Genomic DNA, 71,849 nt, shown 5'->3' with positions numbered 1-71,849 from the left:
GACCAGTGACCACTTGCAAAAAAGAAGCATGATCAGGGCCAGCCCGTGGCTCACTTGGGAGAGTGTGGTGCTGATAACACCAAGGCCACAGGTTCAGGTCCCTATATAGGGATGGCCGGTTAGCTCACTTGGGAGAGCGTGGTGCTGACAACACCAAGTCAAGGGTTAAGATACCTTTACAGGTCATCTTTAAAAAAAATAAATAAATAAGCATGATCATTGAGAACCAGCCTGCTCAAAAAGATCAAGTCATGCCAGGCAAGCTTCATCCCTTCATCAATAGGGTTATTCTGACAAGAACTGACAACTGTATAGCCCTAACAGTTTACACAGCACTTTCATATATATCATCTAACCAACACAATAACCCTGTGTGAGAGGGTATACCATACTCATTTTATACATAAGAAAACTGAAGCTTAGCAAGATTAAGCAGTTTAGCCCAAGTCCCTGGTTTGTAAATGGTAGGTCTGAAAACTTGAACCCTGGTCTTCTAAGTAGAAATTTGAAGCTATTCTCACTATGCCATTAACCGCCTTCTCTGGCAAAGGGTTATCTGGGCTTTGGCAAGAAACTTGGTCAGATGCAGGATACTCTTGTGGACAAGAGGAGACATATGGTCCAGAGAATGATAGAATGGCTAGATCTATAACTGGTCAGAACACCACATGAGAGAATAACAGTTGATTAATATACCAAGATCATTTTGGAAAAAGGTACCCAGTGGTATGCCAAAGGCCCTGCCAAGATTTTAACTTAGGGGAAAAAAAAAGAAAAACAGAATATATGCTGATCATCTGTACACATTACAAAGCTAAAAAGGACGGCCACCTTCTTGGATAGAAATTCGGGATTCAAAAAGACTTCAGTAGTTTAAAACTAAAGTTGGATCTAACAAGATAAATACATGTACTGAATTTAAGTTCAAAAACAACAAAGGCTGAGGTTAGAAAATATACGGTTTAACAGCAATAAATAGTAAATAAGTCTATAACAGCACAGTGAAGCTGTGACAAATTCAGAGCAGAGGGGTGGTGGGATTCAGCCATGTAAGAGAATGAATTTTAAGAGGTTGTTACAGGTCCCTAATTATCAAATGAAAGACAAAGGAAAAGGTATTTTTGGTAATATCTTCACACAGTAGTTTAACTGTATAATTCAAGAGGACACTGGATTCAAGGACTATTCTATCATATCTTTTGGAGGGAAGGAAAGGAGAATAAAAAAGGCTGCACCAGAGCACCTCTATCTACCCAAATGCAATCTCTTCCCAGAAGAAGGCGGCAAGAGATCAGGATCACACCAAGAGAAGAGCAACAGGGCCCATGCTGGTCCTCAGAAGTAAGTCTGGGATCCTCTGAAGAAAAAAAAATTGCTCCTCAGACTGAGGGACTTCACCCTTCTGCTAGGCCTAGGGAGGATAAACAAACTGCCTCAGCCCCAGCACTCAACCCAAATGAGATCAAAACTGAGAAGTCACACTACACTGGGCAGAAATCCATTAAAAAGTTAACATTAAATACATTCTTCAGGGGCCGGCCCGGTGGCGCACTGCTACAGTGCGCCGCTTGGGAGCGTGGCGGCGCTCCCGCCGAGGGTTCGGATCCCATATACAGACCGGCCGCTCACTGGCTGAGCAAGGTGCGGGCGCAATGCTGAGGGTTGCGATCCCGTTGCCGGTCCCGGTCCGGTACGGGCGCGACACTGAGGGTTGCGATCCGTTGCCGGTCACGAAAAAAGACAAAAAGGAAAAAAAAAAAAAAAAAACATTCTTCAGTAACAAATGTATATTTTCATGTAATAGAATGAAATGAAGAAACACTTACTTCTTTGTCAGTTTTTAACAAACTCTCACCACCAGCCACTGAAGGGGTACCTAACGCCTGCCCAAGAGGACGGACTACTGCATTTGCCACCTCTCGCCCAACACTCTCTGGATAGCTGTGCAGCACACTGGTATGGCCCTGATCATTCTGAATCACCAAATGCAGTGACCTCCACTCAGAGTACATCGTGCCACTAAAGTATTATCCAAATGGCACCTGAAAAGATAAAAAAGAAATGCATGTTAAATTATAATATTGCAAATTAATGTATACAAGTAAAACACAGATTTATTCTACATGTATGAATGCAATGTAAATATGATAAATGCCATATTCATGAAGACAATCAAGGATGGTTAAGTCCTTTCCAATTCATTTCTGTTAACTTCCATTTTCTACTTGTTCTGCAATGTTTGTCCAGCCAGCAGTTTAAGCAAAATGCATGGGAACAATTAATCTTTAAAAAGTTCTATCCCTTGGGCCAGCGGCGGCGCTCCCACCGAGGGTTTGGATCCCATGTGGAGACCGGTTCCCGCTCACTGGCTGAGCGTGGTGCGGGCGTGACACCGAGGGTTGCGATCCCGTTGCCGGTCCCCGGTACAGGCGTGACACCAAGGGTTGCGATCCCGTTACCGGTCAGTAAAAAAGACAAAAAGGAAAAAAAAAAAAAAAAAAGTTCTATCCCTTAAGCTACTTTTTCTTCAAACTGGAAAGAGACTAGTGTTGTTTAATTTTATCCTGGAAAACTTCATTCCAGCTCACCAAACGTGTTTTTCAAGAGCATATGGCATTTGAGAAGCATGAGCCTAAAGAATGAGAATCAAACTCCTTTGCATGAGAGTAAAAGTCATTCACAGTCTGGTCCCAAACTACCTTTCTTTCTCCTTTCCATGCACAGAAATCCACCCCCCCATTTCTCCTCTCCCATCCTATTCAATTTACACAGCTTCCTTTGGAGTCTGAGGGACTCTGGGCCCAGGTTCCTTTCAATGACCCTATAAGGATCTCTGATCTCCTCTTCTACTCTGGATCTTTCCCCGAAAATAGGAAGGCAGGAGGGATGAGCCAGTATCTAACAAGGTACCTACAACTTGAAGGAAAGGTGGATGTGCATAACTACAAAAATTGCTTCAGTTTCCTTATGATTTACAAGGAGATCCCCCCAAGGATATCCTGATGCCTCCTTGAAATATGAACTCTCAAATATGGAAAAGGAAAAAGTGAAAGCTGTGATGGGGAGCCATCACCAACGGAAGACAACTTATTCCTACACCACATATTTTTTCTTGCCTTTCTTTCTTATCATATATATACACACATAAACATGTATGTACGTAATATGAGGGTACTTCTAAAGGTTTGTGGAAAAATATAATTAAAAGATAATACAAACCTTTCCACAAACTTTTTGAAATACGCTGTGTGTACATACATATACATATAGTATACATACAGTAAATATATACACAGTATATAGTCTCTTACATAAATGTACAAGAATATTATACTACAGGGACTTTTGTTTTTGTGTAATTTTCAGCATTTTCATTTTTTGTTTAGCTTCATTCCCTGTCCAAATAATTCACTTCCCTGGACAGATAACCGATGTTAACAACTTAACATTTCCTCCTATACTCCACTCCACTCTAACTCTATCATATTAAAATAATTTGTAAACATGCATAGCTAGCGACTGTATATTTTTCTATATCTTGTTTTTTCCATTCAACAGAACTTCACAAATATCCTTCCAACCAGTAACAGATTCTTTTTAATGGCTGTGAAGAATTCTATAATATGGGTGTGGCATAATTTACTCAACCAGTCTTCTAATTATGTACATCCACTTCATTCCTATCTTTTTTTTTTTTTTTGGTCACCAGGAGATAGTGACACAACAAACATGCTTGTTCATATATCCTTAAGCAGTGGCTATTTTATTTCTGTGGAATAAGTTCCCAAGAGTGAAACTGTTGGATCAAATGGTTTATGTATTTTTAATGTAAATAGGTCTTGCCAGATTGTCTCCCAAAAAAGCTGTAATAACTCCCATCTACATTAGGAATGGATGAGAGCCGTTCCCTCCTCTCTACCCTCCCACCCCCTTCCAGGAATCAGCATTATTTATTTATAAGTATAAAGTAAAGTAAAATTTCATTGTTAAAGCCAAATATTTACTTTTATTTTATAGCTTCTGGTTTTGAGTCTGGCTTAGGTTTCTTCCTCCCACCTCCTCTATCAGTGTTTTTCAAACTGTGGGTCATAAAATAAATGTAATGGGTAATACTTCTGTTTTTAATGATATGGAATAAGATATACAATAAGGGCACCACAAACAGTAAAGGTAAGCATTGTTCTGTGAAACTTGCTTCATTTTTTGAAATATATATATGTTCTGGGTCACAATGAAAATACATTTCTTACTATGGGTCTTGGTCCAAAAGTTTGAAAGTATAACCTTTTTTTTTTTTTTTTTTTTTTTTTAAGATGACGTGTTTTTTAAAAAGATGACAACACCTTTGGCTTGGTGTTGTCAGCACCATGCTCACCCAAGTGAGCCACAGGCCAGCCCGAAAATATAACCTTAAAGTGTATTATGTAGTCTCCTAGATTTTTCTGCAAGATAACTGTTTAATTCCTCACATGTAAATGTTATATTCATCTGGAATTTACTTCTATAAGTGGTGTAAAAAAAATCCAATTTTATTTTCTTCTAGATGTATAGTCAGTTGTGCCAGCATAATTCATCAAAAATACATCCTTTCCCCACTGAACTGAAATACCAATTTTGTCATATATTAAATTCTCATTTGTAAAGGAATTTATTAAGAATCTGTTCTGTTCAACTATTTGTCTATTCCTATGCCAATACCATAATGATTTAACTTTAGTGGCTTTATGGAATGTTTCGATATTAGGAAAAGAAGCCCCCTCCATCCCCACTATTTTTTTTTCAAAACTTTATTGGCTATGCCAGTAATTTATTCGTCTATATAAAATTTATGATTTTATCAAATTCCAAAAAATCAACAACAAAACTGTGCTAATAACTCTAATTAAAATTGCTTCCCCTCCTTCTCAGCCTTATCTTCTACTGCTACTTTTTCAAACACTCCAAGCTATGACCACGAAATACTACTGATGATTCAAATCCAACAAATTCTTTCATACCCTATGTTATTGCTTATCTACTCCCACTGACTGAAATGCCATTCCCACCTGGATCCACTTTATGAGGTACGTACGCATCCTTCAAGGCCCAACTCAAATGTCCTCTCTTTAGTAAAGCTTTTCTCGACTCCTCAAACCAGCTCCTCCCAACTCTGAGAGCCTATTACAGGCTGTTCATATAAAGCTTCACATTAGATTGTTAGCTACGTACAGATATCTGACCACAAGAGTGCCAGCCTTTTTGGAGTGGAAACCTTACCTCGTCAATCTTTTGAGTAGTCCCTGGCATACAGTGGATACTGAATAAACGTTTTAGAATGTCAAGGCTTACCAATGAGAGAAAGGAAGATGTCAGAAGATACACCCTCTATTCTGCTGAAGTATGTTCAAAATTTTGAATATCATAAACAAATAAAAATTTTTTAACAGCTATTTGTTTTAAAGTAATTATTAGTTAAAAAAAGGTTGGATGGTTTCCAAATATTTAAGGAATATTTAAATAATATTTAGTGTACATTCCAGATAACACATTATCAGAGGGAAAAAAATGTGTCTTTTTGTTTTTGCTGCTCAGTACAGGGATTGAACCCCAGACCTTGGTGTTAGTATCACGTTCTTACCAACTGAGCCAACCATCCAGAAAACAAATGTTTTAAGAAGGCAAAAATAGGACAAACTAGGGCCGGCCCGTGGCTCACTTGGGAGAGTGCGGTGCTGATAACACCAAGGCCTCGGGTTCGGATCCCGTATAGGGATGGCCGGTTTGCTCGCTGGCTGAGCGTGGTGCTGACAACACCAAGTCAAGGGTTAAGATCCCCTTACTGGTCATCTTTAAAAAAAAAAAAAAAAAAAAAAATAGGACAAACTAGCTCTTAAACTCTGCTGTACACATAAGAATCATTCAGGGGCTCTGGTTGAAAATGCAGGTTCCCAGGCCCCATCCCTAGAGACCTCAATTCTCTAGATCTGGGCTGAAGCCTGGCAATCTGCATTTTTAAGAAATAACTACCATCCCTCCCAATTCTGAAGTAAAGAGAGGAGTAGCACTCTTTTAAAAACACTATGAAAGACCAATCAAAACACATTTCATAGGTCTTAAATCCTTCTTAAAAACTTTTAAAAGTTTTTAAATGTAAGAAATGCTTATTCGTTAAATGAATTAATGTTTAAATGGTTAAACGTAAGAAAATAAAATAAATGCTTTCAAGAAACATAAGGTAGAAAGGTATAGAACAAACATAATGAAAAAGTTTAAAATATTAAAATATATGTAATGGGAAAAAAGATGTTAAATTTTAACAAAACACAAATAGACAAAAAACATTAAGACAAAGAAGTACATTATAATCACAGGCATATTAAGTATAACAATGAAGAAAAAATAAACATTAGAAACAAACATGAAGAAATCAAAGAAAAGCAACTAAAATATCATTTTGTACCTATTAAAATAGCAAAACAAGTGATAAAACTCAACTCTGATTAGGAGATAAGGGCACACTTCAAAGCTTGGGATAAGGGTTTCCAAAAGAAAAAACTCGTCCCTAGGGGGCCCCGTGGAACTATTAAGTGTGCTTTTGGTTAACACAGACAGGGACAGGCTATTGGTATTTATGGGCAGAGTCAAGAAATCCAGACATCCTGCAATGCATGAGACAGTCCTATACAATGAACAATTATGCTACATCTCACATGACTTTTGAACATCTGCCAGGAAATTATTCTGTTCTTAATTGTCTAAGCCTAAAAATTTAACTCCATTTTACATATAAATACAAAATACGTTATGCTGAATTTTCCAGTAATACAATGAATTGGGTAAATCGAGAAAGACAACTTCATTATGTTTAGACCTTATGACAAGAATTGTTCACCACTTTAGAAAAATCACATCATCAATGGCCATGCCACTTGTGGCATCTGAGTTGCTAATACCACACAATGGAGTCTAGAACACAATCAGAGGGATTACATATATATTTATTTGCCCTTACTTCAAAATGTCAAATATAAAGAAAAAGTGTCATATTATTGTCTTACTCCTCAACTTAGAAATAGACAAAAGCATCTGATTGGTACATTATTCCCTCTAGTATAGTTGTGCCTAAGTATTTTTATTGAAATACTACTTTAATGGAAAGACTATAATTCATATTTTTCACTTGTAATAATTAGAGAGCTTCATCAATTTTTTTAAAACTCTGTGTTTGTAGGTTATATATTATCTATTAATTTCAGGATAAAAAAGCGGTCATTACTGAGTATTAGATCTCAGACTGAAAACCACTGGTATAGGAATCAAACATAATAAGCAGTGAAGTGGGTAGAGTGGGCACTATGGCTCTGTTTAAAGGGCACAGCTACTACTCAGCCCTAGCTATCACCTTGAAGAAATGTAGACCCAGCATTGCCAGAAAATCCAATTTTTCAAGAGATGCAGAAAACTTGAACATTTCTGTGAAGTTTCCTACTCTTTAAATGTTGGCAACTAAATTCAAGTTTTAAAAAACCCACAGTGTGGGCTAAAGAAGAACTCATCTATAGTTCGATTTATGCCTCTGATCAGAGATAAAGGAAATTGCTAGTTTTGGTAACTTAATTAGCACGATCCTTATGAAGGGAGGAGAGTGAGGCATACACAACAGATTAGCTGTTGCTGCCCTAGAAATCACCCCAACCCACCTCTGCTGCAGGAACTGGGCTTATAACCTAATTATGGAGGTCCTATAACTTGATTTTGTTTCATTTTTGTTGCTGTTAGGGGAAAAAAGGATGAGGGCAGAGTGTAGTGACACAGATTTGGTAGGGTAAGTTCTGTTTTGTCAGCGGCCAGCCTACTCTCAAGCACACTAATAAGAACCTCCTTTTGCTGTGGCAGCTCGGGCTGTCCAAAACCAACAGAGACATCATTACTTTCAGGAGCCAGAAATGCCACACAGCCTAGGCCCTCCTGGGCAATAATATCCATATATGCATCAACCTCTCAAGATAGGAGCATGGCAGAACCCTGCTATGCTTTGATTTCCTAGTCTACTTGCCACTGGGCTGTTTGTAGCTCCGCCCTGTCAATAAATTGGCACACTTGTAAGGCACCTCAGGTTGATATGTCATTTTTCTAATCATTCACTCAAGGACAACATGAATGTTTGACCAGTACATAGCAGGAGATATAGTAATATCAGGTGCCTTGACCCAGTAATACCACTTACATTTATCCTTATAAAATAACTTGATAGAAAAAAATGAACAATACGTTCACTGTAGTATTATATATAAGATGGAGAAATGGGCATAATTTAACTGCCCATCAATAATGAGATAACTTCATCATTACATATTAACACTATATATATTATGTAGCCATTAAACATTGAGATTACATAGAAACATGAAAACATACATAAAAGTGGCTCTGGAACTAGACTTCTTAAGATTCAAATCCCAGCTCCACCATTTGCAAGCTGGGTAACCTTGCAAAAGTTACTCTACCTCTGGGTCTGAGCATCCCCCTCTGCAAAAATGGGGATGACAGTAGCCTAATTCCATGTTGTGGTAATTAAGGAATCACTTATGTAAGATTTTTGGAACATACCCTAGTCCATAGTAAGCAATCAATAAATTATAGCCATTTTTTGGAGGGAGAAAAATACATATATCATGATTATAACTAGATAAACTTATATATGTAACTGAAGATTAGAAAGATAACAGAAAAACAAGTAGTTTTGAGTAGTATAACTGTTGTACAATTTGATGTAGTAAGTTTTTATTAATTAAATCTTCATGTCATAGAACTGATAAGTATTTATCAGCATCCTGTCTGTATATGTGAACATTCAGACACTGGCAGGAACCATCAAGTTGACTTATTCAATAAATAGTTATTAACCATCTACTACATACATTGCACAGTGCTAAGACCACGAAGGAGTTGATTAATAGGACTTGGTATCTTGTAAAAGTTAAGAGGAAAAAGATTACTTTTGATTGAAAGATGGGCTGAGATGGAAAGCAATAGAGTAAGATCAGAGAAGACTACAGTTATGGAGCATATGAATTAGACATTGAAAGGAAGCTACAATTTTGACCGAGGTAAGAAAATTGAGTGGATAAGAGTGAGACTAAGAAGGAGCAGGTAGAAAAGAAAATTCATAAAAGGAATGACACTTGTTTCAGGTACAGAAAAAGCACCAGACACTAAACCAAGAGTGACAGGAAAGGCTATATATAGAAGGTGGTAAGGTTTCAAAGACAAACACTGACCAATTTTGAAGTACTGTGAATGCTAGGATTGAAGATTTGTAATTAATTCAGCAAAAACTGGAGCCAGAGAATGAGAGAAAGTTTAACTTTATCATAGGAACGATACATCAGTAACTGAATTTCCATTAAAGGAATTTAATGGAAGTGTCCAAGATAGCCTAAAGAGACACTAAAACAGCAATTTCCAGTGTGGTTAATATATTCGGTAGTGGGGTGGGGAGGAGGGCTGGGCACTGTAGTAAGATATGAAGACATAACTGAAGACAGATGATTAAGGGCTTTGACTGCTATGTTAAGAACCCTGTAAGTCTCCTCCCCAGATAGGCTGTCTGCTATCAACATTAACCGCTAGCAGAGAAGTTGCCGCCTTAAATGGTCCAGAAGTAAATACGACAGGAGGAAGGGAAAGAAGATGACAATGCTCTCCTGCAGATCCCTTAATTTTGTACCTAACTCTACATGTACGCATTTTCTAGGTATTATCATTAGAAGTCACTATTACCAGGTGACTGTGTGCCAGGTAACAGCTTATATCTTGTAAGTACGACCACAGAGTAACACGTAAGTTTGGTCTAAATGACAAATTACCAAAATAATCAATACAGTGGTGGACATACTACAACCGCAGCCTGACATTAATTACATCAATTGATTCAACCAATATTTATCACATTCCTTCTATGCACCAAGCACAGGGAATATAATAGTGAATAAGCACCATTTCTGTTCCCAGTAAGTTTCAAGCCTAACTACAGAGAACAACTTTTAAAACTTTTGTGAAGTAAACCCAGACATCAGTTATTTCATTAAACAAACATTAAACACCTGCTACATTTCAGGTTTGTCCTAGGACTTAGGCATGCAAATATAAACAGAACACAATGGATACCGCCCAAGAGGTTTCACAGTGAGAAAGATAAATCAATGATGACACCATAGTATTCAATACAACTGATATAATAAGTTAGAAAGCTGCATAATACAACAGAAGAACTACTAGAGATCTTGCTTAATAAGAATATACCTTTGTATAACTGATCATTTTCAAAGAGCTTTCACATGTTACTTCATTTTATTCCAACAAGCCCGGAAGGTTAACTAAGACAGATGTCCCTAGTCACTAGGTAAGGAAAAAAAAGTAAGACTATGACTTGCTCAGGGTCATGTCAAGTAACAGAGCTGGGACAAGAAACTCCACCTCTTGCTTCGAAGTCCAGTACTTCTTCCTTTTGTCCTGACTACATACCTCACCATATTGACCTTGGACAAGTCACTCGGCATTTCTTTGTCATAGTTTCCTCATCTGTAAAACAGGGAGAATACCTGCAGTGCCTATCTAAAGTGACTTGGCAGAAAGATCAAATAAAGCAACCTAAGTCAACATACTTTGAGATGTACAAATGCAAGGTACATATTAAAAGGCATGCCTGTTTCTCTTGGGAAATATAGGATAAGGGTGCCAAAACACTGAGCAAATAAACGAACTGTGCCGGATTTTAAGGCACACAGGTGCAGTCAAGTTCACCACATAATTTTATGACTAATAAAGGCAAAAGTACCACAGTTCATATTTCTGTGGTAGTCCCATTGATCACACAAGGCAAACATCAATCAAGTTGGCAAAAAAGGAATGTATTCACCTGTGCACCAGATTCTAACTGTTAGGGATCCTATCAAACACCTGAATTACAGGAAAGAAAAACAGGTTCTGCCTGCATTTCTCCCCAAAGGTAAAAACCAGTAGTTTCTGCTAGTCTACCCAAAGAAACCTCAAAAATGCTGCCTGCCCCTCATCAGTACCACCACAGTTCTCTTGTTTTATGCCTCAGATCTGCTCTGTCCAATACAGTAACTATAGCCACATGTAACTATTTAAATTTTAATTTAATTAAACATTCAGCGGCTGACCAGTTAGCTCAGTTGGTTACAGCACTGTGTTACAACATACTAAGGTCAAGGGTCCCAATCCCCGTACCTGCTAGCCACCAAAACAAAAACAAAAAATATTCAGTTCTTTAGTTATACTAGTCACATTCCAAGTGCTCAAGAATCACATGTGGCTAGTGCTACCATATTGGACAGAGCAAAGATAAATATAGTTCCATCATTACAGAACATTCTCTTTGACAGAGATGTTTTGGATATTACGCTATTATTTTTATTACAACTCTGACAAGATGATAGACTCCTTGAGGACAGGGGCGTGTCTTTTTATCTTCAGAGCCACAGTTCGTACAGCAAAGTGCATGTCACACACCAAGCACTCACTATATGTCTAATTAAATATCTCAAACACAGCAGACCAGTCTGTCCACTTTTGCCATACCCAACACATACACATACACAAACACACATGCACACACAAAACAACAATAAACAAGACATCCTCTCACATGGGGTGGAATAGTGTGAAAGGGGACACTGTGTCCAGAGGAAGGAGGCCCGCTTTCTAGTCCTGAAGGTGTTAGAAACTAACCATGTGGCCCCGGGCAAATTACTTGCTTTCTTCATCTGTAAGAATTTAGAATTAGGGCCGGCCCATGGCTCACTCGGAAGAGTGTGGTGCTGATAACACCAAGGCCATGGGTTCGGATCTCATATAGGGATGGCTGGATAGCTCACTGGCTGAGCATGGTGCTGACAACACGAAGTCAAGGGTTAAGATCCCCTTACTGGTCATCTTTTTTTTTTTTTTTTGTGACCGGCAACGGATCGCAACCCTCAGTGTCGCGCCCGTACCGGACCGGGACCGGCAACGGGATCGCAACCCTCGGTGTTGTGCCCGCACCTCGCTCAGCCAGTGAGCGGCCGGTCTGTATGTGGGATCCGAACCCTCGGCGGGAGCGGCGCACTGTAACAGTGCGCCACCGGGCCGGCCCACCGGTCATCTTTAAAAAAAAAAAAAAAAAAGAAGTTAGAATTAAACTCCACATACCTTAATTCTAAAAATTCAATCATTTTTCACCAAAGGAAATCATGTATTCTGCCCAAAAGGTCTCAGTACATGTCATGGAACACACCGGCTAACACTGATGGGTACTTCAGATTAAACAGAATCCATTTCTAGGTCTCAGGCTATCACAATTAGAGTCACTTTTGGTCTTCGAGCATGTGGAATTTTTCACCTTTACTTTGGGTGTTAACTAGAGACTTAAACCTCCAGCCTAAAGATTGAGTTTCTTCCATGTGCTGAGGCCAGAACTGGATACCACTCTGTCCATATCTGATCAGAGAAACAAGGGAAGGTTTCTTGGGTATCTGAATTTAACATGAATTGTCCCATCGGTTTCTATAGAGTTAGCCTAAAAATTGTGCCAACGGTACAAAACTAAACCAAGAAAAGTTTTCTACAACAATCCCTATACTGTAAAGAATATGGTATATGAAATGTGTATTTTTTCAATCTGCTTAACTTTGCCATATTTAATTGCTATAAAAAAATCTTTATTGTGCAAAAACCTCTTCATAATGATCTTCATGCACATACTCACTCATTCACCTTTCTTTTTTTATATTTTAAAATTTTTTTCTTTTATTTGTTTTTCTCACTCATTCAATTTTATAAACCTTACATGGTTTTAAGACCAGTCAAGAACAAATACAATCTGAATAATTGGTCTGCCTTCCTTTAAAAATTGTAAACATGTGAGGCAATGGCAGTTCAGGCACTCTGCAATAAATATATACTGTTTATCAATTCTTCTGACATCAAGGTTTTACTCTTCATTAAGTACTTCTTATGTCATCTCTCCTGGTGAATAGGCTGAATTAATATCAATAGCAATTCCGTCTACTTGTATTCACCAAGTACCAACAAGGCAATAGCATTAGTGGATGACAACTAAATACTTTTTTGGACAATGAAGTGAGACGCAGATGAAAAGGCCTAAAGATAATAAGGCTTCTGTTACAGAATTGATTGTGTCTGATTATGATAAAATCAGACATTAAAAACTGACCCATGTTGACTGCACATGATTAGTCCTACCTAGTGCCTTGCCACTGGTAAAAAGTCAATGTGTTTGTTAAAATTCTGCATGAATAAATTAAAGGACACTAACTAAAGTATTCCCAAGCAAAAAGAACAAAACACTATAGGCTAAGAACTACCAAACATCTTTTACAAAAATGGAAATAGAGAAGAATCTGTTTGCAGCACGGTTTATGACATAAAAAGGACTCAACCATTCCATTCAGTAAAAGCTCTATGACTCTATATGTCAAAGCACTGGAAGGAATACAGAGATGAAAAAAACATTATCCCTGCCCTCAAGTTGCTCATAATCTAGTAGAAGGGATAGAATTACAACACAGGAAAAAAACTGGTAAACTCCATTATGATAGCGCTAAAGAGTAGACAGGAAGGACCCAAGGTGAGTGTGGGTCAGGGACAGAAGCATCTTGAAGGGAATGTTGGGAGACACGCAGCCAAAGACAAGAAGAAAATGATATGTGTACATGTATGACAGAGAAGTGTATGCATTTGGGTTGAGTGGCAAGAAAGCATGGGGGACAGTCTAAGCAGAGGAACAGAATGTGCACAGAGGACACACGTTCCAGACATTATCCCCATGAGTACTGATATTGCAAACCAACAGTTTTGCATGAGATGTATACATTTTAAAAGGCCAGGTGACTGAGAATTCCTGCAGAGAAAGTTAATTCCCACCTCCAACAGCCTTTCACATGGTGTAGAAGTCAGTGGGCCTAATGAAAAGATCTGAGGGTAGAGCTTTCACTTTTAACAAGCTCCCAGATATATCTCCTGCACACTTAAACTAGAAAAACACTGACATGACTTTTCAGATGCAGAATTGGCAACTGTCGCACTTCTCAAACTCTGCTGCACACTGGAATCACTTGGGGAATCTTTAAAAAATATTAATGTCTGGCTTCCATCCTCCATTCTGATTTAATTGGTCTGGGGTGCCACCTGGATATTGGAAATCTTTAAAAGCTTCCCAGGTGATTCTACCGTGCAGCAAAGTTGGAGAGCCACCGACCTAATTGTTAAGAACTTGGACTCTGGAATCAGACTGCTTGGATTCAAATTACCAGGTATGTGACCTTGGGCAAGTAAGTCACCTAACTACTCAAGGCCTCAGTTGCTTTGTCAGTAAAATGGGGATAATAATCCTACCTCTCAGGGTTGTCGTGAAGCTAGACGTGGTAAACGTAATGGCCTGGCACAATGCCTGACGGATAGTAATCGCTTAATAAGGGTTTGCTGTTTACTCTCATCATTAACTCTTCCTCATCTGTGTATCACAGTGCAATAGGCAGCATCGTTCCCACTGGGCGGCAGCAACTCGACCAACCTTCCTGCTGGACCAAATTCTTCGCCGGAGTTGTCCCCCTCCGCTCCAGACCCGCCCCCTCCCCCAGGTTGCCAGGAGATACCCTCGTCCGGCCGGGGCAGCTCCCAAGAACTACACTGGCTTTGCACAGACCCGACAGAATCGGCCGACTCCAGGGCCAAGCTCTTCCCGCCCCCGCGGCCCACCAAAATCCGGGGATGCACTTCCAAAGGCCGGACCCCTGGAGCCCCAGAGCCGAGAAACAACCCTCAGCCATCCTGGGACCGCCCGGAGGGGAGGAGAGGGGAGGGTCCGGCCGCGGCGGGGCCGGCCGCCCGGTTACCTGAGGCGACGGGCGGGGCCCGCATCGCTGGGGCGGGCGCCGCCGCCGTCGGCCGCACTCGGCCTTCCGTAAGGCCGTCGCTCTCACCGCCCCAGCCGGCCGTCCTCAGGCAGTCGGTCCGTCCAACCGTCACCGAGTCTCCCAGGGCGCCCGGGGACGACGAAAGCCGGTCGGGCCGGCCGGCTGGGCTCTGCTCAAGCAACTTCCGACTGCCAGGGGCGGCAGCGTCAAATAACTCCCCAGCCGTGTGGGCCACTGCGCGTGCGCAATACCCTTCATCAGCGACTTCTGCGAGGCCAAACTGATGGCGTCAAATAATTCCCGAGGCAGAGAGCCGGAAGCTGCGCCTGCGCAGCTATCCCAGATCGCCGCGCGGAGCGGATTCCCTCCTCCCTTTCCGGATCAAGTGAAGAGGGAGGAATTAAGTGACGGATGCACATATCTCATCGCTGTACAGCCGGGTGGCTATCTACCTTCCTCCCTGTAAATCGTACAGTCCACATTCTTCCTGTTTTCGGTGAGGACAGAGTAAGGGTCTTCTCTGCAAGATTCTGGCTCCCACCCAGGTTCTAGGAATTTTTCACATCCCACCATTATAGTACCTTTCCTTTAAAATGATTCCCTTTACTACCGCCCCTTATTACATGGGCACAGCATTAATAATGAGCAATGCTCTATGCCAGGCCTAGTGTGGGTTACAGAGATGAATCAGACATCAGATTCAGAGCCTCTCATTAAAGAGCTGAGTCTGATACAGGAGATAAGACATTAAGAAGAAGAAAAATAGCAAAAAAATACTAGTTTGAGCACCTGCAATGCACCAGATATTTCGTAAACACTACCACGTTCAATAATTTGGTTTCAACTTCACCGAAGAAAATAATACTATTAGAGAAGTACAACTTAAGTGCCTTGGAAATGTAAAGGAGGAAACTTGGACTGAGAGAGAAGAGGAGGGAGGTATAGTGGAATTCACTGAGGACTTGGCCTTGAGACTCACCTTGGATATTCAGAGAGGAAGGAATCAGGGGGCTGAGTAATGCTGAAGGCATGGTTGTCTGAAAAGAGCAGAAGGGAGAAATGAAGACGCTGACTACTCACCCTCTATTAGAAGAGACTGATGGGTTTTGGACGTGACTGGCACCATTGTGCACACAATAAGCACAAAATAGCTGCTGGCCTTGTCTTCCACTCCAGCACCAAACCCCTCCCCCCTTCCCTATATGAGAAGCCTCCTGACTTAAACAGAAACCCCTTTTGCTTCCGCAAGGATGCAGTTCTCCACCCCGATCCACATTAGCATAATACCCCTCCCTGATAGTATCAGCCAGCCCTTGGCACACTATATAAGCTTTACCACCCCCACACCCGGTGCTGTCTTCCATTTTGAAGACAGCCCCAGGCTGTTCCCCACTTTCAGCACAGCCCAGCAGATTCTTTTCCTTTAATAAAGCTTGAACGGTACCGGCATCTTGGCTCACTTTCTTTCAGAGGCGATGGAGGAAGAAGTGACCAGGAAACTGGTATCCTCACAGAAAAGATAAAAGAGAAGAGTGTTTCCTCAGGACCACACCCTATCCCCTAAGAAAGTAGCTACAGGAAGGGAGAGAAAAGGGGGTAAGAATGTACCAAGGCAGCAGCAGGGCTATATCCAGGACATTTTGTGGATAAACGCAATATATTTCAGTTAAACTCAGTGTGACAAATACTGTAGGACGCTCACTCAATATCTATTCCAACCACCTCTCCCTTTCTTTATTACAGAGGCTGGAGAGCAAAGCACACAGTTCCCAGCCTCCCTTGTAGCTAGGAGTGGCAGTCAGACAAAGTTCTAGCCAATAAAATGTAGGCAGAAATCCCAAGGGAGACCTTCCCTTCCAGAATAAAAAGGAAATCCTTGGAGAAGTTTGTGTCCTTCATCTTTCCCCTACTTCATGCTTGGAAATGAGATGCAACACCTGGAGGTGCAGCAGCCCTCTTGAGACCATAAGGAGGACTGTACTAAGGAAGATGAAGCAGAAAGACAAAAGAATCTTGCTTCTTTGGGACATATCAAGCAGTTGCACAAGCCCTGTACTACCTTCTTGTTTTGGAGGGGGTCTTATTTATATCATAGTTTGTTGAGTTTTCTGTTACTTGCAACCAGATGCATTCCTAACACAATAAATATCAAACACCTGTAATATATCAGACAGATAAGGGTGACAAATTAGAAGAGCAACTGGTGATGGAAATAGGAAAAGTGACAGACACAGAGGACTGGGAAGCTGTCTAAAAGCCCTTGGGGAGGACTTCTGGTCAAGATGGCAGAATAGATTGTCCCCAGCATCACTCTGTCCCACAAATTAACCAATTTACAACTATAAAAAAGCAACAACAGCCAAGCCGGGGCTGCCAGAGCTCAGGGGAAGAGGAGGAGAGACCTGTGGAGTGCATGAAGGCAGGAGGAGCTGTGAAGAAAGAAAAAACCACTCCAACTGTTTTGAGCACTGGCCATTTCCAGGCTGGAGCTGCTGAGAGCACAGAGCTGGCAAAAAGCTGCAGCTGTACCTTTTGGATGAAGTTGCTTGGAGGTCACAGAGGAGAAGAGGGCCTTGGTGGCCCCCAGGCCAGCAAGACCACTAATAGGGTTCCCATGAACCCACATAGGACCAAGGAGCCCCAACAACTGAAAAAAAGGAGCCACTCAGAGGCTGGCAAGTCATCACAAGGGACTGGAGCATAGCCCATCTCATGGGAAGTGTTTGCAGCCTGGGTGGTAGGGGAGATGGTCCCACCAGAGGAACACTGGGGCACAGCAAGGACAGTTGATCTGCCCCCCAGTCAGTGTAGAACCACTCAGAGGAGACCAGTTAGGAATATAGAATTGCATGGGGTGCAGTTTGATGAAAAGATTCAGGCCCAGACCAGTGTTTCTACACAACCCAGGTTTACCAGATCTCTTGAGAGCCAGAAGTACATATGAAGTCAACCATTAAAACCTGAGCTGCACAAAAAGACTTCCCTAGGGAACCAGCAGCAAAGCAGCAATCAGCTCAACCACAGAGCTCAAGTACTGGTCCCCACAGGAAGTTCCCCCATTTCAGAAGTAAGCAAAGGACAACAAATTAGTTCCAGCACAGAGTTTAATTGGTGGGAACAGCAAATAATCCAACACAGAACTGAAAGAAAAAACAAAGTACCTACAACCAGAGACAAAATTTGATATTAACTAGTAAAGGTCTCATTTCACTAAAGAACACCTATAACACCCAGATGGACTGGAAGTCCCCTGGGCTACCAAGCCAGAGAGTGGAGAGGGCCAGGGGCCTCAGCCACGCCCCACCGACAACTGCAACCAGTCCCAAGGATGAGGTCCAAGGGTCTCAGCTACACTCCCCCACACCTGCAGCCAGCCCAGTGACGACCACTGAGCTACCGCAGAAAGCACACCAAAGGGCCTTGGCCACACACCCCCGACATGAACAACCAGCCCGGCGATGATCACCAAGCTGCAGCAAGAAAGGCCGTGGGTTCCCAATCTGGGGTGGTGGAGGGTGAGGGCTTTTGCCACACCCCCTTGACATCTGCACCCAGCCGTCAATGACCAAGCCACTGCTGGAAGCCCCCCGGTCTCCCCTTGGGAATTTGGGGGGTGCCACAGGCCCCAATCCCACCCCTCATTCCTCCTTCTTCCATTACATTTTCTTCCCCTTTCCCCTCTCCCTCTTCCTCCCAACTGCTCTGCAACAACATCATAGAGTGTAAAAAAATAATATTAATAAAATAATAATTTTTTTCAATGTTCAAAAATAAATAAATAAAATAAAAGCCCTTGGGGAGATGATAAAAATACATTTATCCACCTCCTGCTGGCTTTAATTCATTCCTGAAATTCTGCCTCTAAGAGAAAAGCTGTTAAATAAAATTGCCTATTTCCATTCTTTTATTTGGAAAAAAAATGTGTTCAATTTCAACCTAAGGTACCTAAATATTTTTAACATAAAAATATATCGATGCAAACAAAAATTATGTAAGCAAAAAATAATCTTGCTTGAAATATGGCTTTTACATAAAATATAAGGTATAAAGACTTATTGGTCTCGGGGCCAGCCCGTGGCTCATTCGGGAGAGTGTGGTGCTGATAACACCAAGGCCATGGGTTCGGATCCCATACAGGGATGGCCGGTTAGCTCATTTACCGGTCAACTTTTAAAAAAAAGACTTATTGATCTAGCCAAGAAGACAAGATTTAATATTAGGAGAGGGTTAATGCAGGAGAGATACAAGTGAGTCATTCTTTAAAAGGTGGTATACTTTTTTCTGCATTCTTTTCTTTGCTAATTTTTCAAAACTTTTGAAGCCTTCACTTAAATCAACATAAAAATAAAATATTCAAACATACACCTTAAGAGAAAATTAAAGACTGAAAATGGAAATACTTTGAAACATATGAGAAAAGCATACTGGTCTGACCAGTGAGCTCATTTGGTTAGAGCACAGGGTTATAATGCCGAGGTCAAGGGTTCAGATCCCTGAACCGGTCACCTGCCCCCTGCCCCACCACCAAAAAAAAGAGAGATAGAGAGAGAGAAAAGTATACACATACAATAAATTGTAGAGACATGTGAGTTGCTGTACAGAGTAAGACATTTTGGATTCTCCAAACAGTGCACAACTCAAATTTATTACTCAGCATGATCTCTGACTAGAAACAGAATAAACTGGGGAGTGACTTAGTATGAAACTGTAATGTCAGAATATCACTTCTATAGTGTGTTTGGAAAGGCATCGCACTGGAAAAAGGAGCCATGATATAAGCTTTTGTGACAGACTTTTTTCCAAAGATGGCCACACCAATCAGTAGGACCTGTCCCATGGTTCTTCTTATAAGGTAACTGATGCTGTTCCCACTGAGAGGTGGAATAATACTCCCTTCTCTTGAGTCTGGTAGAGTCTAAGACCATGCCAACCAGTAAGCAAGAAATGATACTATGTGACTTCTGAGGCCAAGTCATAAAAAGGATCCAGCTTCCACCTGGCTTGCTGCCTATCACCATGCTCACCCTTGGAACCCAGCTACCACGTTGGGAGGAAGCCCAGACCACATAAAGAGACCAGTTGAAGGTGTCTCAGCTGACAGTCAGCATCAATGGCCAGACATATGAGTGAGGAAGCCTTCAGATGATTTCAGCTGCCAGGCTTCAAGCCCCCACTCCTACCTGATACCAAGCAGAGCAGAGACTAAGTTAGCTCTGTCGAGCCCAGCCAATATGGCAGATTCATGAGTAAAACACATATTGTCATTGTTTTAACCACTAAGTTTTAGGGTAAAGTGTACACAGTCATTGTAACTGGAACACTTTTGGAGACCCATAATTAAGAAAAGTTATTAACTGAACAGCTATATATGAAATACATCTGTGGCCAATATTTTTTCTTGTTTTCTTTTTCCTTCTTCTTTAATTGTGCAGAACCAGCCTGGGTTATAAACAGTTGGGCAGACCCACTGCTGTTTCTTCTGAACCTACTCAATATGGGCACAATGCAGCTGCTCAGTGAACACTTGTTAGATGGATGGATGAATGGATGGGGGAGGGGATGGGTAGTAGCTCCATTGGTTCAGCACTGAACCCACCTTTTTACTGCTACTGTTAAGTCTTAGTGAATAATATCCAGTGGCTAGTGTCAGTAACACCATTGGACCCAGGCAATGGGACTCCTTGTCCCAGACCCTGTGCCTCAAAGGGTTCTGCACTTGGGACTGTATTCCTCAAAAATTTTGAGTGCCTTTCTGGAGCTAGCAATGCCACCTAAGAAGGGTGCCCCAAGTCTAGAACAGATTTCATGTGGGTCTCTTTGGCCAGAATTTTCTATCTTGAAATTTCTTAAAACTCACTCCAGTGGTTGGGACTGGCCAGGGCCAGCAGTGCTATCCAGGCAGGGCAACCCAGCCCCAGACCAAGTCCATACCCTGTGGGTCCCATTTGCCCTTTCTCCTCTTCACCCCTTCCCTTCTCTCGCTCACCCCTTCTCATCTCTCACATGTATGTAGGGTTGACCAGATTCCCTGAAGGGCTCCAGGATTCATGCCTATGGAGTCATCATTGCCAGCTCTGGTTCCAAGAGGGTAGCCTGGCAAGCAGCTCACTCCCGCTGGCTGGTTCAGTATTTCTTTCACCAGATAATGTGAGACTAGGCTATCAAAAGTGGTGTTGACATGCTGATTTGGGATAACTCTCACTTACATTGGACACAAGATGAGTTCAAGGCTCTGGACTACCAAATGGTCCATTGAAAATGCTTGGGCTTGGGGGCCGGCCCGTGGCTCACTCGGTAGAGTGCGGTGCTGATAACACCAAGGCCACGGGTTCGGATCCCATATAGGGATGGCCGGTTCGCTCACTGGCTGAGCGTGGTGCTGACAACACCAAGTCAAGGGTTAAGATCCCCTTACCGGTCATCTTTAAAAAAAAAAAAAAAAAAAAAAAGAAAATGCTTGGGCTTGAGCTGCGTGTGTGGGGCCGTGCCTTGGCTTGTACCTCTGTGTTCAGATTGCAGTGCCACCTCTGACCTACTGCAGCCAGGGTGATGTTGGGGAGGAGAGTGTGTGTGGCAGGCATCCGTCACCTGTGCACCCCCTTCCCTAGCTGGCCCCAGAGTGCTTGACTCACCCCTTTGGCAGACGCTACACCACCTGTCAGTCTATCCTCCAGGAGCCTATCTCCTCTGTCTTAGTCAGTTCAGGCTGCTATAGCAAAATACCACAGATCGGGCAGCTTAAACAACAGACATTTATTTCTCACAGTTTTGGAGGCTGAGAAGTCCAAGATCCAAGAGGTTGCAGCTGATTTGGTTTCTGGTGAGGGCCCTCTTCCCAGCTGGCCTTCTCACTGTGTCCTCACATGGTAGAGGGAGGAAGCTTTGCTGTCTCTTCTTATAAGGGCACTAAACCCATCATGGGGAGTACCACCCTCCTGAGCTCATCTAAGCCTAATTACCTCCTAAAGCCCTATCTCCTAATATCATCACACTGGAGGTTAGGGCTTCAACATATGAACTTTGGAGGCATACACATTCAGTCCATAACGTCCTTGGAGGATTTCTGAGACATTGCTCCATGACAGCAATGTGCAGTTCCCATAGATGTACTTTCACGCCTCCCATTAATGAGATGACTTTGTTTTCTCATCAGTCTTAAGCCATGGAGAACAAGAGATGGATGTATCTTGCATGAATGAGACTGTTCTCCTCACTCCACTCACAGGCTCCTTGCTGTGCTCCCTGCTGGTGGTGGCATATGGAAGGGAGGGATGCAGTCAACATTGAAAGCAATCACACCATAGGAATGCAATGATATTGGCCTAAAGAGATCAAGACATGGTTGGAAGATGTGTTGTTCTATGTTTATGAAACAAAATTCCAAATGGTAAATTTAACATGACCAGAAAATAAATTATCATTCACATTTTCCTGCATATTCTGGGTAAGACATATTTATAGTTCTCATCAGCGAAGCATGGTAACAACCTTTGAGAACAAGTTATCCATCCATGGGATACAGCATCATGAGTAATGATATACCCAGCATTAAATAAATGCATTGGGGAAATGCAAAGGCAAGAAGATTTATACTGCTTCAATAACAGGTTCCAAACAATGTACCTTTTTTGTGTATGTGGTGAGAAATAAGACATTAAGCAGGAATGGCACATTTTATGATGAAAAAAAAAAAAAAACATGAAAAGATGGTTACTGGACTTGAACAGGAAGAGACAGGGGCCATGCAAAAAATAGTTGCCTTTGGCCTTGTACTCCCTATGACTGCCTTGATTGATGTCTTCCCCTTATCCCTTTGTCCCCTATAGCTCCCCTGAGTCCACTTCCCCCACTCTTTAGAGCACCATTTTCCAGGTAATCCTAATTGCCAACTGGGCCCTCACTCATGCCCCAGAACACCCTTCATAAAACAGGCCCAATTCACACACACACACACACACACACACACACACACACACACACACACACACTTCTGCTTAAAGGCAGTGTGCCCACTGTTTTGTTTTATTTTATTTTATTTTATTTATTTATTTTTTATTTTTTAAAGATGACCAGTAAGGGGATCTTAACCCTTGGCTTGGTGTTGTCAGCACCACACTCAGCCAGTGAGCAAACCGGCCATCCCTATATAGGATCCAAACCCGTGGCCTTGGTGTTATCAGCACTACACTCTCCCGAGTGAGCCACAGGCCAGCCCTCACTGTTTTATTTTTTAATGCCAAGAGATACATTTAGTGATCAACAAATAAGAGCAAGCCACTAAGCATGTACTGTTGTCTCAATGCTGTGAGTAAAGGCTATCAAAACATGTTTATTTTGAGAGCTCAGCATGCTGCCTCGTTTGCTGGAATCCCTAGTTAGGCAGGCCAGTGTTATAGATGGGAAAGTCAACCTGGATAAGCAAAATGCCCACAGTGCCTCATGCAACAGCCAAACCCTCAGTGGAATTCCTTAATAACCGGCCATTTGGGGCAGGTTAAGGAAAAGACGCACTGGAGACAGAAACCTAACTTGTTTGTTAAAAAACAAACAAACAAACAAAAACCTTTTTATTGGAAGCTATATAATCAAATGAAGAGGAGGGAAGAGATTGAGCTGGACCTGCAAGACAACACCAGGGACTGGGATTCCATCAGGACTTTCTGTCCTGTGTCTCTGCATTTCTCTGTGTGGACTTTTAATTTCACACTCACTCTGGTTTCTTGCATATGTGAAGTTTATGTTCCAGGTTTACACCAGGGCACACATCCATTCATCTTCCACTCAGGGTAGGCAGGACCACTACATATGGTTGTGCAGGTTGTGAATGGCACAACTCATGGGGGTACCATTCACATCGTAGCCTGCAGTTGAGAAGTAGAAATGCTGGGGATACTTGGCTGAGCCAATACCATAGAAAATGCTTGACTTGAAAGAAAAGGATAGGTTTTCCTAGCATGTTCTTCTCTGGGGGACAAGGGTGGCCCTTGGCAAGCCTATTCCAAGAGAGGTCGAGGAATCCCACCTTAACCCTTAATGATTTACTCCCCTAATAAAGCTCTCAGGGAATCACTCAATGGCATTGGCTCTGCAAAGCTTTATGTTCCCAGGCTTGACTCACATCAAGCAGAAGACAGTTAAACCTGTACAAGAACTATTAGAAATGGAGAGAGGCATACAAGGAGTGGGGGCTTCCTGAAAAAGGTAGCACTAATGGAAACACCTATGACATCAGAGCAGACAAACTTCAAAGTTACTTAGATATTTTGGGGGAGGGAAGGGAAGGTCAAAATTATATTCCCATGTGACTTGTTTCACTATAGAAAAGCTGTCTGTTTTGGATTTAGAAAGGACAGCAGTTTTTCTTGTTACAAAACTTTTGCCCCAAACAAAACAGTGTCTCTAGCAGATCTAAATCAAACATAATATAAGGCCTGGTTTCCTTCAGCACCTCCAAAGAAAATGCAACTTATTTCACAAAGCTAGGGTGGAGAAAATATCTCATTCCTTTTCTTTCTAGAATCAAATATCAGCTCACTGTCCCCATTTTACTGAACTGGTGGGCCATTCAATCTCAGTGGTTACTGGGGCTCTGATTCCCTCAAGATGCTGCAAAAGTCCTGGAGAAATGCCAAAGACCAGAACATTGACTGGGGAGAACTCTCTTAACTTCCATCTACACCACGGGATGAGCCACATGCTCCCTTATGGTGGGAAATTCTTTCTGAGTGAAAACATTTGAGGCAATAAATTTCTCCTTATATATTGTTTTAGCTACATCCCACAAGTTTTGATATGTCACTTTTTTTTTTTTTTTCTGTCTTTTTCGTGACCGCTAAGGGGATCGCAACCCTTGGTGTGGGGTCGCCCGCACCGCGCTCAACCAGTGAGCGCACCGGCCATTCCTATATAGGATCCGAACCCGTGGCGAGAGCATCGCTGCGCTCCCAGCGCTGCACTCTCCCGAGTGCGCCACGGGGTCGGCCCGATATGTCACATTTTCATTGTCATTCAGGTATAAGTATTTTCTAAAGTTTGCTTTGTTTTTATTTGGACTTTATATTGTAGTGACATGCTGTAGTCATATGATACTGATGTGTTGGTATCTGAGACTTGCTTTGTAGCATAAAAGTTACTATGTTTTATGCTGCAAATAGTATTTGTAAATATCGTAAATATGCAAACAATATTAGTAAATGCTCCAAATGTGTATGAGAAAAATATATACTTTTTCAATGTTGGGTAAAAATTTCTAATTATGTTAAAAAATCTATTAAAATCAAGCTTATGTTCCACAGATTAGAGTATGGAAAGGGAAAAGTAGTAACTTTACAGTGGAGAGTTCTGGCAGTCACAACCTGCATGGATTGAATTGTGTCCCCCCAAAGTTTCATGTATTAGAAACATAACCCCCACTTAGAAAGTGTTAAGAGACTGGGAAATCCTATTATGGTAATTGAAAGGTGGGGCATTGATGAGGGCGATTAGATTATGAGGACCATGCCCTAGTGAATGAATTAGTCCATTGACAATTTAATGGTGGTCATAGGCATGGCTCTGATATCTTTAAAAGGAAAGGGAGGAGGTTACTCTCTCTACTCAAGCCATCTGCGTTGCTGAATAGTCATCAACAACAAGGTCCTCACCAGATGTGTTCCCCGGACTTTGGACTTCCCAGCCTCTAAAACTGTAAGCAATAAATATTGTTTCTTTACAAATTACCCAGTTTCAGGAATCTCTGTTATAAGCAACAGAAATGAACTACTATACCACCTTAACCAAGTGATCAAGGTTAATATCCGTGGTGATGGGTGATGGTGATACTGTGTACCCTGATATGATGTGATGAGAAGGGCTCACTGTCTCTGGGGTGTTCTTCCCCAGAAACCAGAACCTCTAATCTAATCATGAGAAAACATCAGAAAAAAACAAATTGAGAGACATTCTACAAAATACCTACAAATACTCTAAAACTTTCAAGGTCACAAAAGACAAGGAAAGACTGAGAAACTGTCCCAGATTGGAAGAGATTAAGGAGACATGATGACTAAGGGTAATATAGTATTCTGGATGGGATCCTGGCAAAGAAAATGGGTATCAGTGGGAAAAGTGGTGAAATCCAGATAGAGTTAGTAGTTTAGTTAATGGTAATGTACCAATGTTAATTTTTTAGTTTTGACACATAGTTACATAGGAGAAGCTGGGTGAAGGGCATATGGGAACTCTGTACTAGGTTTTTAACTTTTCTTTAAATCTAAAATTATTGCAAAGTAAAAAGTAAGTCTATTACTTGTACTGTTCATATTTTCTAATAACAATAAGGGAAAAAATAAAGAAAGGGGTCTGTCTCCACTTCTCTAGAAACTTCTACCTTGGGGCCTTCAATCCTGAAGTCCTCAAGACAAAAAGACAAATACAAACCTTCGCCATCTTCTTTGTATGGTGCAGAAGAACCCTCCATAAATAATAACAGAGGTCAATAATTCAACAATGGTTCAGGCCATCTGCTATACTAAGAGCTTTCATACATCAATGTTTAATCTTCACCACATCCCTCTAAAGGAGGTAGCTGAGGCCCAGAGAGGTTGAAACTTGTCACCCAGGGCACCCAGCTGCGTTGGCTCAGATCTGTTAATATAAAACCAGTGCTCTTAACTCCCATTGCAGGCTGCATGCACACTGGCCATCTCTGAGGTCCTCCCTGCATGCTCCACACTGCTTTTACACATGGAATACTCTCCTCCTTTGCTCAGTTAACTCTACTTTCCTGACCCCCAAGTGGTAAGGTGTCCCTGTTTAGTCTTGCAGCACCTTTTTGTCCATGGCATTTCTCAGTTTTTAATGATTTCTTCATTTGCAGGTAATTTGCTTATCTTGATGAGACTATGAGCTAACAACTGTCTACATTCACTGATGTGTGTTCCCAAGGGCTTAGCACACAGGCTGGCACTTAGTAGGTGCTCAATAAACAAGTAGTGACTGGGGCCGGCCCAGTGGCGCACTGCGCTAGTGCGCCGCTTGGGAAGTGCGGAGGCGCTCCTGCTGAGGGTTCGGATCCCACATACAGACCGGTTCCCGCTCACTGGCTGAGCGAGGCGCGGGGGCAACACCGAGGGTTGCGATCCCGTTGCCGGTCCCGGTCCGGTACGGGGGCGACACTGAGGGTTGCGATCCGTTGCCGGACACGGAAAAAGACAAAAAAAAAAAAAAAAAAGTAGTGACTGACTGAATGAACAGCCCTGGGCACACTAAGGTTAACTCCAGTAGTCAGGCTTGTGGTGGAGAAGCACACCCAGAACTTGGCATCTTGCCCCCAGAAGGCTCTGGAACATGATGTGGAATTTCATCAGGCACACCTGATATATGCAGAGAACGGGGAACCCAGTCTGGAGCAGCTTCATTCAGCCCTTATAAGACGCAGCAGGCTTCCTGTAAAGGAAGTGTCATTGAAATACTTCCTTCAATTAGCCTTGAACCTCTTATTGTCTAAATCTATAATGTTCAATAAGGCAGCCACCAGCCACATGTGGCTACTGAGCACTCTAAATGTGGCTAGTCTAAATTGAGGTGTACTATAAGTATAAAATATACACTAGATTTCAAAGATTTAGTTTGGGGAAAAAATTTTGTTAATTTTTAATATTGATTACATGTTGAAATGACAATATTTTTTGTTGTAGAGGGTTAAATAAATTACTAAAATCTATTTCACTTGCTTTTTTTCATTTCTCTAATGTGGCTACTAGGACATTTTAAAATTACATATATGGCTCACATTATGTTCCTATTGGACAGCACTGTTCCGTACTATAAGCTCCATGAGAACCCTCATCTGCTTTGTTCAGAGCTGTATGTCCAGCTTAGAGCAAGGCCCAGCACGCAGTTACTATTCCATAAATACTGGAGCGTGAATTAAGAGAACTTATTATTTACATACTTGCATGCCATCCTCTGGAAGGCAGAAACTTATTCATCATGGTATCTCTATTCCCAGCACAGTGCTTAATAAATATTTTTTGGATGAACAAATGAACTTTCATTCTGTCCAGCTCTCCATTCTCCCAACTTGAATCTGCTGTGAAATTTCCCATCACCTGCTTCACCAGAGCCTCCAGTACCAGGCAATGACTTCCTGGTAGGATCATGGCTCTTCTTGACACTAATCCTGGTTCTTGGGCCACCTGGGTAATACCGTTCTCAGGTTTCCTCAAGCTCTCAGGTTTTCTTCCTCTGGAGACCTGGGATGACTCCTGCTTCAGACACAACGGTAATGGAAGGGACACTTGATATTATGGGTGTTAACTGAAACACAGCTATTGTCCTTATACATGTCAGGTTCACAAGTTCAACTGGCAAGACTGATGGGGAATATTTTAGGAAGACTGAACAATTGGCAATAATTTGAAGCAGATGGAAGGAAGAGTAAGATATCCTAATTTCCAGTTTCCCAGTACAAACAAGCATCTGACAGCCTGATATGCTCATGCTATTTATGAAATCAGCCTGCAACATTTTTTTGCTACTTAATACATCAGGAAATGGAAAACCAGCTGAGCCACTCATTAGGTGTGAGACAGGTCCCTTCATTTCTCTGATCCTTGGTTTCCTTATTTGTAAAATGGAGGATAAAATTAAATCTACCTCATTGGGTTATTGTGAAGATTAAATGAGGTCATTATAATATGGGCTTAATATAGTTCACGGCATTTAATAAAAGTTCAATCAATGGTAGCAATTACTGACATGGGCCCCACTGGGATATTAGCAAATTAGCAAACAAGAAAGTACTGTACTCATGGTGTCGCTTTAACAGATGAATCTGTCATAATGACATTTTATATTTGTTCTTCATTTTAACTATCAACAAGCTGTACATACTCATCAAATAAAAATAGCTGACATTTATTGAACACTCAGCATAAGGCAAGTACTGGTATGCATTTAATACAGGCATCATTTTATTTAATCCTTGCTATTTGGGGTAAGTGCTATTCTGATGGTCGAATTACAGAGCCAGAAACTGAGGTTCGGGGAGGCAAAAGAACATGCTCCAGGCCCCATAGCAATTAAGTGGCCACATTAAAATTTGACAGGTTCTTAATGATTTCATCAGGCCGCCTCCCAATATATGCCAAGTTGAGCATCCTGGTGACATGGCAGTTGTAGCCTCAGAGACATAGGGGTGTGTGTGAGCTATTCCTGGTGCACATTGTCACGGGCCTCATTACTCATCCCAAAATTCTGAGCACCTTCCACATGTCAGGCACTATGCTGGAATGCCTTTTGGCTGTAATAAGCAGAGACTCATTTTGCTCCTTCCAATAATGGCCACAGAGGTGGTGAATGTAAGTTCTCTCATTAAAAAATAAAAGGGAAGACAGGAATCTTGTTCATGTGGACACACCTATAAAAATCCAGGGAAAGTTGAACCCCTGGGCCTAGGGCTGAGTCTCAGTGCTGCTTGCAGCCAGGCCTTGTGGAGCACAAATATGGTTTGGAAATTGGAAAATTCTAGAACCTCACCTATAAGAGTTCTAGAAACAGTTCTCTTGCCTACAACAGGAGCTCAATGCTCTGGACCTCTGGGCACTGCTGTTAAGACTCAATTACTCTGTCTCTTCCTGTTTCTGTTCCTGCAACCAATTATTTAGGCCCCTGACATATGAGGGTACTTCAAAAAGTTTGTTGGGGCACGGTCCGTGGCTCACTCGGGAGAGTGCGGTGCTGATAACACCAAGGCCACGGGTTCGGATCCTACATAGGGATGGCCAGTTGGCTCACTGGCTGAGCATGGTGCTCACAACACCAAGCCAAGGGTTGAGATCCCCTTACTGGTCATCTTTTTTTTTAAAAAAAAAATTTGTTGGAAAAACAGAATTAAAAGAGAATATGAATCTTTCCATGAACTTTTTGAAGACCCCTCATTCGCAGAACTCCCCAAAAAGAAAATCTGCTGGGCTTCCCTAGTCCACTGAGCTGTGGTCGGGTGCCAGAAGGATGCAGAACTTACGGGTATAGAGCATGGCTTCTAGACCTGCACAGCCTACACCCTAGTTAATCCTGGCTTGATTTGGCTGCCACCCTCACCACAGCCTGGCAGATGTTCATAATCAGGAGCGGCACTGCAGTGGCCTGACTCCTGTTACTCCCTGGTTCATGGGGCCTGTATCCAAGCAGAAGCTTCCTATCATCCCTGGTTTATGCTGTGATGGTGGCTGCACAGGCTGCAGTGAACACCCTGAGGCGAGAGCCTCACTTTGCTCAAATCACACCTCCCAGGTGTGGCCTTCCTGTCTATTCAACTTAAAATGCCACTTCCCCAATTGCCCCAGACTTCCTATCTGGTTTCCCTGCTTTATGATTTTTTTTCCTTAACATTTCCCTAGCATTCTACATATTATAGCACTTTCTCTTGCTAATGGTATGTCCCTGTCCTCTAAAATGTAAGTACTATGGAAGCAGGAATTTGATCTTTTGCCTGTTTTGTTTACCAGTTCCTAGAATTGTGTCTGCACATACTTAATACTTGGCATGAAAGAAAGGAGGGGCAGTGAATCCAGTCTGGGTGGAGGCTTAGCCAGCAAAGGCTTCCTGAAGGAACTGACACAAGCTGAGTTGGCTGACTCTGAGGTGGAGGAAGCATTCCAGGCACATAGGCCAGGAAAAGGAACCTTAAATAGCAGTGTGGCTGGGGCCTAGGGTGCTTGTGGGGAGTGCCATGTGAGATAAGGGTGTTCAGGCTGGTCACAGGTAGGGTGAAGAGGGCCTCATAGGTCTCCTCTGGAGAACAGGAAGTCTGTGCTGGAGGCAGAAATTCAGGTGGGGCAAGGGTAGCAGAGGGCAGGGGAAGGAAGACCTAAGAGGCTAGGCCAACAATGATGATCATCCATAATTTGAAAATGAGGTTGGCCGGTTAGCTCAGTTAGAGCACAGCCTTATAACACCAAGGTCATGGGTTCTGTCTTTTACTGAGTGCTTACTGTGTCAAGTGCTATGCTAAGTGCTTCCAATACATTAGTTCATTGACCTTCACAGCAGGATGCAAGGAAACAGGGCAAGAAATGAGGGACCCCTCCACAAATCAACCAGACCAGCTTAATAGGAAGGAAATTTTGGCAACCATGGGCCAAGCCACAGGAAGTAATCAGACCATTGCAATCTTGCCTCTTCCATTCTTTCCCAGTACTCCATCACTGTCCCCTCCCAAAGAACATGGAATAAACAGTGCAGCAGGGACTCCCAGACTGTGGGGCTGAGACAGTAGGTCAAGAAAACTGTAAGAGAGAAAAGAAACTAAAGGGGAGGAGAGTGGGGTATCGTCAGTTCCCAATACCTGATGGGAAGCTGCTGTTAAGGATAGAGGTCTACCAATGTCAAGGCACCAATCAACAGTAAAACTTCACTGAAAATAGTCAGTGGGCTCAGAAAAGGGGGAAATTTTGGCCTAGTTGTGGAAAATGTGTTCATTTCTCAAAAAGGCCAAAGACCACAGTTGGATAAAACTGGCCAGAGAGGGGTTGGGGCAGGATGGGAGGGGAGATGTCAGCTGGTCCTTAGATAGGAATTAAGGAGGCAGGTCATGCAGAAATAAGGATCTCTGCTGGAAATGGCTGGCAGAGTGTGCTCTTCAGCCCCCAAGAACATTTCCTGCTGGCAGAGGCCAACAAGGTTCCTGAGAGCGTTTCCACCTCAGCCTGTAACGGTGATTTCGACTTCAATTGAAGGAATGGACCAATCAACTCTTCCCTTTCTACCACAGCCTTTGGGAGAGATCCTCTGTGTGGACCATACCTGGAAAATGAGGACAGAGTAACATGGACCCACAGGTGGTGATACACGCACACATGAGCACATCATTATGATCGTTGTTACTGAACATAACCCCCAAAGACCATGTCTACTTTGTGGTAATAGAAACCCCACCACCTGGCATTTGCCTGCCACATCCCCAGAGTTCTCCAAGGGCAGCTGCTCCCTATACCCCTCACTCCCACCTTTGCTCAAAACCATCTCGCTAAATTTACTGGGTGTACTCTCACCGCCTGAACTCAGGACACTTCTGCCTTCAAGGACTTCACCTCCTGCCTCCGTCCCCAAGTCCAACCCTATCATCACCCTGTCTTCTAAATGTTCCCCAGACAACTCAATTCCAGCTGTTCCCTTCTCTCCTAAACCTGAGCCCCCAGATGCACTTGGGATCGTTCAACTCTAGTCCAAATCCTACATCCCATCTCACACTCCCTAGGTCAAGCCTTAGGAGTGTGCCAAGTGTAAAGTCTCGATGAATGAGAACCGGAAGATCTACCCTTGTGACCCACTTTCTGGACACCCAGCTTTGCTGGCACACAGATGTATTGATAAAACCAACAAACAAATGCCAAAGAACAAGCAGCAGAGTACATTTCAAGATTCACTTAGGCAGGTGAGAGGACAATGGTGCACAGCATAGAAAACTGCAACAGGAATTCTTGGTTGTAAAAAGTTACACCCAGAGGAGGCAAGAGGACACAGAGGCTGGCCACTGGATGATCTGGCCTGGACAAAAGGAAGCCATCTTCCCAGTCCATGGTGCTCTGTGGCACTGCTGGTGCAGGGCAGAGCCAGCTGAAGTGTCTCCATCTCTAGACCCCAATTCTCCAGAGTCGCAGAGCTTTCTCTCTGTCCTGCTCATGCAAAGTGAAAAGTTGTTCCATGTTGTGCTGAGGCAACAGGGCAAGAAAGTCTGGCAATGTGTCATGTGGCAACATCACTCTTCGCTCTCTGCAAGGCTAGCCTCCAGGGTCAACCCCAAAACAGTCTAAAGGAGAAGGTCAAATGAGGCCAGCAGCTTGGAATATCCACCTGAGAAATGCAGGCCGACTCAGCTTCTTGGCATTAACTCGCCATGAGGAGGGCTGTCCAGGGGCACTGGGTCTCCAGGTCGTTATCTTGAGAGTCAGTGCCTTTGTCCCTTGGGGCTCCCTTCAACAATCTCCAGATGCAAGGCAGCATCCCTAGAGTGATCAGGAGGCCACAGAGCAGGGGTTACTACCAGTACTTGGTCCCCAGTGTTATCGCACCTTTCTTCAGGCTGACATCAAGAACGCCCCCAATTAATCAGGTATGAGCTGCCAGTTTTTTTGACACCAAGTGCATCTCAAAAAGGAATCTCAATGCTTCCAGAGAACAGACAAAATGAAAACTGTCTTAAAAGTCTAAAACCGCCCCTTGCAGGGCAACTGAGCAGATGTGTAATGGGTACAGCTCACTCAGGGTTCCTCCTGCTGAGGTCCCACTGTGCCTTGCCGGGAGTGAAGGATCAACCCAGCAACCATCCCTCTCTGCTGTCATTATCTGCCTGAACATCTGTCTCCCCACTGGGACTGGGAGTTCCAGCTCATCCCAGTGTCAAAGTCTTCCTCATGTTGCCCCCCACTCCCTCCCTAGAATGCCTGCCCACTGCCCATCATGACATCTCACTCTTTCATAGGCCTGCCCAGGCTCATGACCTTCAAAAAGGCAATGACTGTACACCACCCGACATCACACTTATTCCTTATACATAATTCATCCTGGCTCCTTCCACCCCCTTAAGTATGTAAACTTTGACCCAGACATAGCCTGGTCTCTGGCAACAGGAGGCCAAGCTAAAACGTCTCCCATCACTGACTCTCACACAGAAGCCTGCAATGCTTCAGAAGGGAAGGTGTTGGCAGGAGAGAAGAAGGAGTGTGTGAAAGCGCCAGCATTTGAAAGGGACCGGTGTGAACCCTTCAAACACGGGAAACGGCTTTCAGCATTTCCTCTCCCTGCATTATTGATGACCAGAGCACAGGCAGCCCATGATCACTTTTGAATGCAGGTGCATATAAGGGCAGGGAGAGATCCAGTAAGAGAAGCAGATGCCAGCAGCCTGTGGAATATGTTGAGTCCAGGAAAACAACCAAGCCAAGCACAGGACCCCAATAGTGGCCCTTCTGTCCTGCAAAAACCCAATAGAACTTCCCTGCCACAAGGAATTAACGAGAAGTCATTTAAGGCAAAAACAATGAAAAAAGGCTGTCCAGTTAGACCATTTGGTTAGAATGCAGTGTTAATAACACCAAAGTCAAGGGTTCGGATCCCCATACTGGCTAGCCACCAAAACCCCCCCCAAAAAACACTAAAAAAAAAAAAAAAATACTAGGGTTGATAATGATAGGAATCATGGGGTCTTGAGTATAACAGAAGTCACTTCCATCACAACTTTTTTTCTTTTTTCGGTGGCTGGCCAGCACAGTGAAACTTTATTTTTCAAATGAAGAAAATTAAGTTCCCAATTGGTCCTTGACTGAAATAGTGGCAGAAGGGACCACAGTCCTTGATGCCTACATCCACCTATTTTCCATTATAACATGCTGCTGCTAATGCTCAGGAAGGGAGGGAGGGCAGATAGCTTGGAGACTTCTCATTACCCAGTGGGACCCTGCAGTTCTTTCCCCGCAGCAGCCACTGAAGGCATGTGAAGGGTCACATGTGATCTAGGTTGCCTGGGTTGGGCACCAGATCTGGGGACCTATGGTGTCACCTTCATCTCAGCTCCTCTACATCATCACTCAAACCCCCTGTGAACATGCACAGGACTGTATTAGAAGCAAGGAACTAATACTCCAGATAATGGACCAGAGATCTTACCTCAAGGACTCTGAGGTCTAGAATGTTCCTGACAATGCCCATGGTGCCCCAGCACACTGTGGACTCATCTGCAACAGACAAGAAGCCTTGAATAAGTACTGGCTTACCAACACCCAGAGAGGTAGGGCATGGTAGGTACCAAGAAAGGACTCAGCATGGTAGTTACCAGACAGTAAGCACTCCACAAATGTTGATGGTATTATTTCCTGAGCAAACACATCATTTCCTCATGAAAAAGAAAGTAGTTAACCCTAAAGAGGGAGACAAGAGGATCTATGGCAGATGGCCAACGCTGATTAATATGTAGTTAATAAGCAATAGGCTAAAAAGGAAGCCAAGGCCAAGTATGTGGCAGTGTGCCATGGCTGACTGGCAGCGAATCTGGTGCTCAACAAGGGGAACTTAAGCAACACACATACCTTGGTTTCCAACAGCAGGGGGCAGGAAGTGAAAGCCCCAATAATGATAGTCACACACATGTGGCAGCCCCTGATGCCCTGGAGGCCTGAGGTATGTGCAGAGTTGAGAAACATAAGTATGGGAAAAGCTCCTGGAACTGGAAGGCAAGGAGGTGGATCCTCCAAACACAGGGCAACTCTTTCCATATTTCCTCTGACTGCACTACCAATGACCAAGATATGGGGAGCCCGTGATCACTTCTGAATGCAGGGGCAGAGGAGGACAGGCAAAGGGAAGACACCTCTGGAAGAAAACTGATGGAGTTCTTAGGTTGGTGGAAGAAAGGGACTCTGTGATCCTATGAAAAATCACCTCATTGTACTGCTTTCGAAATGAGGAAAGCAAAGATTAGAGAAGGTCCCAAAGCTAGCAGGTGGCAGTGAAGTGACTGAGACCTTGGCAAAAGTAGATTTCATACCAAAATCCTTCCTGCTTTCGATCCTGACATTCTGCTGCTGAGACCAATGCAAAGAAGGGATTCCCAAACTCTCAGAACCCAAACCAGCCCATCAAGGGAAACCAGATGCATTCTCAAATGCCCCAGAAAGGGTAAAAGTGGGGACCAGGAGAAGCCACCCTCGTCTCATCTCTATCTACTTCCCAGACTACATAATGCCTGGGCAACAGGCATGCACCCTTGTAGGACACAAAATCCCAGCTCTCCAGAAGACAGACCTCACCTCAGGAGCACTGTGGTCCAGCTGCTTCCTGGCAGGATGGAGACACCTCTCATGGGTCCCTCTGTACCGAGCTGCCTCCTCTGCAATAAACAAGAAGCCCCGGATGAGCCACCTAGATGTCACCTGGTCAAACTTGACCTGGTAATCACATGGAGATTATCTGGCGCAGTAGCTAGCTGTTTCACACATGTGGGCTGTTATCATTAACCCACATCATTTTCTTGTGAACAAGGAAAGAAGTTGATAATTCCATAGGAGACAAGAGATCATCTGTGGCAGCGAGGGCCTTTCAGATCATCTTTTGTGCAAACTCCGATGAAACTGAGGTTCCAGAAGCTATATCCTGAACAGGATGTGGAATCCAGGACAGGTTTGGGAGTGTGCGGCAATGAACAGGCAGTGCCTGGCATGAACAGGGAAGACAATGGGGCAGGAGTGCCTCCAGTCCGCCTGCGAAGGTAAGATCCAGTTTCATTTACACCAGCTTCATGCTACTTCATCACTGCTCTGGTTCCTGCCACCATAACCACAGGCAATGGGGAAACTCCTCCCCTTGTGGACTGGGATCCATCTCATGCCAACTGACCTCAAATGAATAAATCCTGGCTAAGGAGGAAGAACAATTTCAAGAGGAAGGGTACATAGAAAAAGCACCCTCAACTCCCATCGGCTGGCTTGCTCACAAGCAGTCTTTCCCTGATCCTCTACAATGGGAGGAGCCATGCCCCCTTAGAAAGATGGTTCTTTCCTGTTTTTCATTTGTCATACAGCTAATGAATGCCAGCCAGGCACTAAGATGAAGGAGAGGTGAGACTCAGACACTGACCTCAAGATCAGAAGAGACAGGCAAAAAAAAAACAAGAAAAGCAACAATTTCCACAAAGTATGTTAGTGTCATCATATGTCAATCCACTACCCAGACTACATCACACCCAGGAACTCTGATGGCTGAGGACCTGGAAGGGGAGGGGAAGAGAGCCCATCATGAGAAATAACCCACTTAGTGGCTCCACAACCATCCCCTAGTACCTTGAGACAAAACCCATTCTTCATACTCCTGTGTTAAAGCCTCAGACACCAGCACTGAGCCTCACACAGGGAACACTTAATAAGCCACACACCAGACACTAGAGGCATCTAAAAGGTGGTGAAAAGGAGGTGTGGGAAAGCTCCAGAGTTTGGAAGGGATAGGAGTGGACCCCCAAACACGGGGAAATGCTTTCAGCAATTCCTCTCCCTGCACTATCAATGACCAGGGCACGGTAAGCCCATGATCACTTTCGAATACAGGGGCAAAAACGGGCAAATGAGCCGGGAACAGAGATCCATGTTAGCACGTTAGTTCCCACTAACATGTTAACCCAGGGAGGGGGGAATTGCCCAGCGAAGCCCAGGATCCTGAGTGCTATCATGTAAAGAAGCCATCTGCCCCCATCAAGAGAATCCACAAGAAAAACTGGTAAAAATGACTTAGTTCTCATTAAGTATCCAGGCACCGTGGGTTCAAAAACTAGAAAAACAGTCAAGGTCTCTGTCCTCACAGAGCTTTTGCGGTTTCCCTACTTTACAGAAAGTAAAACTCAGGAGAATGAAGCAACTTAGCCAGGATCTAACCTCGGGTCTCTCCTACCCCAAACCCAGACCCCCCATCTCCTGCATCAGGCTTCCTTCTGCACAAGGGCTTTGCCAGCCAGTTCTCAGGACCCGGCTGAGCCCCATCTCCATCTCCTCTGCTGGTGCCGGCCAGGAAGGCACCCCGACCCAGTGTTCAAGGTGCTCGTGAGCAGCGGCACTTACCCAGGGGACATCCTCACCCCCTGGACAGTGGGAGCCCAGCAGGGAGTGTGGATCAGGGTCCTGCAGGCGTCCCGCAGGCGACAAGGGGGCGCTGGCCGGTGCTGAACCAGCGAAGCCGTCCCAGGGAGAGTTTCCATCTTCTGCAGGAGACCCGCAGAGCCCGCGAGGCCTGTGCGGGGGAAAACCACGGGGAAACGCAGAGCTCGCGAGGCCTGCGCGGGGGAAAACCACGGGGAAGGGCTTTAGTGCGAGCACCGGGACGGGAGCCCAGACTCTGCCCTGTGGGGCCCTGGGAGCGTCCTCCATCTAAACCTCGGCCGTAAAATGGGAGTTTTAACACTCGCTTTAAAGGTTATCGAGGGGAAAACGAGTTAACTGTCCTCAGGACGTGGCACAATGACCGACACCTTGGAGACGACCGACAAGTGGCATCGGGGGGCTTCAAACACCGACGGTCACAGAGATAGGGGACGGGGCTATGCAAGCCACGGGGCTCTGGAGCCCCTCAGCCCGGGCTCACAGCGGGCCCTGTTCCTGTCACTGACGGGCACTAAGCCTTCCCGCCGGGGGTCTGGGCGGACAGGGGGTCTGACGTCCGCCCGGGGCCAGCTCAGCCCCGCGTCGGCCGAGGGCGCGGCTCACCCGACGGTATCTTTCCTGAGGACACGCGAACCCCGAAAGACCCATACCCAGTAGACGGGACGGGGCCTGACAGCACAATGACCGACACCTTGGAGACGACCGACAAGTGGCATCGGGGGGCTTCAAACACCGACGATCACAGAGATCGGGGACGGGGCTATGCAAGCCACCGGGCTCTGGCGCCCCTCAGCCCGGGCTCACAGCGGGCCCTGTTCCTGTCACTGACGGGCACTAAGCCTTCCCGCCGGGGGGCTGGGCGGACAAGGGGTCTGACGTACGCCCGGGGCCAGCTCAGCCCCGCGTCGGCCGAGGGCGCGGCTCACCCGACGGTATCTTTCCCGAGGACACGCGAACCCCGGCAGAATGGGACGGACCTGCGCTCCGGCGCTGACCTCCGGCCGGCTCTCTCTGCCCCGGGCCTCAGTTTCCCCTGATCGGGGAGACGCAGCCCCGGCCTTGGAGGCCGCCTGGGGTTCCTGCGCAGATGACACCCTGAGCGTGACCCTTCAGTGACGCACCAGGGCGCCGGGACTGACGACGGCGGGACAGAGAGCACCGGGCGGGAAAGTGTGGGGCCACGCAGGACCCGGCCGCACCCTGGGGAAGCTCTTCCCACCGGCTCAGCGTAGGCGGAAATGCGGCTGGGGGCGTAAGCTGCAGCCTAGAGCGGCGCCTCCCCGGGGCCGAACCTGCGCCAACGGCCCTCCCTCGCCCCCTGGTGGAGCGGAGCCGAAATTCTAACCCATCACTAATGTCCTCCATCCAACCAAGCATCCCTTCATCTGTCCATCATTCCACCCACCCATCCATCCACCCATCCACTTATCCAGAAAATACTTATGGACCATCAGCTTCCTCATCCATCCAATTCATCCATCCTTCTGTCTTCTCATCCATCTAAATATCCATCCAGGATATTCACCCATCCACTCTCCTATCTATATATTCTCCTATCTATATATTCATCTTCTCATCAGTCTATTCATCTAGAGGTCCTTCCATTCAGAAAATCTACTGATCAACTACTTCCATATAAGCATTGGAAATATAACGAAGAAGACAACATGATTTCTGACTTTATGTTGGTTAACTTTTAGTAGGAATAATAAGTGAACCAGTTAATGCAATAACTGAAAATCATAATAAGTGCTACAAAAGAAATGATCAGGGTGGTATACGAAATAACAGCGATGACTTATTTAGCCAGGGTGGATAGCAGGGCCTCTCTGAGGAAATGACATTTAATCTAAAACATGATGGAAAAGAAGCAATGAGTCACAGATGATTAGCAGATTACATTCAGGAGTGTATGTAAAAAGTAAAACAATATGAAGATATTAAGTTCATGGAAGCAGGTCAACAATGTTTTTCATAGTACTCTTTGCAATGCCTCCCATCAGCGCTGCAGAGGAGTAAAACTATATGTTAAATAATAACTAATATTTTTTGAGCACACACAATATTTCAGGAATTTTGATCCATTTAATCATTATACCAATTGTTATGGACTGAATGCTTGTGTCCGCCACACGCAAATTCATATGTTGAAGCCGTACCCCCTAACATGATGGTATTAGGAGGTGAGGTCTTCATAATATAATTAGGATTAGATGAAGTCATGAGGTTCGAGCCCTGGTGAACAGTGTCCTTATAATAGTCCCTAGAGAGCCTTCTTCTACCTTCTGTCTTCTACCTTCTCCCTCTTAGAGTCAACTGCTTTTCCTTTTCATAAGAAAATACTGTGTCTGTTCAGGTAATAATGACAGAAGGACAAGGCAAGATGTCAGTCTATGAAGCAGGAAGTAGGCCCTCACTGGACACCAAATCTGAAGGCACCTTGATCTTGGACTTCCTAGCCTTCAGAACTGTGATAAATAAATGTTTGTTGATTAAGCCACTCAATATACGGTAATTTTTGCTATAGCAGTTTGAACAAACTAAGACAGATTGTGATTTTCTTGTGGTACCACTATTCCTGTTGAGTTCAGTCTTTCTGGGAATGTCGATCATGGTGTCCTCTCTTCCCCTGACAAAGGGTTGGGCTTGGAATCCAAGCTGGGAAAAATTATACTTTCTTCTTTGTATTTATATCTTGAGTGTGAGAAAGCATTAAGTCATGAAGGAGTTTGAAGACTAGTTGTGGAACCATGAGTGGAATCAACCTTCAATCAAAATCTTACATCCTAGAAGCCTTTCCTGCCACCCCCACAACCCCTTTCCCCTCCTTGGCCCATGAGATATGAGAAGTATCACATCTCATTGTAATGATTGGTTTTCTGGCCTCTTTCTTCCACACTCCTTGAGGATCTTGAAGGCTGTGTCTGAGTCTTGCTTCTTGGTTTGCCAAGTGTTTGGTGTTCAGTAACTGTAGAGCCAATGACATAGCCCAACAAAGGAAAGAGAAAAAAGGGAGATCTCCATGGCTGTGATAATGCTCATCACATTATATTGTGTCAAGGGAAAGAAAAACTACCTTGAGCAAGCCAAGCTGCCTGGGGGTGAGAAAGATTCCGCTCTGTTTCCTCCCTTTGGAAGTGCTCTTGCTCCATTGTCACAGTTCATCAGAGCCTGGCTTGAGTCCTGCCATGCGAAACTACTTGGTGTGGGATGGGCCCGCCAGGGACAGATTTTTGCTTTTGCATTTGATTGAGATGGTAAGGACCAGAGCAGTAAAGATGTGGGCAGAGCAGAATATAATCAAGGGATCTATGAACAAAGCCCTTACACAGCAGCAGGTGACAACTTGAGGCCCTCCTCCTGCTAGCATCCCTGCCAGGCCAGCTAGCAGGGCATACTCCCATGAACCTGACCTCAACATCCTTTACCCCTATCATATTGACCATCCTGCCTTATACCATCCGCTGTCTTCCTCTTTAAAGTCAACTGCTTTTCCTTTTCATGAGAAAATATTGTATCTGTTCAGGTAATAATGACAGTGAACTTCCGTGGAATGCTTACTATCCAGCAACCCGGTGCTGATCAGTTTTCCTGGGCCTACCTTGGGTCGGGTGCCCATTCACGGCTTCTTGTCTGTTGGTGTCAAGTCCCCTGTGAGCTGAGCCTCCATGGGAGTTGCCACTGGACCCAGGGTCCTCGAGTAAAATCTGTGATCCATCCTCTAGAGTGTTTGTTCCTTGCATAAAGTTGTGTGCATGTTTTCTGGGGCTTTTGGCCATGACATGAGGGGAGGTGAAGGTGCTGACCCATTGGTCCTCAGTTTCCCCCTGCTGAACCTCTATCTGGATCTGATCTCTCTCCTTGCTACATGCCTTCAGTGGCTGCTGCAGGGGAGGCACCCCCAGAGTCTATGTGGGTAATGAGAGCTACCTAGGGGAGTTATGGGGACATCTATGGAGCTTTGGCAGCAGCATGTTGTCACAGAAAGTAGGTAGATTTAGGCATCAGAGACTCCTGGGTCCCACTCCTCCTCTGCCACTATCTATCTCTGTTTACTTATCTGAAAACAAAGCTGTGGTAGAAAGGAATTTCTATAGTTGTTGTTGTCCCTGTTACTATAACTATGATTCTGATCTTCAGTGCAAAGATTTTCCCTCTGTTTTACTAGAAGTGTTTTCCCTTTAATTCCTCCAGGCTGAGAGATTTTGTGGGGTTTGGAGGACAGGATGGCAGTTGCTGGGGCTCTGTGCTCACCAGGCTTCTCTCTGTAACACTGGCCAATGGCATCAGCCTCCCTCCTGGCTCACCCTCTGCTCTTTTCTGTACCTGAATTTGAAACTGATCACTGGTGTCTTGGTCATTGATAGCACAGTGAGAAGAACTGCAGAAGAGTGTTTTCTGTATTTGGAGCGTCCATCCCCACCCTTGGAAACCATGGTGCTTTTCACACACTTGGCTTCTTTGGTGCTAACACTTTTAAACCTCTGAGGCATTGTGGGCTGTTGCTTTGTTGCTTGGCCTGTCTCAGCTTGGCCTCTTGACAAAAGCCAGGCTGCGTATTTCAAGGACTATTTGGTCTCTAGGACAGGATTGACTACTGCTGAGGATCATGGAGCATGAGCCATACATAGAAGAGGTAATATTTCACTAACCAGGTGAATTGTAATTGACAACCACACGTATGAGTAAGCACAACGTTATGTGTATATAGTTATCACCATAGGATTTACAAAGAAAGATGGCTTCTTGGAGGTGGTTTGCCTCAGTGGGTTTTTGAAGGACTCGAACAGAGAGGGGCAATGGGAAGGTGTTCAGGGAAAGAAAGGAAGAGGAAGACCCTTAAGCTGAAGTGGGGGAAACGATTGGGGGGGTGGATACATGTATTGGTACATGAAAAAGTTAGGAATTGGATGGGGTAGTATCTTTACGTATTATTGCATGGCCTGTAATAGATGATCTTTAAGTGCTGATATAAGAGAAGAAAGAGATATGCTCATGGTACCAATGGGAAAAGGGCTCACAATTCTGAAATGTAAATTCCTCATCTCTCAGTCTGCTCTTGGCTCCTGGCGGCTTTAAAAAATGAGAAAAAGGACAACTGAACTGATCCAAATAAAATTAAACTAATAAAACAACAAAAGCATAAAGTAAAATGGCAGAAAATGAGCATAGCCAAATTTAAAGCAACATAGCCCAACAATTTTAGGAATGAGAAAGGGGGCATAGTACAATCAGAGCACAAAGTAAAAAGTTAGAGAGCAATGTTTGACTTTTTGTCCGTAAAACTTCAAACTTAGGTAAAATCAATATGCTCCTGGAAAATATTTAACAAAATTGCTTAAAGGAAAAATAGAAAATCTGGAAAATCCTATGACATTAACAAAAATTGAATCAGTAATCAACAATCTTTCCTCAAAGAGAACATCACACCCAGGTGTCTTATAGGTAAGTTCTACAAAGCTTTTTAAAAAGCAGTTTATTTCACCCTTACGCAACATCTCCCAGATAATAGAAAAAGAGGAAATAGCCCTCACTTCACATAATAACCATGATCCCCAAACTAGATAAGGTCAATAAAAGAAAAGTAAATTACAGGCCAATTCACTTGTGAATGTAGATGTAAACATCCTAAAAATATATTAGCAAACTTCAGGTGGAAACAGCCTTGGCCCCAGTGACGTTGAAAGACAGGAAGAGTGCTGCTGCCCTGTGAATGCCTTCTGAGGCCACCACAGGGAGGGGTGGACACCAGAGCTGGGCAGATGGAAATCAGTTGCATTTTTATCAATGGCAACAGCTGGATGGAGGTCCCATCCCATATGCGACCACCTGCAGGTACCTGATCACTGCTCCCCCTTCCTTTCACCATTGTTGCAGCACCCCCCCCACTACCTCACTGGACAGGCCCTGCCAGGTGAGCCTACCCAGGAAGGAGCAGGGACTCAGCTGAGCATCCCAAGCAGAGGTGAACCACAGGGACCCTGAGGAGTGACCTATGCATGCTCCACACCTCCCAGTCCACACACGAGACAAGTTAGTTGAGTGACCTCAGAAATGGTGACTCCTCCAAGAGCTGTAAAAAGGGTGGAAGGAAGCACCTCTCCTCCGGCCTGGGAAGTAAGTTCGAGAATCGAGAGCTAGAGTGTGAAATGTTGTGGAGCTAAGGGCTGAGTTTCTCAGAAAGCCCCCCACTGCTTACAAACCTTTTTCTTTTTCTAATGTCCCTGCACAGATTTCACTGTTGCAGGTTTAATTAAGGTCTTCTGCTTGACCTCAACTAGCTTGAAACAAAAATTCCCCCGAACTGTTACCCTTCAAGATATTCTCAAGGGTCTTTATCAGAAGGATCTGTCATTTAAGGATTAGATGGTTTAAATAGGGTTATCCTGCTGTACCAGAGAAGGATGTACCAGGAAAATACCTTTCTTTTAAGTCAAGTGCTTCCAATGGCATCAGCTTGGCCAAGCATACTCAGCATCTCTGTTTCTCAACCACAGACTCTGATGTAAAAAGTGTTCCCATGGGTTGTGCAGCGCACAACCTGCACAACCATATGTGGTACTCCTGCCTATCCTCAATGGCAGATGGATGGAGATGTGCCCCAAGGTAAACCTGACACATGTCCTTCACCATATGCAAGAAACTAGAGTGATTATGAAGTCAGAAATTCACACACACACACTGGGCTGGCCCGGTGGCGCACTGCTACAGTGCGCCGCTTGGGAGTGTGGTGGTGCTCCTGCCGAGGGTTCGGATCCCACATACAGACCGGCCGCTCACTGGCTGAGCGAGGTGCGGGCGCAACACCGAGGGTTGCGATCCCATTGCCGGTCCCGGTCCGGTACGGGCGTGACACTGAGGGTTGCGATCCGTTGCCGGACACGAGAAAAGACAAAAAGGAAAAAAAAAAAAAAAAGAAATTCACACACACACACAGAGGCAGGGATGCAGGATAGGGAAGAAATTCCAGTACTGGTGTTTGTTGTCTTAGAGGCCCAGTTTGACCTCTGCCCTTCTCCTTGTTTGATTACATAGGTTTTCCAATAATGTATTTCTTTTGTAGCATAAGTCAGGTTTCTGTCACCACACACACTATTGAAAAGCCTGAGTATTTTCCTTAACTTTCCCCAAATGGCCAGTTATTAAGGAATTACACTGAGGGTTTGACTGTAGCATGAGGCACTGTGTGCATTTTGCTTACCCAGATTGACTTTCCTGTCTGTGACACTTGCCTACCTAATAAGGGATTCCAGCAAACAGGGCAGCATGCTGAACTCTCAAAATAAATGTGTTGTGACAGCCTTTGTTCATGGCAGTCAGACAACAGTCTATTCTCAAAGCCCGAGCCCTTATTTGCCTGCTGATGTCAAAAACAAAACAAAACTGCAGACATACTCTCTGCAAGCACTAGAAGGGGTATATGTTTGAAGTGGATCTTTTTTCCTGGAGATGATGTGTTCAGAGCCTACCCAGGCAAGGGCAGGCTGGCAATTAGGTCAGCCTGGACCACAGCTCTCTCAGGAATGGGCATGGGGGGCTTGAAGAGGTTGTAGGGGGAGGAAAAGGCCACCAGCTATGTGGAGCTATTGGTCATCAAGACAGAGCAGTAGCAACAAAAAGTGGTGGGGGCACTGCTGAGCCTATGAGTGTTCTATTCATCTATTCATTTAATGCATGATAATTGAGCATCTCTACTCTATGTGACACTATGCACAGAGCTCAGAAATAGAAGAGGGTGTGCCGAACAGATGTCTACCAAAGCCTGATTCTGCAGGAAATTGAAAAAGGAATGAAAAAAACTACTACCCAAACAACTTCCCAAACAACTGTTCAGTTAATGATTTTTCCCCATAAAGGCACTTGAAAAGCTATACCCCTTTTCTTTTCTTTTTTTCTTTCTTTTTTTTTTTTTTGGTGGCTGCCTGGAGCAGGTATCTGAACCTTTCCCCTTGGCATTATACCAGTTTTCTTTTCTTTTTTTTTTTTTTTTTTGGTGGCTGCCTGGAGCAGGTATCTGAACCTTTCCCCTTGGCATTATACCAGTTTTCTTTTCTTTTTTTTTTTTTTTTTTGGTGGCTGCCTGGAGCAGGTATCTGAACCTTTCCCCTTGGCATTATACCAGTTTTCTTTTCTTTTTTTTTTTTTTTGTCTTTCGTCTTTTTCCGTGTCCGGCAATGGATCGCAACCCTCAGTGTTGCCCCCGCACCGGACCGGGGACCGGCAACGGGATCGCAACCCTCGGCGCTGCCCCCGCGCCTCGCTCAGCCAGTGAGCGGGAACCGGTCTGTATGTGGGATCCGAACCCTCGGGCGGGAGCGCCGCCGCGCTTCCCAAGCGGCGGCGCACTATCCAGTGCGCCACTGGGCCGGCCCTATACCAGTTTTCTAACAACCATTTTTTTTCTTCTGGTATAATGACAGGGAGGTAAAGAAATGAATGAAACAAACCCATGCTGTCTGCCTTCCTCCAAGCTTATAGCCTAACATAGTAATCCACCAACATCAAGTAAACTTGGTTCCATGAACACAAGCATGATTTTATATTAGGAGGTCTAGAAGTACATCACATAAGGAGGTCAAAAATGTGGTAAATGTCACAGAGTCTGGAGCAAGACAGATATTATAGGTTGAATTGTGCCCCCCAAAAAGTTATGTTGAAATCCTAACACATGGTACCAATGAATGTGACCTTATTTGGAAACAGGGTCTCTGTAGGTGTAATTAAGATGTAAATTAAGATGAGTTCATACTGCAGTAGGGAGGGCCCTTAATCCAACAGCACTGATGTCTTTATGAGCAAGGAGAGGAGAGACATTCAGGGAGAAGGCCACGTGACTACAGAGGCAGAGAATGGGGTGATGTAGCTGCAAACCAGGGAACGCCAAGGATTGATGGCCACCACCAGAAACTAGCAAGGGGCAAGGACGGGTTCTATCCACAGTGTCAGACGGAGAATGACCCTGCGGACACCTTGGTTTCAGACTTCTAGCCTTCAGAATAGTGGTAGAATACGTTTCTGTTCTTTTAAGCCAAACCGTTTGCAATACTTTGTTATGGCAGCCTTAGAAAACTAGTACAACAATGTACTTAAAATTTTTCTCTACCACATCTTAGCCATATTACTAAGATCCTTAATTTTTCCGAACCTCAGTTTTTCAACTTTAAAATAGATAACATATTCAAAATGGTGCAGCTGCTATGGAAAATAGTATGGTGGTTCATCAACAAATTAAAAATAGAGTTACCGTATGATCCAGCAATCCTGCTTATCAGTATAAACCCAAAACAACTGAAAGCAGGACCTCAAAGAGATGTTTGTACACCCATATTCATAGCAGCATTATTCATAATAGCCCAAAGATGGAAGCGACCCAAGAGCCTACCTACAGATAAATGGATTTAAAAATGTGGTACATACGAACAGTGGAATATCTTTAGCCTTAAAAAGAAAGGAAATTCTGACACATGCTACAACACGGATGAACTCTGAGAAATTATGCTAAGTGAAATAGGCCAGTCACAAACAGACAAATACTGTGTGATTCCACTTCCATGTGATGACTAGCACAGTCAAATCCACAGAGATAAAAAGTAGAATGGTGGTTGCCAGGGGTTCGGGGGAGAGAGGAATGGAGAGCTGTTGTTTAATGGATATAGAGTTTCAGTTTTGCAAGATGAAAAGAGTTCTGGAGATTGGTTGCCCAACCATGTGAATGTACTTACTACTGAACTATATACACTTAAAAATGGATTTAAGATAGTAAATTTTATGATGTGTGTATTTTACCGCACCTAAAAATTCAAAAAAAATAAATAAAATAATAAATTGAAACACAGTACCATAAGTGCTTTGCACAGTTGTTGGCTTATAGTAAGCTAGTTTAAAAAATTGTAGTTATCATCACAATCAGTAAATATTTGATAAAATTTAATATCCATTAAAAATTTTTAAAAATTCTTAAAATTATAGAAATAGAATATACATCTTAAACCATCATCCAATATCATACATAATGGTGAAATCATAGAGATTTTCTTCTATTGTTATCCTAGAATGCCCAGAAAACTAGCCAGGGATGTCCAATGCCCTAAGTTAGGAAAACCCAAGGCCTTAAGAGTGAGGAACTGATGTGGTCAGTTTCACCACCACGATGAAAGATAGTGAACCAAAGTTCAGTATCATTATCCTGGAATGCCTAAGTATTCAAAAAAAAAAAAATTAAAATTTTCAAGCCAGAAAAATGTAATTAGCCAGAAATATCTCAGTTATTTAGCAAGGAAGGCCCAAAGTTGTTCAGGGAAGTGTAAGTTAATTAGCTAAGACCATTCAGTTTCATTAGTCAAGTAGTTTGATTTCCTAGGATTGTCCACCATGGATAGAAGGCAAGTCCAATGTCACTGGCTGAGGTTCTGAGTCTTTAGCTAGGACTCCAGCTCCCCAGGGCCCAGCTTTCCAAGGGAGAGGGTCACCTCTGCTCATGCCTGTCCTCAGGGCAGAGGACTGAGCCATTTATACCTTTGTTGAGCACCATATTGATCTCTTGTCGAGAGCCAGTGGTCTTCAGTACAGGATAAAAGTGAACCAGAAGCAAAACTAACAACAGAAAAGGTGTGGAGGTTGAAGAATCCAGCTAGGGGACCCAGAGAAAAGGAGATGCTGAGACCTGGGTGGGAGCTGACAATGGTGGCAAGACCCCCTGTCTTATCTCAGTATGCCAGGATATCCAGTGAGGCTGGAGGCTGCTGGAGACCCCCAAACAGGACAAGACACAGCCATGGGGCAGCTCAGAAAGAGCCCATCCTGTCTGAGAAGCTCTGGGGGGCTGGGCTAGCCAAGGCTTCCATCAGGCCTCAATCCCAGCCTGCAGGAGCCTCAGCCTATTGCTGCCGAAAGACTCATTAACAGAAGAGCAGTAAGAAGAGGAAGAGGAGGATGAACAGATACAACAAAATCTCCAGCACAGTCATTCCTGATGCAGGGATGTGGCCTGGAGCTCCTGCAGACCTCACGTGGTCAGTTGCTGACTTCCTTTCTGGACCCTGGGCACCACCTTTTGGAAAAATATGTCCATCCAGACAGGATTCCATCTCTTTAAGGGAAGGTGCTGCAGGCCATGGAGATCTCTCCAGGCCATGGGCCACTATGAGGTCACAAACTCCCAGGTAGTGGAATATTGTCCTCCCAGCTACAGCCCAATCCTTTATTAATCCAACCAGTATACTGAAAGCAGGACTCCTGATATGTAATCATAAATTTTTCCCCAATCTCTTTAGACTTGCTGAAATATCTTTTCCCTGCCCCTAGAAAAATATCAGGCAGGCCTCATAACTTTTCTGATCGTTCTTAGGTAGTAAAAAGTCTTGCAATCATTAAAATGGAAAACATAGTTTCCATTCAATAACTTTACATATCCAGTCTAATGCATTAGTCATGCTTTCAATAATCATTCATAGGTAAGACTTTTCAATAATCATTCATAGGTAAGTCTCCATCAGTTGGGGCCCAGCAAAGGGTTGGCTGCTGTCTGCTAGGGAGAGGACATGGGCCATCTCTCTTTACTTGTCCAGATGTGTTTCTCCTCACTAGGAGCTTTCTGTTTATTCACCCAGTCCTCATACCTACAGGATCAAAACAGATGGAGTAAAGAGTAGGGAAGAGAGAGACCCCCCCCTCCTGACACCCTTTGACTGCACCCCTCCTGATGTGCACAGACCCTCTTCTTAGGATGTCCTCACCCTAGCAGGCTTCCTCTTGGACAGAACCTCTTGGGTACCAGGCAGACTTCCTATTACAGATGTTACACCTGCCGAAGGAAACTATGAACCTTTGAACAAGAGTGCTTTGGTTAGGCCTCAGCTACCTGTGCTTCCCAATCCTGCACGACAAATATCAAGCTCCCTGATGACCTGCTGAAACACTTATTACCACATGGAGATGAGATACACAGGCTCCCTGCTCATCTATCCCTCTTGGGGGCAGAGGGTGAGACTCACAGCCCTGCTTTTTCTCAAGACATATAATTCATAATTCTCTCTCTATTTTATTTTATTGTTCTCCCCGGCCATCTTTAATTTCTTTTTTTTAAATCTTTAATTTCTAATTCAGTACTGTTAATACCCTTAAATTGGAAGAAAGGATTCAAGAGTCACAAGCAACTATATTTTAGCTATTTCCTCCCTTCATCCTTCATCTGGTCCAACACCTTTTTTGGAAGGCAGCTGCCATTTTAACAGGTGGAACCTTAAGAAATTCCCAATATTCAATCATTTTTTATCTACCACAGCAGCAATTTTATACAATTCATCCTTGTATCTTGCTGCCTTGGCTGGAACATCCTTTTTTTTTTTTTCCTTTTTTTTTGTCTTTTTTTTTTTTTTTTTTACTGACCGGCAACGGGATCGCAACCCTTGGTGTTGCGCCCGCACCTCACTCAGCCAGTGAGCGGGAACTGGTCTCCACATGGGATCTGAACCCTCGGCGGGAGCGCCACCGCGCTCCCAAGCGGCGCACTCTCCAGTGCGCCACCGGGCCAGCCCTGGAACATCCATTTTAACATCCCGTCGCACTAACAATGAACAAGCATCAACCCCTCCTCATAGGTCCAGCCTCCTCTAGACCCTGGGGATGCAGAAACGAACTGGCCAAGATGCCCTCCCTGGTGTATGGGAAAAAGGAATGCAAAAGAAAACCTAGGTTTGAACTGTGGTTCTGCCCCTTCCCAGCTTTCTGAGGGAATCTTTGCCTTAATCGTCAGCTCAGGACAATGAAGCTGGAAGTATGCAGGAGGCCAAGCCTTTCCTAGGATGTTCCAGGCTTGTGGGGGGTGGGGAGGGAGCTATGGAAGGGACATGCTCTCAGCCTTCTGTTTGCTGCTTCTCTCTTCCAGTTCCAAAGCCAGATTGCCTTTGACCTGTGCTCATGAACACAGCAGCCACCAGCCACGTGAGGCTACGGAGCACTGGAAATGCAGCCATTCCAAATTGTAGCCTGCTGTAAATGTAAAACATGTCCAAAGACTTCACACAGGAAAAGAATAATAAATATCTTATTAATTAAAATATCGATTGCACACTGACATGATAATAGTTTGGTTATATTAAGTTAAATCAAATATATTATTAAAATTAACTTTCTTTTTAACTTTTTTTTTTGTATTTTTTTGGCAGCTGGTCAGTATGGGGATCCAAAACCTTGACGCTGGTGTTACCAACAATGTGCTCTAACCAACAGAGCAAACCAACCAGCCCTTTTATTTAACCTTTTAATGTGGCTCCTAGAAAATTTAAAATTTCATGTGTGGCTTGCATTATATGAGGGTTCCAAAAAGTCTTGGAAAGATTTGTGTTATCTTTTCATTCTAGTTTTCCATAAACTTTTTGAAGTAACCATGTATTTCCACTGGATAGTGCTGCCTTAGACTTTCCAAATACAGCACACTCCCCTTGCCTTGTAAAGAATCCCATAGATTTCTCACAGTGACGGAGGCCCTCAGCTTTCTCAGAAATACTAAACTAAATATAGCAACCACCACACCTCGGACATTGGCTCTGTGCTACGCTCTTAATATAAACCATTTTGCTGAATTCTCACAGCAAGGCTATGAGGAGGAAACTTTTTTTTTTCTTCTTTTTTTTTAAAGATGACTGGTAAGGGGATCTTAACCCTTGACTTGGTGTTGTCAGCACTATGCTCTCCCAAGTGAGCTAGCCGGCCACCCCTATATAGGGATCCGAACCTGTGGCCTTGGTGTTATCAGCACCATACTCTTCCAAGTGAGCCATGGGCCGGCCCAGTGAGCAGGAACTATGAATGACTCTGTCCATTTTCAGAACAGGAAACTACAGCTGGGCAGAGAGGTTAGGTTTCTTAGCCAAGGTCACATGGACAGTAAGAGCAAGAGCAAGAGGCAGGAGAGGACTGTGTGGCCACAGTGTGCACACCTGACCTCCTAATCCAGCGTCCTCTCAGCCACAGAATGTCATGGGCCCTCCCCATTGCAGAGATCCCCAACGTCCTCACAGTCTTAGAATCCATGGGCTTCTACCATACAGAATATGGTGCCTTCTCACCTTCAGGGTCCCTAATTTCTCTCACAGTACCATAGGTTGGGCCTGGATTTCCTCACCCTCCTGACCTAGTGAATATCAGGAATCTCACTGGGAGAGCCCCGCCTCCGGCCCAAGGGTGAGTCATTTACACATCAGAATATGGGAAGAGTTAGTGCTGGTGAGGATTTGGGGGTTATGAGCGAGTTCCCAATCCTGTCACCAGTATGCTGTCGGGAGCACTTCCTCAAATGCAAATCTGACCAGGTCTCTTTTGCTTCAAGGCCTCTCTCCAGTCCCCAGCCCTAGTGACTTTCAGGACCAACTTTAGCAAAGCATTTATCCCCCACCCTCCTCTCTGGGCTAGTCTCCTTCTCACCTTCACACTCCAAACTCATGCATGACTCACATCTCAGTTTGATGATGTCCAAAGAAATATAAGGGTAGAATTCATCCATTCGTTCAATTGTGCCAGCCACTGACCTAGGTACTGTGAATACAGTGGTGAAACATACCCACGCCCATTGGGCCCTTGCAAAAAGAAGTCCAAACTAAATACAATCCTCCAGCTAATTCTAGTTACAGCTTCTATTGTGGAAAATTGACGACTCCTACAGATTAATGACAAATCAGTGACCATGGAACACCTTCAGAACAATCAGAAGAGCAAAGGAGGGAAGCTTACTTCCAAATTGCTGATTGCTTTTGAAAAGTATGCCAAGCCCTGCAGAGCCAGCAGTTGAGCTAGGTTCCGCGAGGGGGCGCTGCAGGGCCGCTCTCCCAGGTCCCGCCCGGCGGAGGCGCCGCTCTCGCCTGCATTTCCGCGGGCGTCCGGTCGGCGGGTGGGGTTTCCTGTCGTATGGCTTAGTCGCTCGCTTTCCTTTGCTGCCTTACGCCATCTCCCGAAATCTCCAGGCATCTCGCACCTTCCGGCGCTGTCCGCTCTGTGTCCACCAGCGCCAGGGCGCCCGAGTGAGTCCGCTGCCAGGCGTGCGGTCTGCGCCTCTCCCTCATCAGGGGGAATTTCGGCTCCGCTCCACCAGGGGGCGAGGGAGGGCCGTTGGCGCAGGTTCGGCCCCGGGGAGGCGCCGCTCTAGGCTGCAGCTTACGCCCCCAGCCGCATTTCCGCCTACGCTGAGCCGGTGGGAAGAGCTTCCCCAGGGTGCGGCCGGGTCCTGCGTGGCCCCACACTTTCCCGCCCGGTGCTCTCTGTCCCGCCGTCGTCAGTCCCGGCGCCCTGGTGCGTCACTGAAGGGTCACGCTCAGGGTGTCATCTGCGCAGGAACCCCAGGCGGCCTCCAAGGCCGGGGCTGCGTCTCCCCGATCAGGGGAAACTGAGGCCCGGGGCAGAGAGAGCCGGCCGGAGGTCAGCGCCGGAGCGCAGGTCCGTCCCATTCTGCCGGGGTTCGCGTGTCCTCGGGAAAGATACCGTCGGGTGAGCCGCGCCCTCGGCCGACGCGGGGCTGAGCTGGCCCCGGGCGGACGTCAGACCCCCTGTCCGCCCAGACCCCCGGCGGGAAGGCTTAGTGCCCGTCAGTGACAGGAACAGGGCCCGCTGTGAGCCCGGGCTGAGGGGCGCCAGAGCCCGGTGGCTTGCATAGCCCCGTCCCCGATCTCTGTGATCGTCGGTGTTTGAAGCCCCCCGATGCCACTTGTCGGTCGTCTCCAAGGTGTCGGTCATTGTGCCACGTCCTGAGGACAGTTAACTCGTTTTCCCCTCGATAACCTTTAAAGCGAGTGTTAAAACTCCCATTTTACGGCCGAGGTTTAGATGGAGGACGCTCCCAGGGCCCCACAGGGCAGAGTCTGGGCTCCCGTCCCGGTGCTCGCACTAAAGCCCTTCCCCGTGGTTTTCCCCCGCGCAGGCCTCGCGAGCTCTGCGGGTCTCCTGCAGAAGATGGAAACTCTCCCTGGGACGGCTTCGCTGGTTCTGCACCGACCAGCGCCCCCTTGTCGCCTGCGGGACGCCTGCAGGACCCTGATCCACACTCCCTGCTGGGCTCCCACTGTCCAGGGGGTGAGGATGTCCCCTGGGTAAGTGCCGCTGCTCACGAGCACCTTGAACACGGGGTCGGGGTGCCTTCCTGGCCGGCACCAGCAGAGGAGATGGAGATGGGGCTCAGCCGGGTCCTGAGAACTGGCTGGCAAAGCCCTTGTGCAGAAGGAAGCCTGATGCAGGAGATGGGGGGTCTGGGTTTGGGGTTGGAAAGACCCGAGGTTAGATAGATCCTGGCTAAGTTGCTTCATTCTCCTGAATTTTACTTTCTGTAAAGCAGGGAAACCGCAAAAGCTCTGTGAGGACAGAGACCTTGACTGTTTTTCTAGTTTTTGAACCCATGGTGCCTGGATACTTAATGAGAACAACTAAGACATTTTTACCAGTTGTTTTTCCTGTGGATTCTCTTGATGGGGGCAGATGGCTTCTTTACATGATAGTACTCAGGATCCTGGGCTTCGCTGGGCAGCTTTCCCCATCCTGGGTGATTAATTGGAGCTAACACGGGTGTATTAGTGTGTTTTCTGTTGCTTGTAACAGAATACCTGAAACTAGGTGATATATAAAGAAAAGAAGTTTATTTCTTTCAGTTTTGGAGACTGGGAAATCCAAGGTTAAGGGATCACATCTGGTGAAGGCCACCTTCTTGATGGCGATTCTTTGCAGAGTTCTGTGGCAAAGCAGGGTATCACATAAGGAGGGCTGAGCAAGAGCTCATTTCCACATTCTCTCTTCCTCCTAAAGCCCCCAGTCTACTCCCTGATAACCTATTAAACCATTAATTCATGAATGTATTATCCCTTTCATGAGGACAGAGTCCTCAGGATTCAGTCACCTCCCAAAGGCCCCAATCTTTTAACACTGCCATGGTCTGATATCCCGCCCTCTTAAAGCTGTTACAATGGGATTAGTCTTCAGTGAATTTGGGGGAGACATTCAAACCATAGCAATGGGCTTCTCTTCCTGGCTCTCTTGCCTTTTTTTGCCCCTGCATTCGAAAGTGATCATGGGCTTCCTGTGCCCTGGTCATTGATCGTGCAGGGAGAGGAATTGCCGAGAGCGTTTCCCCGTGTTTGGAGGGTCTATCCTGTCCCTTCCAAACTCTGGAGCTTTCCCACACCTCCTTTTCATCACCTTTTAGATGCTTCCTGCACTTGATGTATGGCTGAGTGAGTTCTTCCTGTGCGAGTTACAGTGCCATGGTCTGTGACACTTTAACACAGGAGTATGGGGCTGGATCCCTGCCTCAGGGAATGTTTGGGTTGGTCTTGCAGCTACAGCTGAGGTCACTGTTTTATCCCTCACCTCCCGGTACTTGTGGCAGTTGTTGGTTTGCTTGTCTTATTGCCTGTCTCTACTGTGACCTTGAGGGCAGTGTCTGAGTCTTGTCTCTTGATTAACCCAGTGTTTGTCAGATGGTCAGCAGTTACGGAACAAAAGAAAAACAGGAGATGAGAAAAAGAGAAAGCCACTGTTGTAAGGTGATGGGGCTCAGCACATCGTGGCATGTCATGGAAATACTTTTGAGCAAGGCAACCCATGTGGGGGTGGTGAGAGCCCTTCTCCACTGGCCCAGGACAAATTTCCCTGTGGATCGTCATTGTGCCAGGGACCAAAGCAGAGGTACAACTAGGCGTGGGCGACATAATTAAATGAGCTATGCAATGGGCCCTTACCCCCCGAAGACAGAAATGAGCCACTCCTGCCCATAGTAACGCTTCCTGTCCACACTAGACTCTGCCATGCTTGTGTGGCACACTCCCAAACCTGTCCCAGGTTCAGAGCCCTGTTCACCATACTACTCCAGGACCACTGCAAATTAATCTGTGTGTATGTGAGATAAAACTGAAGCCATCCCTGATGGAGATGATGCATGGTCCCTTCTGTACTGAGACAGTAGACTGGCTGTATAGATAATAACAGCCCATATTTGTGAGACATTTACCAACTGGTAACTTCTGTGCCAGATATGCTCCATGTTCTTTCCAGGTCGGGTTTGACCAGGTGACATCTTGGTGGCCCATTAGGGGCTTGTTTATTGCAGAGAAGGCAGCTCAGTGCAGGGGTCCCATGAGAGGTGTCTCCATCCTGCCAGGAAGCAGTTGGGCCATGGCGCTCTCAAGATGAGGTCTGTCCTCTGGAGATGTGGGGCTTTATGTTCCACAGGGATGCATGCAGTCTCCCAGGTGTGATGTAGTCTGGGAAGTAGATAGAGACAAGGTGAGGGTGGCTTTGTCCTGGTCCCTAGTTTTACCCTCTCTGGGGTTTGAAGTTATGAAGAATGCATTTGGTTCCTCTCTATTTGCCTGCTTGAGTATAGAATCTTCAGGGAGCCATTTTTACGTTGGCGTGTCAGCGGCAGGATGTCAGAATCAAAAGCAGGAAGGATTTTGGCATGAAATCCACCTCTACCCAGGTCTCAATCACTTCACTGCCACCTCCTAGCTTCGGGACCTTCTCTGGTCCTCGCTTTCCTCATCTGGAAATAGGAATACAGTGAGGTGAATTTTCTTAGGATCACATAGCCCCTGTCTTACACAACCTGAGAACTCTACCAGCTCTCTTATCTGGAGTCTCTTCCCTTTGCTTCTTCTGGCGGGGCATGTTAAGTTTATGCAGGATCAACTGGCTGCTGCTGTCCCAACTCAGGTAATTTTATAGCTTCTGACACTGGTCTCTTAATTTCAACAAGGCCCGTGTCCTTTTCTGCCCCCATGTTCAAAGTGAATACAGGTTGCCTGTGTCCTGGTCATTGGTAGGTAATACAGGAAAAGTTGCAAGGTTTTCCTCTTGTGCAGAGGATCCATTCTTGTCCTTTCCAGACAGGATGGACTTAGAGGACTGGCAGTGTCTGGAGCATGCACTAGACAAGCTGTCAGTGCATTCACTTCCTGAGACCCTGATTCCCCAGGTGGTTTCCTGTTGATGAATGCAGTGGTTGCCTGGACCTGTTTTAAGCAGTGCCAGGTGGGCTGATTAAGTGCTGGTTTCTTGTCTCCTGCAGGAGTATGTTGTGACTGCTGCTCCATGTGTGAGAGGTGTCCTCAGGAAGAGCATGGATTGTGAGGTCCCGGGTGAGTGATATCCCACCTGCTTCTATGGAGCTCAAGTTCTCTGCAGGCTTCAAGGCCAGAGGTGTTTAGGCACTGTTGAGTGGGGAGTGAGAACACAGGTGAAGGCTGCTTCCCTCTGCTCCTGGCTTTGCCCCCTGGCACTGGCAGACACAGGTAAGGGCCTTCTGCCTTTGCAGGGCTGCTGCAGGGAAGTGCTTCCAGAGCTTGATTTGGGCTCCAAGAGTCCCTGAGAAAGGCTGCTGTGATGTTGAGAGGAAAACAGCAGTGTATGGGAATGGACAGAGGACTGCATATTAGAGTCAAACCTAGATAAGTATCCAGTGTCCAGCTGAGTAGCCTTCTATGAGCCTCAGTGTCAGATATTCAATACTGCTACCACTCAAACCAAATCTTTTAGAGCTCAAGGGTTCTCAGCATTTCTGCCAATGTTCACCTTCCCTTCAGCTCTTGGCAGGGAGTGGTAGGTGATCTCTGTGAAAATCAGAGGCAGCTTCTGTAATAGCAGGCTGTAAATCTGGCCAGTTCCCAGGATGCTGGCAATGGCATCCCTTCTCAGCTTGCCCTCTGCCCTTTTTTGCCTCTGCGTTTGAAAGTGATTGTGGGCTGCCCATGCCCTGGTCATTGATAGTGCAGGGAGAGGAATTGCCAAGAGCATTTCCCTGTGTTTGGAGGGTCCACTCCTGTTCCTTCTGAACCCTGGAGCTTTCCCACACCTTCTCCCTCCCACCACCTTTTTAGATGCCTCTTGGTGCTTGGCATCATCTAGTTTATTTTTTCTTTCTTTTTTGGGGAGCAGCACTAGCTGAATTTTTAAAATTTTTATTATTTTAAATTTGTTTGGTGGCTGGCCAGTGCAGGGGATCTGAACCCTTGGCCTTGATGTTATAAAATTGTGCTCTGAACAACTGAGCTAACCGGCCAGCCCCATATGGTTCATTGAGTGCTCTCCCTGGCCAGAGCAGGGTACTGTGAGACATAAGGGCAGGATGTGGAAGCTGGGGCTCAGACCCAAGGAATAAATGGGCTGGGTGTGGAACCGTAAAGGGGCCATCCCCTGCCTCCTCCCAGAAGCTCTCTCTGCCTCCACGCTTCTCCTTCCACACCCTTAGCCACCCGCCTTGGCACTGATTATACTTCATGGACTTTGTTGCTTACCTTGTCTCATAGCTCTCTTTGTTGTGAGCTTCTTGAATGCAGCATCTGAATTTTGTATCTTGGTTTGCTCTGTCTGCCGATGGTCCATGTGCCCTCAGTGTTGGACAAATGAAAATCCAGGGAGAGTCCCCTCATTGTAAGGGGACAGTGTTCATTGCATCATGGAGCGTCAGATGGAAAATTCTGAGTAAGCAATCTGTGCAGAGGCTAGGGGCAGGTGCAGATTCGTGTTTTCCTCCTCTGCAAAGAATTTTTCAAGTGACCCAGTTCTGCCATTGGTCCTGGCCTTGTGTGGCTGTTTGGCATGGGATGGGCCCAGTTCACTGTGGAAGGATTCTCCCTCCTCTGGTGAGGTAGCAGGGACCTCAAGGGCAGAGCAGAATGTCAGTGAAGGATTTATGGATGCAGCCCTCCCACAGCCCTCCTGCTGCCCCACTACCTCTTCCAGGTTCATGCCAGATGCTGCTAGAGGAACATGGCACACTCCCCAGAATGTCATGGCCCCGACATCCTTTTGAACGTAGCTCTTAGTAACAGTTGGCACAACAGATAATACAGATATGTCATCCCTGCCTTAGAAGATCTCCAGTCCCTTTCCTAGAGGTAAGCTGCTTTTCTTGTTCCTAAAAAAAATTGTTGTAGCTGTTCAGGTGGTGATAGTAACAGTTAAGTCAGCATTTATGCACCACTGTGTACAGTGAGGTTTGGTGAGATGTGTTGTCATTCAGGAACTGTCAGGCCACTGGGCCTGAGGTAAGGTTTCTGGTTCATTCTCTGGAGTTGTGGCTATTTGCACCCTGTAAGGTTATGTTTCTTTTCCTTGGTGCTTTGGGTAGAGATGTGGGGAGAGGTGAGGATGAGAAGAGGGGTGACGTCCCATGGATCCCCAGATCCAGACTGTCCTTCCCTAGGAATCCTGGATCATGTCTGGCCCTCCTCATATTGCCTTTAGGGACTATGGAGGAGGCACCCCCTCCAGGGACGTGCCTGGGTAGAGAGCTCTGGGGCTTCGACTTCTCCTGTACTGGATTAGCAGCAGCAGCAAGTCGTAATGGGAAGTGGGTGGATTTAGGCATCAGAGATATTTACACGTGGCTCTTAATTCCTCCTCTGCCACCATCTGGTTCTATGACTGTTTTCTTTCTAGTTCTCAGTGGCTAAGATTTGTCATAGCAACATAGTAAGGATACCCAGCTGAATGATAAGGGAAACAAAGACATGGGTTGAGTCCAGAGGAGTCCATGTGCAGGCTTCCTTATGCTCTCTTTTTCCCTCAACAGTCACACGGAACCCACTCTTCCCCCAATGACAAAAATGCATTCAACATGTGTACAGTGTTTCTGCCCAGTGTTTTTACTGAGTGCCCAGTGTTTTTACTGAGTGCCCAGAGACTAAGTGCCCAGTGTTTTTACTGGGGCTGGTCATGAAGGTACCTTCTGCCTAGCATGTTCCGAAATTCCAGATTCCCAGCAGGAAAGCAGGTGTTCACCCTAAACCACTTTGTTCCAGTAAACCACTTTGATCAGCTAACTGTTGACTGGGAACACTGAGCTCAAGCTCCCAGACACCAGCCAAGGGCCAGTCTGACCTTCTTTGAACTCAGTTTCTTGATGTGGAAAACAAAGCTGTGACAGGAGTGATTTTTACAGACATGACCACATGATCCTGATCTTCAGCCTCCAGATTTTTCCAGTGTTTTTGTCAGAAGTATCTCCCCTTTGATTCTCCTTGGCAATTAGGTTCTATGGGGTTTTGCAGGATAGATGGCAATTTCAGGAGTCCTGTACTCTCCCTGACTTGTGCCATTTTCCAGGCCCCTGGTACCGGCCTCCTGTCCTTCCTGGCTTTCCCTCTGGCCTTTTCTGCTCTGCATCTGAAAGTGATCATGGGCTCCCTGTGCCCCATTCATTGATAGTGCAGGGACAGGAACTGCTTAAAGTAGTTTTGCCCATGTTTGGAGGGTGCAGCTGCTCCTCCCAAACCCTGGAGGTTTCACACATTCCTGTTTCTCTCTGTCAGCCCTTTTAGGACTCTGGCGCTTTCTGGGTTGCCACATAAGAGTCAGTGCCAGGGGACATTGTACCTAGGTCTTTCTCAGCTGGGCTCTAACCTGATTTCAGAAACTAGGGTGTCTGTGTATTAAGGGGTTGTTGTCCAGCACAGGGTACAACACTGTGAAGGAGGGCGCAGGATTACAGAGCATCAAGTCCTGCCTGGGAGGAGTGTTGTGTTTAAGTAGTCACAGGGAATTGCAGTGAATAGCACAGTTAGGAATAAGTACAGTGTCAGCATATACAGTGATTTCCAAAGAATTTCCAAAGAGCAGCTTCCTGAAGGTGGTGTGGTGGTGTCTGGTAGATTTCTTTTTTTTTTGGATCCAAACCCTTGACCTTGGTATTACAACACTATTCTCTAACCAGCTGAGCTAACCAGCTAGCCATCATGGAGGGTTTCTAAAACTCTTGAGTAGGAGGGGCGATGGGGATATGTGCCAGGGAATTAGGGTCAACATGAGGGAGACCTTGAGGCTGGAGACAGCAGGACTGGGTTAGGGAGGGGTGCAAGTGTCAGGGACAGGGTAGGGTAGCATCTTTACATGTTGTTGGCCTGTAATTGAGGGTCATCAAAAGAAGGGGAAAGTACTCGTTGTTGCAAGGGGAGAGCAGCTTAGTTCTGGGATGTAATCCTTCGCTTACCAGCCTACAGGGCTCCTGAGAGTTCTGCCTGCCTCTAGGCCCTTTGAAACGTGCATTGGCATTCCTCACTGGCCACTATTCCCAGCTATTCATTTCTCTGTTGTTTGTCCTGGCCTTCAGGGCTCACCTTAGAATGACTGGTTCTCAAGCTGTCCCTGGAAGAATGGATGAAGTTGTAAGATCAAGAGTGAAACTAGAGAGGGAGGATCAAAGAGAAGCCATTAATGCAACCACCTTCTAGCCCCTCTCACTCCCAATTGAAAGGTGGTTTTTACCCCTGTTGAACACCTTAGGTAGCTGGATATGTTATAGGAAATGAGGTGTGTGGCTTCTTTTCATTGCAGAGTGTCAGCTGACCTCTGTCCTGTGTGTCCAGTGGCCCCCTGGGAAGTATCTTCAAGAAGACTGTAGACCGTGATGCTTGAAAGGTATGATTCCCGGATGCTTCTAGACAGTGTACTCATGTTCAGGCTGCAAGGCCAAAGGCCTTGAGGTCATAGGAGGAGAGGCAAAGTCTGCTTCTCAGTGTTCGCTCCCCAACTGAGGCCAATAGAGACATGTGACTCCCTCTTTCCCCTCTTACAAATTCACACTGTGAAGTAACACGAGGAGCTTACAGAGCTCCCCTTGGGTCCTGAGAGTTCTGGGAAGCCAAGTACCCTTCATGCTAATTTGCATTGGCAGTAGCTTGTTGAAGTGGGAAGAGGGTTGCATTTTGGAGTCAGGCAATTAGCTAAGTGGTTTTCTCTGAACCTTGGTGGGAGTACTTGTTATGAAGTCACCATAGTGGACTTATGAAGTTACTTATATTAGTCGATTTTGTGTTGCTATAACAGAAATACCTGAGACTGGGTAATTTATAAAGAACAGAGGTTTATTTGGCTTATGGTTCTAGGACAACTGCCTCTGGTGTGGGCCTCATGCTGCTTCCACTCATGGCAGAAAGTGGCAGGCAGCCAGGGGGTCCAAGAAGATCACATGATGAGAGGAAGCAAGTGAGAGAGAGGAGGTGCCAGCATCCTTTAAACAACCAGCGCTCACAGGAACTAATAGAGCAAGAACTCACTCAGGCTTCCCTCCCCCAGGGAGAGCATTAATCTATTCATGAGGGATCCGCCCCCATGACTCAAACAGCTTCCAGCACTGCCACATTGGAGATCAAATTTCTGCATGAGTTTTGGGGGGACAGCACATCCAAACTCTATCATCACTTATGTACTATCACACAATTCCAGACTTCCTGACCAAGTGAATTCTCAGCATTTTCCCAAAAGTTGGTCTTCCCTCTAATTCTCTTTTTAGGGAAGCATTAAAGCAGTGGTTCTTAAATTATGGTCCCTGAACCCAGTGTTATCATTGTTACTACCTGAGACCTTGTAAGAAATGCTTACCATGCTTTCCGGGTAATTCTTACTGAGAAGTTGAGAAGCACCATGTTAGAGAATCTTTGAGGACCATCGGCAGCTGCTGCAATTATAGGCAATAAATCCGGTCACTGACTTGTCACCTGGTCTCTCTTATTCCAGCTTGGGCCCTTTCCTAAGCTGCTGGCAATGGCCTCCCTTCTTGGCCCACCTGCCCTCTTTTGCCCCTGCATTCGAAAGTGATCGTGGGCTGTCTGTGCCCTGGTCATTGATAGTGCAGGGAGAGGAACTGCTGAAAGCGTTTCCCCGTGTTTGGAGGGTCCACTCCTGTCCCTTCCAAACTCTGGAGCTTTCGTACATTTCTTTCTTCTCCCATCTTTGCTATCTCCTGGTACTCAGCACTGTACAGTTCAGTGAGTGCCCCTTCTGCCCAGGAGGGCACAGGGCATGCAGAGGCTTCAGGAAGGGATGGTGAAGCAGGACCTTGCCTTAGGGAGTTAACATCTATGGGCTGGTTTTGGAGACACAACAGTGGTCACCCTCCTTCTCATTGCACCCTTTCCCCTGTTCTCAGCCCCAGCCCTCAGCACTGATCACGCCTGCTTATGCCCCTGCGCTGTGAGCTTCTTAAGGGCAGTGCCTCTGTGTTGTTTCACATTGTGCCTGGTGCCTGACATGTAGCGTGCAGACAAAAAGAAAATGAGAAGAAGACATCATTGTAAGGTGATAGGGCTCACCTAATTGACTAGAGTCAGGGGGGAAAATACCCTTGAGCAAGCTAGACTGCCCAGGGTCGAGGTTATTTTCCTCCTTTTCTTCTCTCTTTGGAAGTGTTTCTCTGGTGACCAAACTTATTATAATTTACCTTTAGTCCTGGCCACTAAATGGCCTGTGGCCTACCAGGGTTGATTTTCCCTCTGGCCTTAGATTAAGGTGTTAGAAACTGGAGTAGTAGTAATGGAGGTGGGCAAAGCACCCTATAGTCAGATATATGAGTGCAGCCCTTATAAACAAAATGGTAGATGTGGGGCTCTCCCCCCACCTGGTACCTGTCCTGGGTTTGTGCCGGTTGCTGCCAGCCATGGCATCCTCCCCCAAACCTCCTGGCCTTAGCTTTTTTTTTTTTTAATAAATTTTATTTTGGGGCCAGCCCGGTGGCGCACTGGATAGTGCGCCGCTTGGGAGGTGCGGCGGCGCTCCCACCCGAGGGTTCGGATCCCACATACAGACCGGTTCCCGCTCACTGGCTGAGCGAGGCGCGGGAGCAATGCCGAGGGTTGCGATCCCGTTGCCGGTCCCCGGTCCGGTACGGGGGCAACACTGAGGGTTGCGATCCGTTGCCGGACACGGAAAAAGACAAAAGACAAAAAAATAAAAATAAATAAATAAATAAAATAAAATAAAATAAATTTTATTTTGTATATTTGAGGTTTAAGACATGATGTTATGAGATACATATAGATAGTAAAATGGTTACTGTAGCAAAGCAGATTATCATATTGTCATCTTACATAGTCACTTTTTGTGTGTGAGACAAGAGCAGCTAAAATCGACTTACCTAACAGAACCCCTAATACAATACAATTTTATTAGCTGTAGTCCTCATGTTGTACATTAGATCTTTAGACTTGTTCATCCTACATATCTGCCATTTTATATGCTTTGACCTACATCTCTCTATTTCCTCCCTCCTCCCTGACCCCTGCCCACGGTTTTATTCTATTTGACCACTTTTTAATATGACACATATAAGTGACATCATGCAATATTTTTCTTTCTGTGTCTGGCTTATTTCACTTAGCATAATGTCCTCTAGGTTCATCATGTTGTGACAGTTGCCAGATTCTCCTTTTTTAAGGCTGAATAATACTCAATTATTATTCACATTTTCATTACCCATTTGTCAATGGACACTTAGATTGTTTCCGTTATCTTGGCTGTTGTGAATAATGCTGCAGTGAATGTGGGAGTGCAGACATCTTCAGGAGGTGGTGGTTTCATCTCCTTTGGGCATATACCCAGAAGAAGGGTTGCTGGTCCTGGCATACTTTTAACACACGTTGATTAGCAACAGATTGATCACAGTTGGCACATAGCATAACATGGATGTTATTCCTTTCACAGGTGGTGTGCAGACCCCTTCTTAGAGTTACATGTTTCTTGTTCCTGAGATAATAGCATGGCTATTAAGTACTAATAGTAATGGCCAGCATTTGTGGGATGTTTATAATCTGCCAGCTACTGTGCCAAGTGCTGTCTCTGTGTCTATTGCAGATGGGTCTGCTATGTGCAGAGGCTCCATGGGACGTGTCATCTTATTAGCAGCAGGGTGCTAGACTGTGGGGCCCCAAGGTAAGATTTCTGGACCCCTCTCTGAAATATTGTGTTTTTGCATCTTATAAAGTCATGTGTGCGTGGTCCCTGGGGCTTCAGTGATGACAAAAAGGGAAGCGAGATAAAAGTGGCATCCTGTGAGTTACCTGTTTGGTTCTGCTGAGGGACAGTTCCTCACATGCCTTCAGTGGGTGCTGCAGAGGAGGGGCCTTCAGAGACCTGCTTGGGTGAAGAAAGTTCCTTGGGGCATCTCCTTCCATCCAGGGTGCTGGTGTGTCAGCAGTGTGCTGTGATGAGAAGCAGGTGGCTTCAGGCCCCAGCTCCTCTAGTCCCACCTTTGAACCTGTCTAGCTCTGTGACCTGCTCTCATCCTCCACTTCTTCAGCTGACAAGCAAAACTGAGATAGCAATGGTCTTTTGTTTTCATTTTGTTTTTGTGGTGTTGTGACCACATGGTCCCAACCTTTTCCAACCCCAAAACATTTCTAATTTTATGCCAAAAGTGTCTTCTGTCTTCCTGTGGGATCTTTGCAGGGCACCAGGGCAGCTGCTGGGGTTCTGTGCTCATCTGGGCTGCTCTCCCCAGCTTGGGCCATTCCCCAGGCCCTGGCACCAGCCTCCCCTCTTTCCTGGCTCTCTTCCTGTCCTTTTCTGCTCCTGCATCCGAAAGTGATCAAGGGCTGCCTGTGCCCTGGTCATTGGTAGTGCAGGCAGAGGAATGCTGAAAGTTTTCCCCATGTTTGGAGGGTCCAGCCATCCCTTGTGAACCCTGGAGCTTTCCCACACTCCAGCACTTCCACCAGCCTTTCAGAGCTTCGGCATTGGCTTGCCCTACGTGATAGTGACTGGACCAGCTCCCTGACTTGTGAGTGTTCACTTTGTCTTTTCAAGTTTTGGATCCTCTTGCCAGAAACCAGTCTATGAATTTTCCACTTGAGCCCCTCGCTGGAATAAATTCAGATAGTATGAAGGGCACACTTGAGAATTGTAAATCATGGGTCTGCTTTATGAAATTTATACGAATGGAAGATAAACCCAGGTAATACATTATTCAGGATGGCCCGTGAGTTAAATGTCCATTTGTGTTTTCTTTGCTTCTTTTCTCTTTCTTGAGCACACAAAATGTACGCTGCTTCTCCTGAAGCCAGCAGTAATGTCAAATAAATGGAGAAAAAAAGTTTTCATCTTTTACAGTCCACCAGCAGCTTGAGGAGTTTTTTTGTCAGTCACTAATGAGGGAAGAGTACGCTGATTAACCTGTTCATAGTCCTCCTTTCACTGGCTTTTTGTGTGTGCTTTGTGCTTTTGTGGGTTCTCTTTTGAAGAGGGTGACCCCAGAGAAGACATTCTCAGGCCTGTGGATCTTTGAATTTGTATTCGTAGACTCAATGCGCTCTCTATGCCATCCAGCTCACTTTCTGGCTCCCATGAGTGAGCAGGTAGTGTTGCAGACTTGCCCCAGACCTGTAGCCTCCCACCATCTGGCAGGCCAGCCTTCTGCCTGCCTTTCCATCTGTGCACTCCAGGCGTGTTCCCTAGGAGGCAAGGGTGCAACACGGCGCCTCAGGTAATAGGTGAGGTGAGGTTGGAGGTGGGAGGTCAAGGTATCTGTCCTGTTGATCTTCCACTTTTGGTGTGATGGCTCCTATGTGGTCCCAAAACCTTTTCCTTCCACATTCAGTTCTCTTGTGTTTGAAGATGGGATCCTGTTTCACCAGATGTTTTTGTTCCCTGTCACAATGATGTGAGGACAATGAGAACAGTATTGGTGAACCACCTGAATAAACTAATAAACCTGACCTTTCCCTTGTCCTTCAACCCTGCCTGCTCCCCTGCCCCCTTTGCATCAGAGGCTTGGCGCACCTGGTCCTGGGGCTGCTCAGCTCGGCCAGGTATGGGGATTTAGTGGACAGTGGTGACCTTTCTGAAATAACAATTTGTCTTCCCCCATGCCAGACCTGGTGATCTAAACCTATGGGTGTAGAGTCCCATGGATTGAGCGGGGTTCACTTGTGGAATGTCCTCAAGCACTGATGAAGTTTTCTCATTCATATGTGCCTGGCAGTGTGAATCTACAAAGACCTAGGTCTTGCTGGAAGTCATCTTCAATTTGCCTTTCTTGGCTGGATCAGATTGAGTGGGTCTTTGTAAATAAGATGGTAGCTGCGAGGGCCTTGTGACAGGCTGGGCAGACAGGTAATGACAATATAGTGGGAGAGCTACTGGTAATGGTGATCTGTCCCATGAGCAAGGCAGTAGAACTTTAGTGTCAAACCCCTGATAGTAAGCTCTGGGCTGTCTTTCTGTGGATTCCTCTACTGGTCAGTTGCCCCATTTGTGAACTGCTTGAAAGAAAACCATTCAGCATAAAAATTGAACTTCTAAGATGTTTTTCCTTTTTCACCCTTTCTCTTCTTAGGATTTCTAGTTTGGTGTGCATAAACTAGGAGCATGGGCCTGGTAGATTGGGACCTTCTCAGTGTGTCAGCTTGGGGAGGAGAAGGTGGCACTGGAGACTAAATACTTGTATGCTTCCTCACCCACCTAGGTCTCAGCCTCAGGTCCAGAGACTGTTGAAGGAAGTCCCAAGGCCACAGAGTCAGTGACCTTTTGGATGCCCTGTGATCTGGGTTTACTGTTATTTCTTACCATGGTGAGTTTAATGCCAAGGGCTGGGGATCCACAGCCAGAGGTTAAGCTGGTTTGTGTTTATGCAGATGGGAACTCCAAACCATTGGTCTCACCTGTGCTTTCTTTTAAATTCTCTTGTTGTTGTTTGTGGACACCCAGATGGTAGAGTAGAAAGTGCGGTCGCCACATGAAGCATCACCAGAGCTGCTACCCTGCTCAGAGCATCATGGAACAACCATTCACTCTGCACAAGCATTGGGGTCCAGACATGGGAGACTTCAGCTGGCTCTGAGATTTGGCAGCAGTGCATCAGAGGGCCATGGACAGGGAAGGCCAGCCCCATGTCCTTTTGCCAAGACCTGGAATGACTTTTTATTTTTATTTTATTTTTTTTTCCTTTTTGTCTTTTTTCGTGCCCGGCAACGGATCGCAACCCTCAGTGTCGCGCCCGTACCAGACCGGGACCGGCTACGGGATCGCAACCCTCGGTGTTGCTCCCGCACCTCGCTCAGCCAGTGAGCGGCCGGTCTGTATGTGGGATCCGAACCCTCGGCGGGAGCGCCGCCACGCTTCCCAAGCGGCGCACTGTAGCAGTGCGCCACCGGGCCGGCCCTGGAATGACTTTTTAATAACCAAGAGTTTTTTCCTTGAATTTGTAGCCGTTGTTCACTTCCCACCCAACCCATTCAATAAACATTACAGACTTGCTCTGCTTGCCTTTTTAATCAGTGACAACCCATGAACCTACAAGACGGGGGATGGAGAAAGTGGGACAGACTTTGTTTTCAGTCCGTGAGCCTTTCCTGTTCATAACACACTCTCAGGCTTGGCATGTAGGATGGTGTTTGAGGGGTACTAGTAGGAGCAGGAAGTGAACAAATGCTGGTAGTTGGCTCACATTTAGGACCCATGAGAGTTGAGGGCATTGTGGAATATTCAGGCCAGGGCTTTGGAAGGGTGGTTTGTGTCAGGATGGACTATGGAGTGAGATGGGTCTGATGTCATTAAGGAAGGCTGGAGTGCTCTGGAGTTCTGGGACCTGGCTCATAAGTAAATGCCTACTTATGTGACCATCTATCCCAATTTGCCTGGGATTGAGGGGTTTCCCAGGAAGTGGGATTTTTCGTTACTTAAACCAGGAAAGTGGGGTGAGTTTGTCAGCCTATCTGGGATGTAGAATACATGGTACCAGCTTGGGAGGACAGGTTGGTGAGTAAAGTGGGAGTAGGGTGAGCCTGGAGCAGCTGCCATTGAGGGGTGTTCTCAGGGTCAGGCTTTGGAGATAATTGGAGTAACAATAATTGCAGCAACGTGGTCAAGATGGCAGAATAGATGGTTCCCATCGTCACTCTCTCCCACAAATCAACCAATTTACAACTACAGAAATGTAACAACAGCCAAGCTGGGGCCACGAGCTCAGGGGAAGAGGAGGAGAGACCCTATGGAGTTCATGAAGGTGGGAGAAACCACAATGAGAGAAACAAAAAACTGCTCTGAGCGTTTCAGCCGTGGCTGCTCTAAGGCTCGAGCTGATGAGCGCAAGGAGCAGGAGCCAGCAGAAGCCGCAGCTGTGCCCTTCAGATGGAGTTACTTGGAGGCAGCAGGGGAGAAGAGGGCATTGGTGGCCCCCAGGCAGCAAGACCACTAATGGGATTCCCTTGGACCCACGCAGGAGCAAGGAGCCAGAACAACTGAAAAAAGGGAGCCATTCAGGGGCTGGTGAGTCATCACAAGGGACCAGTGCAGGGACCATCCCATGGGAATTGTTTGGAGCATGGGCGGTGGGGGAGACGGGCCCATTGGCTCAGCAAGGACAGCCAATCTGCCCCCAATCAGCACAGGATCACTCAGAGAAGACTGGTTGGGAATGCAGAGTTGAATGGGGTGCAGTTTGATGAAAAAGCTCAGGCCCAGATCAGAGTGTCTACACAACCCAGATCCACTGGGTCTCTGGAGAGCCAGAAGTACCTATAAGATCAACTATTAAACCATGAGCTGCACAAAAAGCCTTCCCAAGGGAAACAGCAGTAAAGCAGGAATTTAACTCATCCACACAGCTCAAGTACTGGTTCCCACAGGAAGTTCCCCCATATTAGAAGTAAGCAAAGGACAAAAAACTAGTTCCAGACCAGGCACACCACCAGCACCTTGGGGCTTGCCTGGGAACCGAGGCTTCGAGCTAGGGACTGGACCCCACTCCCACATCCAGGCAAACTGTGCCAGTGCCTTGGGGCCCACCTGGGTACCCGTGGCGTGGAGAATGGGACTGGATCCCTCTCCCACAACCAGCATGCCATGCCAGCACCTTGGGGCCCACCTGGGGACCCAGGGCATTGAGAAAGGGACCAGAACCCCCTCCCACAACCAGGCACAGTGCCAGCACCTCAGGGCCCGTCTATGGACCAGAGGCATGGAGAAGGGGACCAGACACACCCCACAACCAGGCACACCACCAGCGCCAAGGAGCATGCCGAAAACATCACCTTCATGTGGGTGGCCCACCACAGCTACCACAATAACCATGGCTGCTGTGAAAGTGGCTAGACACCACAACCACCACGCAGGTGGTCCACCAACCCTGGAGTGCATTCACACAAGGAGAGTAACCAGCAGAGAGAAAGAAAAGAAGAGGATGTCTCTCTCCACAAAGCCCATTTCAGAGTGACAGAAGAATCATCTGCTCTACAATAATATTGGGGAACCTGATCACACCTCTCATCATTGGACAGATCATCTAGGCAACAAATCAACAGAGTAACCATTATTCTTTCAGAAGGAGAGAAGAAATCTAGTGGAATTAGAGGGGGGAGGGGAAAGGGAGGGGGAAGGGGTGAGACTGGACAAGGGGCATAAAGAATAAATATGATTCGTAGCAATATATATGCTAGTAATATTGATTTTGCCAACATGTCAACGTTGAACCCCCAAAATATGTATAATCAATTTTGATTTAATAAAAATTAAAAAAGAAAAACAATAATTGTAGCAATGAGATGATGTACTCACGATGCACATGCATGAACCATTTCATCCCCATTTTACAGAGGGAAGGGTCTACATAGAGGACAAATGTCCCAAGGGTCGTGATGAAAGAGTGGAGTAAATTGCCCCCATTTCTGTATTTGAAATTGAAACTACCTTGGCTGGGGCTGGGGTGGAATTCCAGCCGTCAAGCCTGCCATGATGAGTTTGGCACTTTGATGGTCTCCTCTGCCAGGGGCAGGCATTCCTGATGGCTGAAGTGCTCCACCTTGCCAGCCAGTTCCTGGCAGAGCATCTGGAAGTCAAAGGTTCTTTTTCTGCTTTGCCCAGTTCTTCACGGACTATCCTCTGAGTTCGTTGCCACCTTTAGTCAACTGGTTGTAGCTGCCTGAAAAGATGCCAAGAGGAGGAGTCTGGGTCCACTTGAGAAAGCTGTGACTGATGATTAATATCTGCTGCTGGGGAGGGGATAGCAGCAGACTATAGGCCAGTCTCCACAAGTCTGCATGGTGACACCCGGCACCCATGCCTCTCATCAGGTTTTCAGGGCCAGAGGAAATTGGAGAAAAGCATTCCATTGACCAAAGTGACCCAAGAGCCAGGATTAAAGTTAAGAAGCCATGATTCTTGCAGGGAAATATTCTGGGCCTGGAGAAACAGCTAATGAGAGATTCCATAGCAGAACTGAGAGCCAAGAGAATGGAGAACTGGACAGAATGAGATCCTTTTACTCAAAAAACAGTAAGCATTTGCTTATAAGCCAAACACCGAGCTAGAAATAGGGATACAAGCATGAGTAAATCTGTGCCCTTAAGACGATTCCAGATAAGTGTATAGGTAATAATGGCTGCTCATACACCAAATGTTTTTAGAATATGTATCCACTACTGGTAGGCACTGCTGTGTAAGTGCTGGGGATATAGCTGAACAAAACAGGGTGCCGCATGGAGCTTATCTAGAACTGCTGTCCCTTATAGTAAGCCACTAGCCATATCTGCCTATTTTAATTGATTTAAATAAAATTTTTAAATTAAGGTCTTCAGTTGCAGCAGCCACATTTCAAGTTCTTGATAGCCAGAAGGGGCCACTGTTGAACAGTGCAGATACATAGTGTTTTCATCATTGCAAGAAGTTCAGATGGCACTGGTCCAGGAGATGAGGAGTTTAAGGCTCATTTTATGAAAGGAGAGTGTTTCTGGGACACCTCCTTTAGAGAAAGTCTTTTCTAGAGTGCCTCGTGCAGCCTCTCTGCCAATGTAATGAGCGTGTAAGATTTAAGATGGATAAAGCAGGGGCATTTTATCAAAGTTCATTTTATCAAAGTTCACACTTTTTTTTTTTTTTGTCTTTTTGTCTTTTTTCGTGACCAGCAATGGATCGCAACCCTCAGTGTCGCGCCCGTACTGGACCGGGACCGGCAACGGGATCGCAACCCTCGGTGTTGCCCCGGTCTGCACATGGGATCCGAACCCTCGGCGGGAGCGCCGCCACACTTCCCAAGTGGCGCACTGTAGCAGTGCGCCACCGGGCCGGCCCCAAAGTTCACACTTTTATAGGCAATAAGTAATCCATATTTTTCTAACTTTTTAATTTCAGCTCTGTCCTATGTAAACTTTTTCATTCCTAAAATTGTTTTTTATTATTTTTTTTAAAGATGACTGGTAAGGGGATCTTATAACCCTTGACTTGGTGTTGTCAGCACCACACTGTCCCAAGTGAGCTTACTGGCCATCCCTATATAGGGATCCGAACCCGTGGCCTTGGTGTTATCAGCACCATACTCTCCCAAGTGAGCCATGGGCCAGCCCCTAAAATTTTAAGTCAACCAGTTAAAGGTTATGTTGGGATTCTCTGTCCTCCCCTGGGATGGGCTAACATAGGGCCACCCTTTTCCACCAGAGGAGCATATGCTAGGAGAACCTCTTTCAAGTCAGTGGTTCTCAACAGGGTGCTATTTTACCCACCTGAGGGGGACTTTTGGCAATGTCTGCAGACATTTTTCTTTGATAGAACTGTGAGGATGTGT

General features: G+C 45.6%; 2 protein-coding genes, 1 long non-coding RNA gene and 1 pseudogene across 3 annotated transcripts in view; 2 read left to right on the top strand and 2 right to left on the bottom strand.

Moving 5' to 3' along the window:
* RALGAPB (Ral GTPase activating protein, beta subunit (non-catalytic)) overlaps window positions 1–2,043 on the bottom strand; it is a 77,691-nt gene extending 75,648 nt beyond the window's left edge. Inside the window, 1 exon segment of the mRNA XM_008575444.1 lies at window positions 1,827–2,043. Within this exon segment, the coding sequence (XP_008573666.1) occupies window positions 1,827–2,012 (186 nt within the window). The 5' untranslated portion in view covers window positions 2,013–2,043.
* A 30,273-nt stretch (window positions 2,044–32,316) lies between these two features.
* LOC103592646 lies at window positions 32,317–38,911 on the bottom strand (annotated as a pseudogene).
* An 11,553-nt stretch (window positions 38,912–50,464) lies between these two features.
* LOC103592645 lies at window positions 50,465–57,156 on the top strand. Its single transcript, XM_008575451.1, has 5 exons — window positions 50,465–50,488; window positions 52,507–52,563; window positions 52,689–53,026; window positions 53,457–53,625; window positions 56,592–57,156. The coding sequence occupies exons 1-5, from the start codon at window positions 50,465–50,467 to the stop codon at window positions 56,667–56,669; spliced, it is 666 nt and encodes a 221-aa protein (XP_008573673.1). The 3' UTR covers window positions 56,670–57,156.
* A 1,140-nt stretch (window positions 57,157–58,296) lies between these two features.
* Window positions 58,297–66,857, top strand: LOC103592636. Its single transcript, XR_550673.1, has 4 exons — window positions 58,297–58,419; window positions 60,857–60,940; window positions 64,151–64,228; window positions 66,759–66,857. It is a non-coding gene; the product is annotated as an uncharacterized LOC103592636 (long non-coding RNA).
* The last annotated feature ends 4,992 nt before the right edge of the window (window positions 66,858–71,849 follow it).

This window comes from Galeopterus variegatus, unplaced genomic scaffold (genome assembly GCF_000696425.1).
Source record: "Galeopterus variegatus unplaced genomic scaffold, G_variegatus-3.0.2 Scaffold1189, whole genome shotgun sequence".
Classification (NCBI taxonomy): domain Eukaryota; kingdom Metazoa; phylum Chordata; class Mammalia; order Dermoptera; family Cynocephalidae; genus Galeopterus; species Galeopterus variegatus.
Note: the sequence above shows the minus strand (reverse complement) of the source record. Positions and strands in the feature narration are given on the sequence as shown.

What these genes read in the sequence shown, in the direction of transcription:
- LOC103592645 (XM_008575451.1), top strand. Translation starts at nt 50,465, where the DNA reads ATGAACACAGCAGCCACCAGCCAC. An exon ending in ACCAGCGCCAGGGCGCCCGA is followed by an intron (nt 52,564 to 52,688) that starts GTGAGTCCGCTG and finishes GCGCCGCTCTAG; the next exon opens with GCTGCAGCTTACGCCCCCAG. An exon ending in CTCGGGAAAGATACCGTCGG is followed by an intron (nt 53,027 to 53,456) that starts GTGAGCCGCGCC and finishes TCCCCCGCGCAG; the next exon opens with GCCTCGCGAGCTCTGCGGGT.